We start from the raw sequence: 72,089 nt of genomic DNA on the forward strand, positions 1-72,089 counted from the left end.
CATTATGAGTTTTTATTACATTTTAGTCATATTGACCATGATACTGACATGACACTGACCATGACACTGACATGACACTGACATGATATTGACATGATACCGTGCGTGCGTGCGTCCCTCCATTCCGACATGCTGCCATTGCGACATCCCCCCATTCCGACATGCCCCCATTTCCGACACATTTTAGTCCCACCATTCCGACCGTCCACAAATCTTAAATGTATTTTCAAGGCAATTTTTTAAGGGGTGTGTAGCAACTTATAATGTAATAATCAGCTCATACTGACATGATACTGACATGATACTGACCATGACACTGACATGACACTGACATGATATTGACCATGATACTGACATGACACTGACATGATACTGACCATGATACTGACATGACACTGACCATGACACTGACATGATACTGACCATGACACTGACATGACACTGACATGATACTGACCATGATACTGACATGACACTGACCATGACACTGACATGATACTGACCATGACACTGACATGACACTGACCATGACACTGACATGATACTGACCATGACACTGACATGATACTGACCATGATACTGACATGACACTGACATGATACTGACCATGATACTGACATGACACTGACATGATACTGACCATGACACTGACATGATACTGACCATGATACTGACATGACACTGACATGATACTGACCATGATACTGACATGACACTGACCATGACACTGACATGATACTGACCATGACACTGACCATGACACTGACATTATACTGACCATGACACTGACATTATACTGACCATGATACTGACATGACACTGACCATGACACTGACATGATACTGACCATGACACTGACATGATACTGACCATGACACTGACATGACACTGACCATGACAATGACATGATACTGACCATGACACTGACCATGACACTGACATGATAATGACCATGATACTGACCATGACACTGACATGATACTGACCATGACACTGACCATGACACTGACATGATACTGACCATGACACTGACATGATACTGACCATGACACTGACATGATACTGACCATGATACTGACCATGATGCTGAAATGACACTGACCATGACACTGACCATGACACTGAGGCCCCTTTTCCACCAGTTGGTTCCCAATGGGAACCGGTTCAGTTCTTTTTGGTTTTTAGTCCATGAGCCAGAGCTCCAAAATTGGAACGTTAATTATGAATTGAGTGGGCAAAACCATACCTATATTAGATTGTTATCTCCATGAAACTTCCCCAATTGAGTACTTACACGAAGACAATGATTTGTTGTATTACAAATTTTACATTTTTAAATATGCAAAAATATGCTAAATAATCGAAAAATGAAAAAGCTACTACTGTGGAAGGGTTATCATGTATTAATTTACTTGTATTGATCCTATAAACAATTTAATATAGGTCTAGTTTGCCCACCAATTTTGGAGCTCTGGCTCATGGACTAAAAACCAAAAAGAAATGAACCGGTTCCCATTGGGAACCAACCGGTGGAAAAGGGGTCTGACATGATACTGACATGATACTGACCATGATACTGAAATGACACTGACCATGACACTGACATGATACTGACCATGACACTGACATGATACTGACCATGATACTGACATGACACTGACCATGACACTGACATGATACTGACCATGACACTGACCATGACACTGACATGATACTGACCATGACACTGACCTTATACTGACCATGACACTGACATGATACTGACCATGATACTGACATGATACTGGCATGGATGGAACTAGGTCCCGTTTTGTTATAATAATACTCAGTTGAAGGCATATTTCTGCTGGCATGTGACTTTCTTTCTGCTGGCATGTGACATTCTTTCTGGGACACACTGTATAGGCCTATCATCTTCAGAAATAATCAAATATAATTCAGAGTTAAATTAATAATTCAATTGAGTAATTCATGCTATTACATTCTATAATATAATAATATATATAATAATATTTATATTAATATAAATAATAATAAATAATAAGTAAATAAATAATAATAAATAAATAGTTGTAAACCATTTGTAATATAATCAATAAACCATACATAAATAAATAATAATAATAAATAATAAATAAAATAAATACATAAATATAAATAATATTTAAATTTAAATAAATAAATAAATAAATAAATAAATAAATAAATAAATAAATAAATAAATAAATAAATAAATAAATAAATAAATAAATAAATAGTTGTGAAAGTGATCTGTCAGAATGGTGGGACTTTTTCTGCCGCGGGTCCCTGTCGGAATGGTGGGACTTATTTCTGTCGGAATGGTGGGATGTTTACAAATATGGAGCATACCACCATTCCGAACAATTAGAAGTCAATGTCGGAGTGGCAGCATGTCGGAATGGAGAGTGAACACCATCCAGGTCATGTGTCTGTCTGTCCGTCCGTCCGTCCGTCCATCCATGATCCATCCCTCTCTGTCCATCTGTGCCTTGCTTGCTTTCTCATGCTACATGTCTCCCTCCCTCTCCCCTCTCTATTTTGCCGGCAACACCATAGTATCCTCCATCCGCATGCTGGAAGAAGAATAATACATTGCATTTAATCAACATGCTGTGGCTGCCTGGCCCCTGCCTGGCATTTGAAAGGTGTGATGCACAGAAGGACATTATTCAGGCCAGTCCTACACTGCCAAGATAGAGGGAGAGCAACAGATGAAACAGCACAGAAAGAAACAGAGCGAGAGCGAGCGTGCGTGCGTGCGTGCGTGCGTGCCCAAATGTAGTACTTGAGTAAATGTAAATATATATGTCAGGCTGGAATTAATTCAGAGCATAGCATTGAGGTGCTGGCCCCTGTCCTGATAACAGATCTGTGTGTGCACCGATTGCTTGTCAAGATGTGGAGGAGATCAGACAAAAGAATCCAGCAGCCATTACTCTCCAAATACAACCACTCCATTGGCCACACACCACATGAGCCAGACTGTTTTCACTACACACGGCCCATATCAATTAAAAACATACACTTAAACACTGTGTTTCCAAAAGCAGGAGGAAAAACCTTGTATCACTCTGAGTGAGGCTATATTTAATACATTCTTTGACTCCTTCATAGTTTGATTGATTGATTGAAAAATGTATTAACAGTTTGCAGAATTTACAGTACATTTCAAGCACAAACTCAATACAAAGACTGTTAACTGTGAGTGGACGACCCAATTAAGCATTACACTTGTTTACAACAGGGTCCACATTGTTCATTTCATCAAAACATTTAGAGACATACAAATAGGCATTTCTATGTAGCTAAAGAACAGAACAGGAATTCATCATATAGGAAGCAAAAAGGGAAAAGATACATATACAGTGAGGGGAGATGGGGGGGGTGAGGGGATTCAGATTTTACAGAGGCCAGTTTCAAATTGCAGCCATCCGTAGGTGCCCTTTGAGAGCGGTTTTGAAGGAGTCAAGGGATTCACATGTCTTAATGACTGTTGGTAGGGCGTTCCACATTTTGGTGGCATAGGAGCGAAAAGAATTTAGTCCCCTGTTTGTGCCGAATCTGGGTTGTACATGGTTTGTTGCACTACCTCTGGTGTTGTGCAAACAAACCAGTCGAGTGCAATAGGTTTTAAAATTATTATTATTTCCATGGCCATCTGTACTTTTTTGCTTTTTAAATATTGTTTTCAAAGCATCCCACTACCAGAATTAGAATAGGGTCGGTGTGTCTGGTTGCTAGGGCCGAGCTTACCAGCACTCCACTTACCTAACCTCGCCTCACCAGGCTTTCCGCTCCCGACCGGTTCATAAACCCGAAATGGAATGGTGCCCAGGCTACTACGTTTTCATATCCTCCCGTCTGGACTATTGCAATGCACTCTACACCACTCTGAGCCGTTCATCACTATCTCGACTTCAACTAGTTCAAAACTCCACAGCCAGAATCCTCACCAACACAAACCACAGGGCACATATAACTTCAGTATTAGCCTCACTACACTGGCTTCCTAGTAAAGCCAGAATTGATTTTAAAATACTTTTAAAGCTCTACATGGGCTGGCCCCGCTATATATTGTCGACCTACTGTATTGGCCCCTAAGACCAATGTCAGACCTCTCAGGTCCTCCAACAAAGGTCTTCTAGAAATACCCACATCCAAGCTGAAAACAAAGGGTGACCGGGCATTCGCTGTGGTAGCTTGGTACCTTTGACCTGATCCATTTTTATAGCCCTATGTCTTTGTTCTGCCATGTTTTTTTTTTGTTCCGCTCATTGCACTACTGTATTATATTGTCACAACTGTGTGATATGTGTGTTTTAACCTGATTGTTGTTTATATTGTGTCAATTGTTCAGCACCTTGTAACTTCGAAAGGTGCTTTATAAATAAAATGCACTTACTTGCCTGAGTCGCCTCTGATAGCACCTCAAGCTAGGTGTTATTAACAAACTAGGTGTAAGGTGTTCAGGTGGGGTGGAAAAAAAAGGGGCGAAAACAGCCGCTCCGTGGAAATTTGCCGCTGATGTGGAAGCTTCCATTGACTGTATGAGGTTAAAAAGAAACGTACCAAACGAAACAATCACGTCACTAATTTGCCAGTGTGTAACGACCTTTAGAGTGAACTTGAGACAGACGTGACTTAGAGTGAACATATTGATCACATGCAGCGGAGAGAGTCCATTCAGCAGACCTGGCACATCTATTACACATTACACCATGAAACGCAGAGATTGTCCATTATCCACACATGCCTAATGACTGGGCCTTGGTAAATCTGTTTGAGCCCTGTCTATTTTCAAAAGCTCATAGATTGTATAATGGCCGGTGGAAGATGTCAATGTGACAATTATTTTCACCGTCTCATGTTGTCTTTGAAAAGTTCAAAGCAATCAGTGAATCACTATAGAAAGGGAAGTAGAAAATAGACAAAATTATAGAGCTTTCCACTATTTTGGTAACGTACAAAGGACCACTCCATCTTCAAAAACATAGCCTGCATTCTCCATCATGTCTACTGGACTATATTAGTATTTTCGGAAATAGTATTGACCGTGGCAAAAATATATTTTGAGGAAAATGTCACAAGCCAACATTTTGATGACCCTTGGTTAATATAGACTCAAAATATGACATGATACTGACCTTGATACTGACCTTTAACTGACCGTGATGTTACTAACCATGATACTGACCATGATACTGAGCATGATACTGACCATGATATTTCTAACCATGATACTGACGTGAAACTGACCATGATACTGAGCATAATACTGACCATGATAATGACCATGGTACTGACCATGATAATGACCATGATACCGACCATGATAATGACCATGATACTGAGCAGGATACTGACCATGATACTGACCATGATAATGACCATGGTACTGACCATGATACTGAGCATGATAATGACCATGGTACTGACCATGATACTGAGCATGATACTGAGCATGATACTGACCATGATACTGACCATGATGATGACCATGGTACTGAACATGATACTGACCATGATACTGACCATGATACTGACCATGATGATGACCATGATACTGACCATGATAATGACCATGATACTGACCATGATACTGACCATGATACTGACCATGATGATGACCATGATACTGACCATGATAATGACCATGATGCTGACCATGATACTGAGCATGATGATGACCATGGTACTGAACATGATACTGACCATGATACTGACCATGATACTGACCATGAAACTGACCATGATAATGACCATGATACTGACCATGATACTCACCATGATACTGACCATGATAATGACCATGATACTGACCATGATACTGACCATGATAATGACCATGATACTGAACATGATACTGACCATGATACTGACCATGATAATGACCATGATACTGACCATGATAATGCCCATGATACTGACCATGATACTGACCATGATACTGACCATGATAATGACCATGATACTGACCATGATACTGACCATGATACTGACCATGATACTGACCATGATACTGAACATGATACTGACCATGATAATGACCATGACACTGACCATGATAATGACCATGATACTGAACATGATACTGACCATGATAATGACCATGTTACTGACCATGATAATGACCATGATACTGAACATGATACTGACCATGATAATGACCATGTTACTGACCATGATAATGACCATGATACTGACCATGATACTGACCATGATAATGACCATGTTACTGACCATGATAATGACCATGGTACTGAACATCATACTGACCATGTTACTGACCATGATAATGACCATGGTACTGAACATCATACTGACCATGATAATGACCATGATACTGACCATGATACTGACCATGTTACTGACCATGATAATGACCATGGTACTCAACATGATACTGACCATGATACTGACCATGATACTGATCATGTTAAAAATCACCCATGATGGAAGTAAGGACGGTGCCCGAAAGTAGGAATTCTGTATGCATATCTACTGCAGGATGAAAGGGATTTTCTTTTTTACATCAATCTGTCTGCAATTAAATGCCAATTTGCGAACAACTGATTAATGTGAAACTCTATCGGCGGGTCACAGACGCTGCAAATGACAAATGTAGGGTGGGGCACGGTGACTGTGGCTATATACATCCACTAATCAAATGGACTAGTCAATTAACACGCCTATACGAATGCTCAGGCTGTTATCTTGCTATGCTGAAGAAAAGAAAGGCATTGCTCCACTGTTGAACTGTGCGTGCGTGCGTGCGTGCATGCGTGCATGCACGCATGTTTGTATTATGTATGTACCGTATGTGTTTATTATATTATTTATACCCTTGTGTGGTGTGACGTAATTAGCAGATGGCGTACATTATTCTTAGAGGGAGATTGTCAAGGTTAATGATAAAGACAAACGAGCTGGTGTTGACATGTAATTAGACTGATGAATGATATTGTGGTGACATGCATGTGCACAGCACATGTCTCTCTTTCTCACACGTACACGCACACACGCACACGCACACACACGCACACACACACACACACATGCACGCACACGCACACGCACACACACACACACACACACACACACACACACACACACACACACACACACACACACACAATTTATTATTCATTAGCTATTCAGTGAGTGGAGTCACTGATCCCTGTGCTGTATGGCTTATTATCTCATACATCTGCATATAGCCAGAGAGATGAAGGGTAACTTCACCCCTCCCTGAGTTGATCGCTTTTGTCGATTGCATGGCTTTGACAGTAATCATTTGCATTCCACGAAAAGGGCACGCATTTATCAGAAATCCACAAAATGTGACACAGCGGCACAGGCTAGTATACAGTATGTTTTGGGGGATGCATGCATGCATGCAGACAGTCCTTGCTATACTTGTTTGCAAGTCATGGTGCCTGTTAAAAACAAAGGGTTCAATGTGACGTGATCGGACATCCATCAATCAGCGTCAATTAAATCATGCCGAGAGGCGCCCGGGAGGGGTGCCGCATGTCATTGTTTCCGACGGCGCATTACATTCTGAGGATGCATTGGTACAACTTGCATCACTAACCCCATCCCTATATAACTCCAACCGCGCGAAGCCACATAATCACACAATAATGGCATGTAAGAATTATTGGCAGTCCTCCTCGGGTGCCAGAGTGTACTTTACCACTACTGCATACGAACACAATTGGCATATACTGTACAGTATTGCATAATGAAATGATTCACAATGGCTTTACAGTGGGGATGTGTCTCAGGCCTGGACTGGTCACATAATGTACCAGACATTATGTCTGGTGGGCTGACCTGTAATGGGCCGTGTGCATGGTGGGCTGGTCTGGGCCAAAATGTTAAAGGTATATTCAGTGATTTCACTTAATTCAAATATCACTTATTTTTTTGTTTTGTTGTGATAATCCTCCCTACTATAGAGTGTGCTGGCCATATAAGGAGTTCCTCCCTGTCCCCAGTTAACCCCTGGGGGTCAAAAAACCTTAGGTTTCGTTTTTGATTCTCTATCCTGATTGGACGAAAGGCTGGGTCCCACAGCCAAAAACGAAACCTAAGGTTTTTTGAGTGAAATCACTGAATATACCTTTAAATTAGTTGTCCGTTTCAGTGTGGTGGTCTGTTGGTTGTGTATCATTTATGCTGTTCTGTAAAAGTGGTGGTATTAAGGGCTTATGTATTTCAAGTATTTGTATGTGCCTTGACCCCGACCCCGACGCGTTGCATTACTATCTTTGTCTATATTTCTAGGCTTTGTCTATATTTGCATTTACAGCGCTCACGGTTGTTTATGTCCAGAGTCAGAGACTGGCACAGTGCCTAGTCAAACAGCAGGGCCACGTGGTGTCTCCTCACATATGGTGTTGTTGATATGTTTGATATGGTTATCCATGCTGCTATATGTGTTGCTGCAAGGTCCATGTCATGTTTGATAAGCTGCTATAATGTGTTTTTGCTCTGTGGTCATTTTCATTCACGAGTCGACACAAAGAAACCTTGAGCCAGACAGGTAAACATAGATAATGGGACATCTTTTTTTCCCTTGAGTTAGTGTAAACAAAGCATTGTAAGCGTTGGAATTGTGTGCAGTCGCTGTTAGTATAAAACACAAATTCCGGATGAACTGTCCTGCTTTGGCAGGACTCGAATGGAAACAAGACCGCCAGGACTTTTGGTGCTATCCTTTCAGACCAAGTGCCTGTACTCTGTTGCTGATTACATTTCTGTCTAATAAAGTATTCAATCAATCAATCAGTCTGGCTTCTTGCCTTTCCAGAAATGGCTGTATACGGAACGGGGGTAATTTTCTCACCCTGTGAAGTAAACACAAGGAAAGACAACAGTATCCTATTAGCCAGGCTAGCAATATCCCAGCTAGGGTATCTTCAATACAGTACTGAAATGGATTTACAGTAATCTCAGGTTATGGGGGAATCGGCCCAGCATGATAATTTGATAAAGCAACACCTGCCATCTGGAATACGTAGGCCCGTAGCCCTGAAGTCAATGCAGTCTGTGACATGAGGCTGGCGTCAGTGCAAATTAATTGCCACTGCCAACTATTTGTGTTGTGTGATGTCAGACCAGACCCCCTGTCTCTATTGGGGGGCATTGCCTGCCCCAGATTGGATTTTGTGCCCCTCCTGCAGTCCAGATTGGCCAGTAGTACCCTACCTACCCTACCAATATTTTAATGTTTTACAAATGTTAAATCTATAAGTTCTTCATGATTATTGTAAATATATACATGTTCAAATTAATTGAATAGTTAATAGCAGACATTATAATGCTCAACATATTTATAGCAGTACAAGACTAAGAACTTTGTTTCCTCTCGTGATCCAGCCTTGGACAGACATACCCACGGACAGGTTGTTGGAGGGTTTCGACAACTTGGGATGCCCAAAGACGAGGCAGAAAGACTGGCAAAGTATAAGCTGTCTCTGCTGCCATTTATGGTGATGTGGAGCCACTGCTACTTGTGCCCATATGGAGTGCTAGTGACATGCATGTTGAATGAGGCCATATCTGTGAGTTTGTGAATGTAACTTTACAGCACCTAAAATATTTGTGTCCCTGTATGCTTTCCTTGTGTTTGGGACATACAGTACATAATGTGTGTGTGTGTGTGTGTGTGTGTGTGTGTGTGTGTGTGTGTGTGTGTGTGTGTGTGTGTGTGTGTGTGTGTGTGTGTGTGTGTGTGTGTGTGTGTGTGTGTGTGTGTGTGTGTGCGTGCGTGCAGCTTATATCTACAGTACGCAGCATACCTTTGTAAAAATGTTAATGTACCACATCTGAACATTGGGTGTGCAAGTGTATGTCTCTAACAATCTGTGAAGTCTCCTGCATGTGGTCTGTCAGATCATTTCTCAGCTGTCCCACAGGAGATTCAACAGTCTGGTGGGATCACTTCACTTCACTCCAGCGAGTCAATGGAGAGTCAATCTCACGCGTTGCACATCGGCCTTATCAAAGACGCTTCAATATAAGGCTTAGATTCTAATCTAAGCCATCGAAGAGATAAACACAGCCGTGCTTCTGTCAATATACAGATACAGTATAGAGTTCATGGAAAGTCTACAGTGTTTCTCGTGCACACCACACAACTTTGCTGTGTGTTCATAATGCATAGATCTCCTAACCGAGTATTTAAAAAAAAATATGATTTCTTTAAGAAGCGGCGTGCAATAAGCTGCTTCGGCAGAAGTTACCCCGTTGCTGATAGGCTGCTTCCTCACAGGCGAGCATTGCTGTTATGATAGGTTGGCGATATCTCACACTGCACCTTGTTTTGCTGAGGGGCAGAAACAGGTAATGTAAACAAATTGAGATTAGAGCTCAATTTGTAAACATTAAACACTCAAAAGAGGGATATACGAACACGGTTTCACATACTCGCCTATAGGGTATAGATCATCAAAGCATGTGTCAACACTAGGGCATTAACCAAACTCGATTTATAGTCGATTAGTCGGCGGTAAAATATGATATTTATTCCATCCAATCAAGCATTAAAACATCGTGTTATGAAACAGCCAGCGAGCGAAGCAAAACAGAGCCGGTGAACGCACTATCAATGCAGGCCGAGTGGAATAGTACTAAGAGAGTGGCGACACACTTCCTATGGGCTATAGTTCCAAACATTGGAACTATCCCATTGAGATAGAATGAGCACTTCCGCATTCCATTGTTACAGTGGGAGTCAACGCGAGTGTCGCCACTCTTACTAGATTACGCTGAATGCCGCTCTGATTGTCCGAAATTAGCTCAGCTGTTTCAAGTCAAAGTTGCAAGTCCACAATGACTCACGGATGGACGCGTTGTGAGCTTGTAGATCTGCTATCCGTTCTACGGAGCAGCATAGCATGTTACGTTGTTCACAATGTTTGGAGAGTGGAGACTGGAGCAATGAACCATGCGATGTTTTTCATACAACCCTAAATGTTCAACAACAAGTTACAATCACAGTTCGTTTGGTTTTTAGAAGGAGCTACAAGCAAGGAGGAGGTTTGCTAGCTAGCAGGCTGCCAGGCTATGAATCAGATGATCAACTACTTAACTCCATCGCGAGTCTTTTGCGGCTACGTATTAGAACTATGATCGTGCGGCATCGCTGTTTGTTTTTAATAATGCCACACGCGGCACGCAGACTTTTGTTGGATAAGCATGAAGAAACATGAAATCACGGCAAGAGCTACTGTAGTTTGACTGTCACCAAACTGGATACTATTGGGCAGAGCGAGGAGGAACTCCTGCTATACTTTACTGTACCGGACGACGACACGTCTCCAATCTAACTTGTTGAACAAACTACAGTAATAAACTCACCAATAGTAAAAGTATTTACACACTGTAGTTGTCCCCATTGATCTTATGAGCCTATGAGGCATATCACATATGCTTTTCCCAAAGAAAATCTGTCTTGAATGCTGCTAGTGCCACCGCCGCCCACCGCACCTACACGAGTGACGGCAAAACCCACGTACAGTAGGCTTGTATGATATGAAAACAATAAGCCAGGAATGGATTAGTACTGAAGTTGGCGAACTACCAACAAAACAACCGAGCTCACAGCTGCATGCCTGCATGTCTGCTGTAGAAAAGCAAAAAAAAAAAAAAAAAAAATATTAAAAATAATATTAGCGAATAATCGGATGTCAATTAACAGTGTCGACTAGTTTTTTGCTAGTCGACTAGTCGACTATTCGATTATTATGTTAATGCCCTAGTCAACACATGCACACACAGACAAACATATGTACACACGCGTGCACACCACATACGCACGCGCTCACGTAGCTGCAAGAGTGGCGATCAAGTCAATGTTTGTGTCAGTTTGAGGTGATTTTGTGGCATATCAGGATAGTTGTCGGATGATCTCGCCCAATCAGGATCGAAAGAGTGTTTCTGACCCTGAATCTTTCCTGTGTAGACTGAGGTGGGTTTTAGTCGATACACTAATGTCCTCACAATTGTTGTTACCTCATGCTGCATTTCCCCTGAAACCAGACAGTGGCTTGTGGTTAGAGTTTCCGCCCTGAAACTGGGAGGTTGGGGTTCGATCCCCGGGCAGATTATACCAAAGACTGTAAAAATGGGACCCAATGCCTCCCTGCTTGGCCCTCGGCAAGAATGGGTTGCATTGGGGGGTCAAATCAACTAATCAAATGAATCCCGAGCGCGGCACGGCTGCAGCTCACCGCTTCAAGAGATGGGTCAAATGTGGAGAACAAATTTCACTGCCGTAACGTGTGTGACAAATCGTGTGACAAAACTAAAAAAATCTCTATAAATTGAATAAGTGATTAAATGTGCCTGGTTTGGGCACCCTGTTACCATGATTTCGTAACCCCATCTTTTCACCCGGCGCCAATGTCTGAGCGGCAATCCAGGGCGCTCTACTATCCCTCTGCCAACCTGGGGAGAGCCCCGAACTGAGCTCATGCTCCATGCTTCAATGCATGAGGAGTGAGCAGGCCGTTTCTTATCACCTTACAGGGGGGAGATTCCCCGGTAGGACGTAGCGCGTGGTGGAAGAAACACGTTATTCCAACCAGTTCCTTTCCCCTCCATGAGGCGCCCCGGCTGACCCATGGGGTCATTTTCCAAGTCCTGTAGTGTGTAAATGTTTAAGATTAGAGAGAAGAGAATCAGATTAGATTATCCCGCAGTGTGTGATGCAATCAGATTTCAAAATCTTAATGTAATTCTCCTGTGAGCCCAGCTTAACTCTTTCATAAGATTATCCATTATCATCCTCACTCCACTTACAGGTTTATGTCTGCTTCCACAGGCCCAGTTGGGATTCATGAGATTATGAGAGCTAAAGCCCCAGGGGAGGTTGCACACATAGAAACTCCCCTACATGTGTTAAAAACCGTCCTAGACAGTGGCCACTTATTTATCACACTGAAGGCCCTCCTCGAGAGAACATTTGAGCGGGGCAATTAATTTCAGGCGTGCTGCCAATGGCTCCCATCTTGGCGTTGTAGTGGTTGGTTGTGATGTGTTAGCTCTGATGGCAGAAGGATAGGGCACTGAGGGCAAAGTATAGTGGATGAATGATATGTCGAAAGTGACGCCGTAAAGGTACGGTCGGTCACACACCTGCGTCAGAAGTGGACGGTTCCTCAGATGCCAATAAGTTGCCCTTGTTCCTGGCTGGGTTGGCCCATTGCCACCTGTATAATATGATCCTACGGTCGTTTACTCTCCGGGGCGATAGAATAGCAGTGAAGCAACACCACCAACTGACACTGTGTTATTATCACACACCGCAACCATACAAAATGCAGGCCATGTTTACTCTGCGGCGTAATTAATTGCCCCCCCCCCCCCCGTCAAGAATTAGATAGATAGATAGCTTTATTGTCATTCAGCAGATACATAAAATGCATAAGAGAACGAAATGTCGTTTCACTGGCTTTTAGTACGCTAGTTAACCCATTCTGACCTGAGATCAGATTCATACGAGGTTTCCGACTGGACACACACTGGTCTGATTAACCCATTCTGACCTGAGATCAGATTCTAAAAATGTCAGTCGTTCTTCAATTTTTTCAAAAATAGCAGACCTACAAGCTCGTATCGCGCCACTCGGTGGCGCGATATGAGCTTGTAGATCTGCTATTTTTAAATAGCTAAAGCATAACATGATGCTGACACCAAAATGGGTGCCCGGTCAGAATGGGTTAAAAGAGCTAAAATACTATTAAAATCTAAAATCCACTTAAAACAAATAAATTAAAAAGCACCATTGGTTCATTTGGAGACAGATATTGCACAACAGGAGTCCTTATAGCAGCATATAGGGGGAAAGGTTAGGGGATATTGCACGTGTTCAAAAGTCTGATGGCTTGGGGGAAAAAGCTCTTGGAGAATCTTGCTGTTTTACTCCCAATGCTTCGAATTAATGGATACATCCTAATGCTTCCACATGTGCAGACGGATCCAAAACGATTCAGAACTGGCATTCGGATGAACCCTGCAGACTGCACGTCTCTCTCTATCACTCCAGTCATCTGGAATGAAGCCTGTGCGTCAGCCTTGCATCCTCCAAGCTGCACTGACGATTATACTAAATGTGTCAGCCCAACCATGCCTGTGCTGCTGCCTGCTTCATAACCACCTGCATCAACACTCAGTCACACACACACACACACACACACACGCCGCTAATTAATGGGATCGTACAGAGAATTGAGAGCAGATGGCTTCACTATACACAAACAAATATAATCACTTTGCTATCGGTGACACGTTCTATGATCCCTTCAGAACATAATGTAGAAGGTTGATTAGTAACAATGTCGCCAGGATGAACTACCCACAATTATGTTTTCACAGATGTCTCGTCTCATGTTAGTTTCAGAACTGCAAAATGAAAAATGTAATACATTTTTAATCTCTGTACTGTACTGTATGGTGCAGTTTTATTTGCATTATTATTTATTTTATTGTTCTAGTTATAGTGCTCAGTGTGAAAGGCTGTTCAACAGTGCCACTTTAGGTCACCCGGCGGTATTGCAGCTGTTCATACTCCAAACAGACAAACATACATAGACACAGACACACAGGGGCATAGGGACACAGGGACACAGGGACACAGGGGCATAGGGACACAGGGACACAGGGACACAGGGACATAGGGACACAGGGACACAGACACACAGGGGCATAGGGACACAGGGACACAGGGGCATAGGGACACAGGGACACAGGGGCATAGGGACACAGGGACAAAGCCAGTCATTGGAGCGGTGTGCGCCGCTCAAAATACTATTCCACTGTCCACTGGCGTTCGAGTGAGTGCAGGAATGAAGGAAATTCAGCAGCATAAATGTGTACTGTATATAGAAAGAAGTACACGCGTTTTCTCTTGTGCATGCTGCTTGTGCTTTGGAAGTTGGGTTCCCCCATATCCCCGGCAGACATCATTATCCGCGGTACAGTGTCCTGACCCACATCGAACCCCCCCCCCCCCCCCCCGGGCTGCATGTAGCACCACAAATTAGCTTCACATGATAGCATCAATTTGCCTAATGGCCAATCTTAACTGCTGACAGGCCAGGACTGGGGGAAGAATTGGTTATACATTAGAGGCTCCCTCTGATGTTCCCAAATGGCTTTATTTTTTTTATTATAAAGGCTTTTTTTGTCACACTCCATGTAAACATGAGGCGCTTTCATTCGCCGATGGGATGCTCATGCTGCATGCATAATGTATGTTGTGTGCATTATACTTGTTCGTCTTATAGAAATGACTGTGCCGAACAGAGGGGAAAGGAACAAATCCAATAAGGGAACAGCTGGCGGGAGACTGAACTTTTGGCACGATCCTTTTCCACTCTTTTGTATGACACTCTTTCTACCCGATGGCTAGGGGGGGAAAGTACATTGTGTATTATACCATTTAAGCAAATAATTTAAAGGAGAGCATAGCAGAAGGAGTTTGGTGGACTTGAACTATAACATTGTCTCAACACACAAACGGAGTGGAGCAAATGTGGTGTGCTTCAAAAGGCCCAAAGCATTTAAACATTTATAATGAGAACTTGAATTGGAGAATTTCCCTATAGATTTAGTCATCCTGAGATTACATGTGTTTATGTTCTACCGTTTTATCATAGCAACTGTTGCTATAATTTGTTTTAAAACAAACACACTCGTGTGAAGTGAGGGGCGCCTCATGTTTGTTTAAAGTGCTTTAAACAAACATTAAAAGCCCATAGACTTGGCAGCCACATGACATCATTTTTAGTGCTCTAAACAAACATGAAATGTCCAGAGACATGGCTGCCATTATGACGTCATTTAAAAAAGCTTTAAAAAGATGGGCAGATAACAAAACCTCCAAATGAATAATACTCTCTAGGATGTGGACCGACTAACTTCAGATACTGGATGCTCTAAATTTAGACCCAGGGACAACAGCCGCAGTGAAAGCTACTTCAGGACCATGGACAGCGGCCGCAGACATCTCTGTATGCTCTCTCTCTCTCTCTCTCTCTTTCTCTCTCTCTCTCTAGACATCCATTCGCACTGATTGCTCTGATCAGCGTGACATATGGGGCTGGATTTGAAGGCCCAAAACAGGGCGTCTCAAGGGGCGGAATAAGTGGATAGAGTGGATCATAATAATCATAAATATACCCGATATACCTATACCAATGTGACCATATGTGACCCCCCCCCCCCCCCCCACACACACACACACACACACACACACACACACACTTTAGAGTGCTATGTCTACATAAAATGCCATTCTATAGTGCTGTCTACATAAAATGCTATAAGTCTGCATAAAAAAATCTAAATTACATAAGGTGAGCCTTTGCATATATGCCTGTAAGGTCGTCGGGGCAAGGATTACAAGGATAAATATAGCAGCGAGTACCACAAGAAATAAGATTTTTTGCCCTTCTAAGTTAATTAGAAGCAAAATTATAGTGATTTCCAGTTTTTTGGGCAATAAATAGCCAATTATGCAAATTACACTTACACAAACAAAACACAACAGAATCAAATTGAGATAAGTTATTTGATGTTCTAAGAACCCCAAGAATCAAAATGTACCACTCAACAAATAAATAAGTGGTACGGCCACCACAATTTGATGAATAGGCCCCCTGCAAAGTAGGTGTGGACGATTTTATGACAAGGAGTGATTTTAAGTAAAAAACTAATCATTAGAATGGACTCAGACTCCCAAAGCCCAAAAAGTTGACATCACACCAGTTCATATTTTCCCTGGGTACCCCAACTCAAGTTTCCCATGGGAGTTGGGTTGAAACAAATTGAGAGCTGTTAGTAGACACATTTATGAACACATTTGTGAAGAAAGCTATTTGGTAAGCATTCATTTAGCAAATAGTTGAAAGATGTTTTCCCTAAATATATTGCAAAGGTTTCTCCCAAGCTAACCTTTCCTATGTGGATGCGCGGGGCGGCGGGGCTAACTATTTCTAACAGCAAATGCACTATTCTTATGGTAAGATAGATGGTATGGTAAGGGATTGCTCTGTGGCAATACACATTTTGCCACTGAGTATTCCCTTTTAATTGTATGCACATCTTTTTTTTATTTTGTATTTTTCCACTTTTGCGTTGCCAATGAAAACATATGTTTTCTCAAGCCAATAAAGCAAAATGTAATTGAATTACCATACTAGGTTTTTTTTTTAAAGGGGACTAAACACCTTGCCATCTGATTCTCTTAAGTTACATTTTTTTCTTTTCTTTTTTTAAGAGGCAGGACCACGTTAGGTCATAACTTTTACTGTAAAGTAGCCCCACCCACTGAACAGTCGATGCCAGAGTTGCTACAGTATATAACATAATTATGTGGAAACATCACCATGACACCAGTCTCATCATCTCTGGATCTCAGGTATGCAGAACATTTTACTCATTTTACCATCTTGGCGTCATATAGTAATTGAAGCTAGCATAAACTGGCAGTTCTCTGATCAAATTTGATTGTAGTAAAGTAACCATATATTATTCCATATTGTCTGTCTCACGGTGTAAATTAAAAACAGGCTGGATTGGAGGTGCTTGGCTGTTTGACACTGAGATAATTCACCGTTCAGGAATGCAGCTTTACAAACGGTTCTATTTATGATGGCATACATTAAAAATGAAGTAGCCTACAGTTTAACTAGTTAAATTAACCACTTGATTGTAACACACAGTGATGTAAATAGGTTTTCACTGTAATGGGTCGCATGGACATTTGATTCCCACTTCAAACGACGTTAGGAGTCATATTTTGTCATTTTTACAAATGTCAGCATTTTTATAGGGGTTTCTTGTGGGGTACAGGTCTTTTTTCCGACATACCGGGAGTCCGACAATCCAATATTCCGACCATAGAAATTCCCCCCTTTTCACCCCAACAATCCGAAATAACATTACCCCGACAAAGGTTTTAGCAATGGTCCGAAAATCATAGATCAGACAAGCCAATACCCCGACACGGAAGACAGACATACAGCGCAACGCCGTTTCTACTGTTATGTCAGAAAGGCGCACAGCGCTTGAGAGAGAGAGAGAGCGAGCGAGAGAGAGAGAGATTCGCTTTACACATACCTATGCACCGTCGCCACCAGAGGGTAACAGTGACGTCACAATGTGTGCTAGCCCTGAAATGGTGGACAGACAGACGATCCCTCTCAGATGGCGTCCCTATGGGCAGACCTCTGACCAGGAAAGTCGTCACCACAGACGCCAGCATGACTGGCTGGGGACCCCAGCCAGTCATGCTGCTAGCTTATGGTACTTTGTACCGTCTACCAGAGGGAAGTAGTTCGAACTCCCTGCAGAGTGGATGAGAGGGGTCGTTTGGTATCTTGACAGCTTTTTTACGAAGTACCTCCTTGTAGATACAGCCTAGTTGTTTCTGTCTCTTCCCAATGATTTTTGAGGCTAGGTTGACAATACACTGCAGCTTGCTTCTTCTTTTTACATTTAGATTGCCATATCACATTGCCATGTTAAAAGTCAAGATTCCCTCTATCAGGTTTTTATAGACTGTTTCCATGATATGCTTACTCACTCTAAAGGAGTTGAGCTTGCGTAGTAGGTGGAGGCGTTGGTTACAAGTTTTAAAAATCTGGTCAGTATTTTCACTGAAATTGAGTTTGCCGTCTATATATGTGCCTAAGTATTTAAAATTGTCTACTACCTCCACTATTTTGTTCACCAATTGTAATGGATTGCACAGGTTCCTTTTCATGATGAATGACAAGTTATTTTGTTTTTGTCACATTGATCCCTAAGGAGCTTTTTTCGCACCAGTTCTGAAGAGATGACACATGTACTCTGTATGCTTCCTCCCCCACTGTGTCCCCCTTCTTCAGTAAGGCAACCAGGGCCATATCATCCGCATATTTGAACAAATGAAAATCATGTCCTGGTCTAACTGGAATTCATTTGTATAGGAGAAAAGTAAGGGGGATAAGATAGTCCCCTGTGGAGCACCGGTGTTAAGCACAGTGATGTCGGACAGAGTATCATTAACACGGAACTGTTGAGGACGGTCAGAGAGGAAGTCTCTGACAAGATGGATAATCCCTCCATTTACCCCTATCAATGAGTCTCTGCAGAAGGGTATGTATCTGCATGCTGTTGAAAGCAGAGGTAAAATCAATAAAAAGGACCCTGGCAAAGTGGGAGGGGACTTGGAGATGCTTTGACAGGGTGTTAAACAGGCTGATAGCTACATCATCAGTTCCTCTCTGACTTTTATAAGCAAATTGGAGATGATCTAAGCTGTTAGAAACCATCGCTGTAATTTGTCTGCTTATAACTCTTTCAAAACATTTTCCCAAAATGGAAGTAAGAGCAATGGGCCTGAAGTCTTTTAGTTCAGTGGCTCCAGGCTTCTTGGGGAGAGGCACAATACATGACATTTTCCATAAATTGGGCATTGTTAGAGAGTCAAGCAAATACTGGAATAGCATCAACAGAATACCTTTAAGTTCATGAACATTTTCTTTCAACACTCTGCCTCTAAGGCCATCAGGCCCAGGGGCCGAGTTGGGCTTAATGCAGGAAAGGCTAGCTACAATTTAATTTTCACTGAGTGTGATGGGGACATACTCCGGAGCAACTATTATTTTTAATTATGGTTTTCATTACAACATGTCACGATCCGTGACCTGTTCTGTCACCCTGATGTGTTTCCCTATGTTCCTTGTTTTGGGTTGTACTTTTGTGTACTTTTACCATTTGTTTTGTAGTTCTAATGTCTCTTGGTTTCCTGTGTTGCCCATGTTTGCCTGCCTTGTCTAACCCCGTGATTAGTGTAGTGTTCTCCACCTGTGCCCTGTTATTCTCCCAGCCAATCCCTGTGTTGATTTGTCTGTTGTATTTCACCTGTGTCTAGTTAGTCCTTGTCTATTTATGTACCCTTGTGGTTTCAGTTCTCCGTTGGTTCATTGTTTATATGTTGCCTGTGAGTATTTGTAACCAGTTTCCTTGTATGTTTCAATCCCTTAGTTATCCCAGTATAGTTTTCCCCTTGCCTTCCTTGTGTTCCTCGTGTTCCTAGTTTTGTTCCGACTGCCTCTAGTGTTTTGTGACTTGCTGTACCTGGACTCCTGTTTGGTCGCAATAAAAACACTGAACTTGACTTTCCCTGCCTCTGCCTCACATTCTGCATTTGGGTCCTATCCTCAACTTGACTCACACCGTGACACAACAAACCTACAGTGTATGTACAGTATGCATGGAATGTTCACAGTAATGTCCCATTAAGACTTTATCATCCGTGTTGATCTCCTCCTGTCATCTTGCAGGTTTGGCTGCAGGTTTGGCTGGCTGGCTGGCTGGCTGGCAGGCACGCAGGCAGGCAGGCAGGCTGGCTCTGTATATCTACACAGGATGGAATAGCCCATTAGTTAATAGAATCTATACAACTAATATCTAACCAACCATTGTGCAAACCTTTCTATTATATAAATAAGCTCAAGCTTTCTTCACTACGAGTTCTGCATGTGCAGCATTATCTCCAAAGTCTGGTGAGTCATGTTTCAACAAAGTACCACAACATGGTCTAATCTAGTCTATATACTAGACTAAAGATTTACTCTTTTATAACCATGCATATAACCATAGACAACAGACATGATGGTCATATAAATCATATTCATGAACAATACATATGTTTTGCAGGCAGTACAATTGAGAAATCACATTTACACAAACATTTCTTGATTTTGGTCAGATTTAAACACTACAATTTACAATTTAGTCATTTATCAGACTCTCTTAATCCAGAGCGAGTAACAATAAGCAAGAACAAAACGGCCTGTTATAGCGCCACCAGGAGGCCACTTTGTGCAAAACAAGTTTTTGGACAGTACACCTACAGATTTTGTCCAAACATCACGCAAATTGGTACACAGTCTCTCTAGAGCCATTCAACGAAACCGGTCTTTCAGATTTCTCAGACTCCATCCTGATTGGCTAAGATTGGCTTCAAAGTTCGCAGGAGTGCTCAGTTTCAAACAAAATGCTGCAAATCATGAACACATTGTTTGATTTCCGTGAAATTGTGCACGCACATTCCCACTAGGCCGAGGAAGAAATGCCACATGTACATTTTCAACAGGAGACCTGTGCCCAGAAGGGCACTTTTTCTAGTTTTACTTACTAAACTGCCACCTGACCTGGCTCTTCAAAATAGTGGAGCCCCCATCCCACCCCAGAGCATCATCTGCATTTCTATTGTTCTATTCACACCTTGGAGTCACTGCCTGTCTGCTAGTCTTGGGACATGGAGAGGCATGGAGGGAGAGATGGTCAGATTTAAACACACACAAATTATGAAACTATTATTAGGTTATTTTTTAATAATAACTATCATATGCTAATTCTAATAATGAAATATAGAATATGAGTTATGGAATTTGAGGAATGTGCTCACTACCGTCACCACAGCCCCTAGTGGCGAAAATGTGTAGCCACCACCCATACTATTAGACTGCTTGCACATTAGACACAATATCCATTCAGACAGTAGTAGACTTAAAGGTATATTCAGTGATTTCACTCAAAAAACCTTAGGTTTCTTTTTTGGCTGTGGGACCCAGCCTTTCGTCCAATCAGGATAGAGAGTCAAAAACGAAACCTAAGGTTTTTTGACCCCCAGGGGTTAACTGGGGACAGGGAGGAACTCCTTATATGGCCAGCACACTCTATAGTAGGGAGGATTATCACAACAAAACAAAAAAATAAGTGATATTTGAATTAAGTGAAATCACTGAATATACCTTTAAACTTCTATTAGACGCTTATTAGACACAGCATACATACTTATTTATGGACACCTGACATACATGAAACCATTCCAGCTAGGAACCAAACAACCATTATTGCAGAATTTCGTGGAAAGTGACAGCACAGGTCTGCCAGAACTGCAAAAAGTGGCGGAAGCGGAACTGTGGAAAAACACAGGCTTGGCACCTAATTGGAATAAAACTGTCAAAGCGTTAAAAATAACCGAAAACACAGGGAAATATATCACAGGCTGGATAAACTGCATGTGAAAGGACAACCTCCAAGATTCAGAACCCATGCAGATTGATGTAGTTGGTAATCTAAGAAAAATCCTTCATCATTAAAACAAGAAAAAAAAAGAGGAGTGGTATGGGTCTAAAATTGGATCAGTGGTTTCTTGTCATCATAAGCCTATGGCGCCTCCTCCATCTGCGTGCAGCGCTTGTTGTGGCCTTTCTATTAACAGCACCACGCCATCCATCTTAACCTCCTCCGCTTTGATTCCCCTCATCAACCATCCACGTGCCCTTTAGTTAGGTGCGTTTTGCTGCCTGTCCGACTGAAGTGCCAAAGCCATAACTCTTCTCCCTCTCGGCCATGCGGGTTAACAATTAATTTGGCTGAATGCCGCTGCACTGATGCCGTGGGCAGATCAGCTCCACTGAGGACCGCTGAGGCGCGGCCGGCCCGGCGAGGTGCAGCCGAAAGAAAGATGTCTCGGCTGTCATCTCTCACCTGCCCATGGCACACGTAACACACAGCGCCGCGACCAGCGAGACACACAATAATGGTAGTCATATACTGTACACAGTGGTGGAAAGCAACTAAGTACATTTACTTAAGAGCGGCGCAGGCTTCCACACTTTATAACTCAATGGCTGAGCTGGCTCTTAGATTGAAAACCATTTTGGCCGGAAACTCCCGGTTTTTTTGATTGATTGATTGAAATATTTATTAACAGTTTGTAGAATTTACAGTACATTTTAAGCACAAACTCAATACAAAGACTGTCAACTGTGAGTGGACGACCCAATTAAGCATTACACTTGTTTACAACAGGGTCCACATTGTTCAATTCATCAAAACATTTAAAGACATACAAACATTTAGAGACATACAAATAGACATTTCTATGTAGCTAAATTCATCATAAAGGAAGTAGCTTACAAATACGATATTTAACGGCTGTCATTTAATCCACCCAAAACATATACTTTTGTAAGCGAGGATTATAATATTATCCCAAAACTATATTGGCCCAGTTTCCCAAACGCATATGGTGTAAGAATTGTAGTGCTGCACATGCTCAGGTGCTCCTCTAGGCCGCACACAGAACAGAAGCCTGGGAACATAGACATTTTGTGCATAGATGTGCCACGCAATGGTAGGCCTCAGGCAGTGTTGTGACTAACGCCCTTACATCGCGTTACGTTACATAACGTAACTACTATTTGCAGTAACTTGTAACATAACGCTTTACATTTCCCCATTCCATAACGGCCTTATAGTTATTGTGCGAGCGTTACCCGCGTTATGGCGTTATGTCAACTTATGTGATCAGTGAAAAGTCTCGCAGCTCCGCGAGTCTATCATACAGGCGTCTCTGTGCTGCTGATTGCAGTGCAGAGAGAGAGAGCGCTCTCTGTGTTGACAGTTTCGTTTGTGCAGTCATACTAGCCTCTGAGGCCACATGGCTTGATACACCCTAACTTGATAAAAGCACGTGGCAGAAGAGGTCATTGATTGGCTAACGTAGGGCCAGATTTAAGGGTAAGCCAATCAGAGACAGTCTACAGGGTGGGCGGGCTTACTGGCTGTCGTAAACAGTAACACATTTAGGGCTGTATTTTGCGTGTCTTAAGAACCAGGTCTTATTCCCTAACTTGAGTAAACTAAAGACCTGGAGGCGTGATCAATGCCATTTGGCTATTCTGAGTGGTCAAAGAGCATTGATCACGCCTCCAGGTCTTTAGTTTACTCAAGTTAGGGAATAAGACCTGGTACTTAAGACACGCAAAATACAGCCCTTATCCACAGGCACACAAACCCTTGTAACGCATACATACTGTAGATACTACACAGACAGAAATCGCGGGTTGAACGAAAATCATAATACAGTACCACACGCTAAAATGGCAAATGCGGATTATGACAGCGAGATCGGTTGCTTTGGGGGTTGGAAATATCGATTTTAAATCGCCACAGTAGCATGTCACCAAGAGTCAACTTGACAAAATGATTGCTAGGCAGCCTATGTTGTTGAGGAAATGCTTCCCCTCTCAACGCCGGTGGAGTCTGTTCCTTGGTCAGCAAAATACCAGTGAAAGCGGGGGCAATGTGCAGAAATACATTTTCCAAATACCTGAACAGTAAATATTCTAAAATGGAAGATGAGCTCAAAAATACATTTGATGAAATAGAATATCTCTATAAAGATGCCTGTCAAAATTCCTGAACATGTTTTATTGTTCCACTACATTTCATAATGTTAAGAGGGAGTTGTCTTTTCTCTTACTGTGCGACAGAACAAAAAACCTTCTTTTAAATCGTTTTTTATATTATTATTTAAAGGTATATTCAGTGATTTCACTTAATTCAAATATCACTTATTATTTTGTTTTGTTGTGATAATCCTCTCTACTATAGAGTGTGCTGACCATATAAGGAGTTCCTCCCTGTCCCCAGTTAACCCCTGGGGGTCAAAAAACCTTAGGTTTCATTTTTGGCTCTCTATCCTGATTGGATGAAAGGCTTAGGTCCCAGCCAAAAACGAAACCTAAGGTTTTTTGAGTTAAATCACTGAATATACCTTTAAAGTAAAGTAAAGTAAAGTAAAGTAAAGTAGTTACTTTCATAATTTAATGTAAAGTAAAGTAACTAATTACTTTTTTAGATAAGTAACGATAACTATAATTCCTTACTTTTTAAAAGTAACTTCCCCAACACTGGCCTCAGGTCTACCATTCTGAAATTTAATTTAATAATATTTGGACTGCTGGACAGCTGACAGTAGGCTATCTTTACTCTATAAAAAAAAAAAATATATATATATATATATAAATATATATTATATTTATTATATATATATATACAATGTATATATATATTTATTTTTAAAAGTAAAGAAAGCCTACTGTCAGCTGTCCAGCAGTCCAAATATTATTAAATTAAATTTCAGAATGGTAGACCTGAGGCCTGAGACCTCAGAGCCGGCCTTCAGATCAGGCAGATCAGGCAAATGCCTGGGGCAACAGGAGCGTGAGGGGCAGCAGAGCCGTCAGCCCAATCGCAGAAACATTCGCTTTTTTTCAAGCAGGCACGGAGCGCTGAGCAGGCTGCTCCTGTGGTCATTTTTATGGCCACAGGAGGGAGCTAATCGTCCAGTGTGAAACAATAATAAATCAGTCATATGTATTATAGCCTTTGTGATATAAATTACTCTACATTGGTCACGGGAGGGGGGGCATCTGGAAATATTATGCCTGGGGCAACATTTTCAATAAGGCCGGCCCTGTGAGACCTACCATTGCGTGCATGTCTATGTTCACAGGCTTCTGTGTGCGGCTTACCTGTCTGACACTATTTTGAGATTAACATGAAGGTAATTCTATTTAAGCATTTAAATTAATTACTTAAAGGAAATGTATATGTATAATTATGTAATGTGTAAGTTGATTAGCGGTATACTGTGGTTACTTTGCCTATGCCCCGTTTGATGCGTATGTATCGTAGCAGCATGACATCAGGGTATAACTGGTAAAACTAGCTCTCAATGATGACGTAATAAAGATGTGGATTAAAGGACCCAATGCCAGGGTGTAATTGGTTTTCGATGGTGACGTAATGACGATATGTTTTAGTGTCGGGAGGATTAAAGGCAATGCCCCTATGTATATATGTATGTAATCTGACACCACTGCCATATCAAGCACAAGTAGTCATTACGTCATACGCTGCAGGCACGGCGCATACACATCAAACGGCGACATACGCATCGAAGCACTGGACGAAAACTATTACTTGTGTGCTCTGCTTGCGCAAGTAATAATAATAATAATGATAATGCATAACTAAAAAAAGATAGTACGTGTTAAGAAATAATTGTACAGGTTTAAGAAAAAAACAAAGGTAGCTAACTGGTTTTGCGAAAGCCCCATTGTGTTCCACTTCTCCCTCTGTGCCCTTGTGTAAAACACTAAATGGTGCATTTATATAGCGCCTTTATCCAAGGCGCTTTACAGAGATTGTGCATTACATTCACCCATTCACACACACATTCATACACCGATGGCAGCGGAAACCATGCAAGGCACCAACTAGCACATCGGGAGCAATTAGGGGTTCAGTGTCTTGCTCAAGGACACTTCGACAGTAACTCTGGGGGAGCCCGGGTTCGAACTGGCAACCTTACGGTTACCATCCAGGCACTCTACCCCTGAGCCACCGCCGCCCCGTAACACTAGCACGTGCATTATGTAAAACACTAGGTGTCGTCCACGATGGCTGTCCCCTGGTCTCCCAGTTGACTGACGTCGGTGTGCTGGGCGTTCTGGGGGTCCGACGGGTCAGGGTTATCCTCTTCTGGCTGTGCCGCGGCGCTCTGCCTGCTGCCCGAAGAGGACTCACTGGAATCACAAGTGGAGGCATCGTCCCATGCCCTATCCGCGGGGCAGCAGTCGAATAACACCTGGACGCAGATGTTGCGGTCCAGCACGCGTCTGCAGGGGTGGCAGAACTGATAGAAGAGCAACATGAAGAGCATGGCCAGGACGTAGCAGCCAAGCTGCGCCGCCAGTAGCTGCGTGGCCGGGGCGTGTGCGACCTCGGACCCGGACCGGTTGAGGTACCACAGGGCGTTGAGCAGGACGTTCTCGGCCAAGCGGCCGTAGTAGTACGTGGCCAGGAGGCACCAGTTCTCCTTCTTCTCCACGAACTCGTCGTGGGACAGGTCCAGCTGCACCGCCGACCAGCAGACGACATTGACGCAGGCGTAGAGCAGGGTCAGCAGGCAGGGCGCCGCGGCGCCGCTCAGCCGGGAGACGCTGCGCTCGCCGACGCTGCTCTCGCACGGCAGCGAGCCCCGCCTCGCCCAGAACACGGCCCAGGGCACGAGGAAGAAGAGCAGCAGGTTGGCCAGCAGGACGGGGGCCAACCAGTGGACGAGCGCCACGGCGAAGAGGACCAGCGAGGCCACTCGCGTGGCCACCTCCAGCCCCCGCCACAGCACCATGCACAGGTAGGCCGCCAGGCCGAACCGCACCTCGTAGTCTCTGTAGCGGAGCTGCACGTCCAGCAGGCTGCACGCCAGCGCGCCGTACATGGCCGAGAGGAGCGCCACGGCCATCAGGGCCAGCCGGACGCCGTCGTGCCTCTCCTCCCGGACGCTGGCGTACGCCTGCAGCGTGAGCTGTGGCGTGGAGCCCAGGAACGCCTGGATGACGGCCGTGAGCTTGAAGGCGTGGCTGTGCGTGGTGAGCATGCGCCCCGACTGGCCCATGGCCCACTCAGTCTCCTGGCCCACCTGGCCCTTCTTCAGGCTGATCTTCTTCAGGAGCGTGACGTACGGCTCCTCCTCCGCCGCGTGTCCCCTCGCCTTGGCGTAGATGATGAGCGTCTCGGCGCACCTGATGATGGGGCCCAGCAGGAGGTGCGCCAGCAGGATGCCGGGCGTGTTCCTCCGCACGTCTCCATGGAAGAACACCAGGACCATCTGGGTTATGGCGGTGGGCACCACCATGAACGTCACCGTCAGGCCCATCCAGAGGGTGTGGTCCCGTCTGCTGTAGACGTTGCACACGAACGCCGCAATCACAAACTCGACGCAGTGCAACAGGGTGGCCAGCACGACGGTGACCGGGAGCCGCGTGCGATGGTGATTGAGCGTCACTTCTCCGTTGTCCTCCGACGCGGCCGAACCATCTCGAGCGGACTCCATGTCCGTCTCTCTCCCTATGTCGTTTTTTCTGTCTTTCTGTGTCTTTCTCTCTGTGTGTCTTTCTACGTCTGTGTGTGTGTGAGAGTGTGCGCCTCCCTCTCTATGTGAATATGCATGTCTGGATTCCCTGTCTATCTCTATCTTTCTGGGTCGTCCTGACGTCACTCGCAACACAAACCACTTACTTGCGTGCCACCAATGCCGGTTTGTTCATGTGCTTGTCCACCCGGCTCCATTTCACTCCAACGTATTCCCCACATACGTCCTGTATGTTGCTTTAAAAGTTTGGGTTATTTAAAGGTGCTTCTCATGCTAACTGTATTCATTTATTAGTTTGGAGTGTTTCCAAGTTTGACATTTTCCAAGTTCACTCAATGCTTGCACTTGTATTTGTAACATTAATGCATTAATGTTGCTTGTGTCTTGGCCACCACAGTAGCCTTCAGTAGGCTTATTCAAATTTGGCATGTACAATTGCTTAACATAGAAAAGCACAATTGTTTACTTTTGTTTATGCTTACATGCTGTAAACCTCTCAATCGGGCATATTCTTTTGGAAGCTTCCAGACTGCAAATTGAGAACCATCACTGCTATTTCAATGACCTTGAAACATTGTGTGAATTATTTCAGTTGTAGGCCTACCTGCATTTCATGGTGTAATGAAAATAGTGGCTTTGCATTGCCTCCAGCCCCTTCTGTCTTTTGCCATATGCTGCCCTAAATTCCTTCATTTTCAAATGCAAATTGACATATCTTTGTAATCAATGTAGCAACTGTTTGCGCTTATGAAAAAAGATTGAGCTTGGATGCCGATTCGGTTCCTCATGCCACCTGCTAGCAGGATGTGCAACTACCCCCCACGTCTCTCTCTCTCTCTCTCTCTCTCTCTCTCTCTCTCTCTCTCTCTCTCTCTCTCTCTCTCTCTCTCTCTGTCTCTCTCATTAGCAGGCAACAGCCATCCCTCTCTCTGTTTCTGCTGGCGCCCCCTACTGGTACTCATAGGCATATACTGGTGCTCATTAACGTCACATACATAAGTAACAACACATAGGTGAACACATAGGCGGACACGGACATTGCTGGTTGTAGGAGTGGTTGCACCACTCAAAAATAAGCCATATATTATTTTCACTCAAACGTGTCAAAACTGAGTTTGATCACGGCTGCGCACCTCCTAAGGCCTTCAATTACTACTCCCTTATTTCAACTAAAATTATTGTTATATTGTAAGTGGGCAGTGGGCACCAAATAATTGTTATACCATTTGTCATTCTTTGCCTATAGGGCCTGTGTTGCTTCATTACCATTTACCGCAAGGTGACACCTTCACAATGAATGATTTAGCTACTTAGGTGTGACCGTAAAGCATTTCATCCCCGTGTCAGAAACCCATTCAGTGATTCACAACTTCACAAGCTTACGGAGAGCTGTTTTAAAATAGACCTAATTATATGAGAACACACTATGAAATGTCATTCAGCGCTTTGCAAGACCTGCAGAATCATATTAATGGTTCAATGAGCCAACTCACTAAATAGTTAATGCATTGATGAATGGCTTCAGTGAGTGTGTGTGTGTGTGTGTGTGTGTGTGTGTGTGTGTGTGTGTGTGTGTGTGTGTGTGTGTGTGTGTGTGTGTGTGTGTGTGTGTGTGTGTGTGTGTGTGTGTGTGTGTGTGTGTGTGTGTGTGCATGCACCTGTCCTTGGACTACAAAAAGTACTCACAAGGATGTCATGAAGTAAATCCAGTGAGAAAATATTTTCATCCTCACTATTAATAGCTCAGATTTAGGTTTGGATTCAGGTTTAGGGCGTACCACATGGGCTTATATAAAGGACTGACACTGAGTCCCAGACTCAGTTCAATTCACATCTGTCTTTAAGAATATCAACACATGGCGGCACTCCATCCACTCGTCAGCAGATGGTTGTTTCAGCTATTTGTGCTAGATTCAAGTTCATTGAGACACTTCAGCTCAGATTGACCATAAACCATTTATTGCAAAGCTATTGCATGTTAGTATGGCGGTGTGGCTCTGCTCATGTGATAATCTGCGTACCGAGACACAAGTCAGATATCACATTTGATTTCTCCGATTATCTGTGCACCGAGACGCAACTCTGATATCAACAACCCTCCAGAGCAGAGCCAATGATACAATAATCCATGAACAATAATACAAAGTAATAACTCATGATTCAACACAATGAATCTACACAATCGCAAACAATACCATAATATCCCATAACCCCTGGACTAAGAACTACAGGGAGGAGGCCGGGGAGGTGGGGGAAACTTTCAGGCAGACGCCGCACGAGATGCTTGACAGCTCAGCATGGAGAAAGAGTTAGTGAGCTGAGGCTGCTTAAGTAGGCCGCCTGAATTGCACTGTGGGAATGAGGGCGTGGCCTGGAGAGTCAGCTGATTTAAAGAATCAGAATGAACTAGAACTGCACTCTGTCGAGTGCATACTTGCAGCTTGTTGCACACTAGTAGGCCATAAATGGCCTACTAGTGTGCAAGCAGAGCGCGCAAGTACTTTCGACTGCTACAAACTGTCAAATCTCAGTTTCTCTGTGAAGGAACGTTTGAAATGTTGAATTATTAGGTTTAACTATTGCTACTGTACCTACCTACTTTATGCATGTTACGTAATGACTACTTGTGCCTGATATGGCAGTGGTGCCGGATTACATACATGTATACCTTTAATCCTCCCAACACTAAAACATATCGTCATTACGTCACCATCGAAAACCAATTACACTCTGGCATTGGGTCCTTTAATCCACATATTTCTTACGTCATCATTGAGAGCTAGTTATACATATACACACCATGTAATCTGGTCCCAGCAAATCAGGCACAATTTGCTGGGACGGTGCATACACATCAAAAGTGACGGGTTGGCTGGGACGGTGCATACGAGTCCCCGGCGAAACTATTACTTGCGCACTCTGCTTGCGCAAGTAATTACTAGGGGGATTGAATGAGGAGAACTATATATACACATATATAATAACCTTCTGCCTTCCGTGCCTCAATTAACTATCGTTACGCTTGATTTATTAGGCCTGATAAGTTGTTGTTTCTGTTATTTTTTCCCCCTGTGCCCTGCATTTCCCACTTGCCAGACCTGCCTGCTTGCCAACCTGCTACACCTCACCTCTGCTTCTACTCAGTCAGCAGCGATCCGTGCTGTAAAGCAGTGGTTCCCAAACCTTTTTACGCCAAGGACCCCCAAATTGACGCTAATTAGTCTGCAGACCCCCATTTGAAAAGATATGCTAGGGACCCCCATAAGAGAAGATTTTTACGGCTCTAGTTCTAGCAGTGATTCTGCTAGAATCTACTTTACTTGAGTATTTCCAATTTCCAATTTACTTTTACTTCTACTCCATTACATCTCAGATCCAAATATTATACTTTTACTCCAGTACAATTATTTGGAAACTTTAGTTACTAGTTACTTTGAAGATTTGGATTATTATCACAAAACATGCATTAACAACTTCAGTCCTTGAAAACAGAAAACAACATCTACAAGCTCACAGTGCAACAGTGCACCGCGATGCGACACATTGTGAGCTTGTAGATATAAGGCCTATAGGCAATTTAAAAAAAAAATTAACATTTGTGAAATGGGACATATACTGCACAATGAGTACTTTCTACTTACGTTAATTTAAGTACATTTTGATGCCAATTAATACTTAAGCAAATTACAGAGTACTTCTACATTGCAGTATTGATATTTTTATTTTTACTTCAATTTTGAGCGGGAACCCATTTTGGTGTTAGCATTATGTTATGCTTTAGCTATTGAAAAATAGCAGATCTACAAGCTCGTAGCGCTCCACCGAGTGGCGCGCTACGAGCTTGCAGGTCTGCTATTTTTGAAAAATCGAAGACACTTTTAGAATCTGATCTCAGGTCAGAATGGGTTAATAATGAAACTGTCAGGATGTAATAGACATTTTTAGAATCTGATCTCAGGTCAGAATGGGTTAAGTAAAACACGGCTCTGGCCCATGCAGTCACACTCTGGCACCCTCCATTTCCTCTCATTACATCGTTCCCCCCCGGCTCCATCTCCTTCCAACCTCGGCAATAAATCAAATTATTTTAAACCTAAAACTGTGTGCATGTGCGTGTTCTGCGTTCACACTTCCATGTGGGTTTGAAGAAGTAAGATCTGCAGGGGTATAGGCGACCTTTGGCACAAAGGAGGGTTTTCATCAGTGGCACACCTGCAGGCATAAGTGTGAGAGAGAGGATCTTTAAAATAAACTATTTCAAAACATTTAGTCAAATAAATTAATTCCCTCAATTATGTTGTACAATTATGTAAATTATATCCTGCACACAATTCTACATTCATTAAAACTCTGAACTCTGACTGGGGATGGAGTCTGGGATATACAGTAGGTGGGTCTAATGATTATTATGTGAAAGACAATATTTAAAAATAAGGGGAAAAAAGGGTCATATTCGTAGACAATCAACATTATGTTGGAATCTTTTGATGTGGTGCAAATGTTGATGGCACACTGACTATCTAGAAAATAAAAACATGGCACATGAGCATTTGTGCCTGTCGTAGACATGCGCAGAGCAAGTTCAGTCAGGGAACCTCAGTGCAGTCGCTGCCGGCCGTTAATTGGGCCGCCTCAGCATCACACTCTCATCCACATGATTCTGTCATGGTCCGTGATACGTTCTGTACTAGTTTAGCTTTTCCTTATGTTTTCCTATGTTTGTTGGTATGTGTCTTAGTTCCAGTTGGAGTTTCCTTTGCACTTGTGTAGGCTACTGTTATTTTGTAGTACGTTTTGTCTCTTGGTTTCCTCTGTTGCTTTTGTTGCCTGTGTTGTCTCACCATGATTAGCCTAGTGTTTCCACCTTGTCCTGTTAGTTCCCCAGCCTATCCCATGTGTTGATTATTAGTTATGTTCACCTGTGCAGTGTTTTCCCTGTGTATTTATACTCCCCTCTTTTTTCAGTTCTTTGTCAGATCATTATTGTAGTCAGTAGTGTTCTGTATGTTCCTGAGTTTTGGTAATAAACTGGTTGCATTTGAGCTCCTCTGTCTCGACTTGACTGCCTGCGTTTGGGTCCTAACTCTCTTGCCTCACACTGTGACAGATTCACTCAGCCAATCACACACTCACTCCATCTTCATACCGGCTACTTTAACCGGAGGTTTGCATTCCTCCTCCTGCTTCCTTGCTTGCTGCTGCTGTATCAGTGCGCTGCTGTATACCAACCTGCTGCTCACCCACCTCCACCCCAGCTACCACCTGTCATTCTGGATCTACTGTTTAGGTATACGGCGGATTCGGAGTCCCTATGGCCGGGACTGATGCGCTTGACCAGAGTACCTAAAAAGCAGATCCAATACATTGCCAAACCATAATATATCAATAAATATATATTACATCCATTCTTGAGTTGTCCTGACTGAATTGTATTTTTATTTTTCAAAAACGTTGCATGCAGACCCCATGCAGCTCTAGTACTGGCCGCTATATAGGCTCCTTGCATAATGCTACCCATACAGTAGTTCACCCTGCAGCAACAGAACACATTACAGATACCAAGTTACAGCAATGACACTACTGCATGGGGTCTAGTCTATCTACTTTGTTATAGCAAATGCTCCACAACAACACAGTGAAACAGTGAACAGTGAAACATTCCTTTAAATCCTGACATGGCCTTCATGAATCACTCATCATGTACTTAATTATCTGTTTTGAATCTCAGGTATGTTTCCATTGCATAGTTGTCTCATCAACCTAGAGTACACACCTTAATGAACTGACACCAACTATTTAAGCTACGTTGACAAACAAAACTAGTTTAGCCTGTAGAACTTCCTGTCTCCTCATGTCCCCAAGTAACACTGTCCTCTGAAAGGCCATCTGCAATAACCTAATATGAAGTATACTGCACACCCATTCACCTTTGCAGCTAAGGGTCCCTTTCTCGGACTGCAACTGTACTTACTGTATAAGACCCATTTATTGAAATCCCAAACATGGAATATACTTGGACCATGCATTATGCCACATATAATGCCTGTCTCAGGACGGCCACCTGCCAGTATACAGTGGATAACTTCCCAGTCTTGCTGGGTAAGTTAGTTAGGTAACTATATATCTAACTACTTTAACCCTGACATCCTGATTTTGGGCATGTCATTATAGGCTAAGAAGAAAGGACAATTGCTGATCTACAAGGTCACAACATGCCGTTTTTCAGCTTTTCCCCAAAAATAAGTTTTGATAAGTGACTTAATTATTTTAAAATGTATTATTACTGTGGCCCAGGCGGTGGCGTAACCGTCTGGGCACCCGACTGGTAATCCAGTCGCAGTGTGCCGCGGGTTCGACTCCCGAGCCCGACACGGCCTTTACTGCATGTCTTCCCCCATCTCTCTCCCGTTTCCTGTCAGCCTATTGTCTGTCCCTTCAAAAAACCAATAAAAGTCATAAGCCGCAAAAACATATCTTAAAAAAAAAAAAGTATTAGTACTGTAATATTAGTACTGTAGGCTATACATTTGTGTTCTGGTAATATCATTGATCACTTGTTTTGCATGTCCGTGGCAAAAAGAAAACGCATGCAAATGTCGATCACATGCACAAGCTGGCATAGTGATGCCCCCGGGTGCAGATAGCTGCTGTACTATCATGGTTATTGGTGGTGAAGGCAATACTAAATGTTAGTCTGGATATATCAAATCCTGTGTTGAGGATCACACAAGAATAGCATGCACTTTATGAACAAAATAACACCTAAACCAGACAATTAATTAAAAGGTTTCATAATTACAGTCTGCTTGAGGTGTAATGCAGCTTTAAACAAAATAGACAGTGGCACTGGTATATACCTTCTCAGCTTCAACGATGTTTTTCATACCAATCGTTGCATAGAAGCAGCATGGTTTTGTTATGCGTACACACCCATAATACTGTGCCAAGAGAACTCACAAATCAAGATAAACGCACGCACACGCAGTCAAGTTGTCTACCGATGTTAACCATCTCAAACGCTCACCCTAACCTAACCTCCCACGGGACAGCACACCTAAACCTAACCTAACCCTTAACGCACGCCTCACCAACCTTAATCCGGTCGTCTTAACGCACCCCTCACCAACCTTATGTCTAACCAAAGGATGCCTCCCGAGCCACTTCCAATGTGATTGAACTATAGGCTCTGGGGCTGACAAATTATTATAATGTTGAGTAAATCAACAAAGGTGTGGCAGCACCAGGAGAGTGTGACCCAACTTAATGTGTTTTAAGAGTCTGTTTAATTATTTAATAATTTCGTTTTATGAAGGTTTACAATTAATACTGTGAATTAATTGCACTAGCAAAGTGTAACATGCAGTGAGGACGGAACGTTTGTTCTAGCCCAGGTTCTCTGGGGTCCCAATATAGAGTGCAGCTTCCGGTTGCCCTCAGTTACATTCTGGAAAGAAAAGCAACACTCATTGCTCCGTCTTTATCCTATTCAGGTTCAGTTTTATTAATGAGGTACTCAGCAGCCCTGAGACCTGTAACAGAGGCTTGTCATGTCAGCTGTCAATCAATCAACTCAATGAAGGCCAATGGAAGACGATTTATTGGGCTGTAAAACAATATGCCCATTTTGACCTATTTTGTTTTTCTTGTAAATATTTGATGCTGCTGCTTTAGATTCTACCAGCAGAGGCCCACAGCAGAGCATACCTGCTCTACGCAGGGTATGGCAGCATCCTGGGTCCTAAGGCCTTCAGGAGGCTGAAACCCTGTACTGGCATAAGCCAGTTGGATGGCCTCCTGCACAATACACCGGGAAAGCCATACTTTAGTAATAGGGTTTCCTTTAGCTCTGGTACCCCATACCCTTCCTGAAGGGAGATGTCTTGGTCATGTACAGTCTGAATATTTCATATCTTCTGTGACTCAGCCTTTTTACACATTACCACATTTAACCAGACAAGGAAGGTAAAAAAAATATATATATACAAGGAACAAGGAACTGAAAAATTATACTCTGGGAAATCGAAACAATAAAGTTCCTTTAAGGACAGTTCCGTGAGTGCTGGTATTCTCTTGTTTAACAGGTTCTTCCCAGACCGTGCACCTGATAAAAGACATTAAGATGAATTGCAGTCGTGCCTGCTTCCTTGATGCGTGGTGAGACGAGAAAAAAGGACGAGACGAGAAAAAAAATGCGATGAGAAATAAAAGACGAGATGAGAGAAAAAAGACGAGACGAAACGAGACGAGAAGAATAAGACGAGACGAGAAAAAAGATGAGGAGAAAAAAATACGAGACGAGCTGTTTTGGGGGGAAATAGTATACCATCTAATGGCAATTTCATTGGAAAGAAAATGCTGTCTGTATTACTCTTATTACACTATTACACTATTATACTTATTACACTAATATACTTATGGCACTATTACATTTATTACACTTGCACTTATCGGATTGAGGGAACATAGGGCTGAGGGAACATAGGGTCTGTTTTGAAATGGGAGAACATACTAGGGCTGAGGGAACATAGGCATGACCCCATGCCAATCTAAGGGGTCCTGACCAAGCATCCTTGGCAAGTTATGTATTTATTAAACAAGGGCTATCGCTTTCTGTGCCTCCTCGACCTGCACACGTCACACGCACCCCTTCTCTACCACAATTCTCTGCACCCTGCTCCCTGTCACGTTACAGCCAGCCATAAACCATGCGCAGACAGGGAGAAGTGTTGCCCTAGTCCCCTGCATGCACCAGCTTGGCAGCAATCTCTGGGGGTCAGTCTACTCTAATTAATAGAGGGGATTATTGCCGGCTCCCCGGGCCTCGCTGAGGCCTCGCTTGCCTTGGAATAGGGTCATTATTGGAGAGGTAATGAACATTGATCACGCGATGAGTTTTGTTTTGTTTTACTTTTCTTTTTTTTCCCTTCTTTTTTCAATTCTCTGGGAAGTCCGTGCTGGAACTGGGGATGTATACTTGATTTGTCAAGTTTTGTTTTACTTTTCTTTTTTTTCCCCTTCTTTTTTCCCTTCTCTGGGAAGTCTGTGCTGGAACTGGGGATGTATACTTGATTTGTCGGTGCATAACAAACGGTATGCGATCTACACTATGTAGGAAAATCTCTTCCAACAGCTGGCTGTTTGCTGACAGAGGCCGCCATATGCCAACTTAATCAGACCTTGCTGCAGTTTGTTTGTTCACATGACACCTGTTTTCTAGTACGGATGCAAGATTCATACAATAACAAACTGCCTGCCGTCCTCAACATCCTGCCGTCCCATCACTGTGATTTGCTTAGATCAGTGGTTTTCAACCGGCGGTCCGAGGGACCACCAGTGGTCCTTGAGAAGGTTCCAGGTGGTCCCCAGCTAAATGGTGGAGAGTTGGTAACCAAATGGTCATTTATAGATCTTTAACTCTTGACAGTCTAAAATGAAACCAATCATTTCAAGTCTACACAATTAGATATAATTGTTATTTGGATCGTTTACAAAATATTCAAAGTTTTGGGGTCTGAGAGGCTAAATCTCATCAAATGGTGGTCGGTGGCTTAAATGCCCAATAAATAATGGGCCTTGCTATGAAAAGGGTTGAAAAGCACTGCCTTAGATGCACAGAGGGAGCATTGAGTATAAGTGCTCAAAGAGAGAAGGATTTAATCACCCCTGTGAATTCATGAAAGACATGATAAAAAAGGGAAATATACAACATGCCAGTCAAACAGAGTTTGTTTGCATGAATTGATTCCAATAATTAATTTTCCTTCTTTTTAACATAGTCTGTTTTATGTTACGCTCACAACTTTCAATCACTATAGTCAGCAGCATTGCCAGTGTCACAACTAAAACATATTGTTGGGGCGTGCTTGGAAAACTCATGGCTGTAATTAAATGATATGGTGTTTATGCAAATACATCAGATTTCTGTCAGCGGCTGCTGGCTTAATGAGGTTGAGATAGTATACAGATAATTGATTAAGCATGAGAGGCTGTTACTGTCATCCCACTTTCTCTTCCAGTGTGCAAGCACAGTTTGTCTCTGTGTTATCAGTTTCTGTTATCAGATTGGTTTGCAATGTAATATTTGACGCAGCGAGTGTAATCAGAGATATTGTATGAGCTGACTGCATGCTCAGGAAATGATTTACCAGTGAAGGTTCAGTGATGGTAGAAGTGCTCCAATTTTGGGGAACAAAAGTATAATAATGCACATGCAAGCACGCACGCACGCACACACACACACACACACACACACACACACACACACACACACACACACACACACACACACACACACACACACACACACACAGCTAACCTGCGTGTTAGAGCAGCCATGATCTTACACAAACAGCATTTGTCAGCTCATTTATCACCCCTACCCCTGGCTGTCGACTCTCATCTTCCACTCCGCTCTGTATCCCTACGTCTGAGGTGAAAAACCCATGTGACCTCCACAACAGAAAATAACCCCCACAAGTCCCCTTTGATATTTGCACTTATCTGCAAATGTCAGCAGAAATAATTGCTACTTGACTGGCCTGCTAATGCCTCACTAATGCCTCGCCACCTTTCATGGAAACGGAGATGATGTGAGTGCCATACAAAAATGGTTACTAGTTGTTTTTAGCCTCATTAGCAGCAGACAGCAATGTCGAGTCGACCGGTCTGCATGACCACCACTTATAGGCTATTGTGACAGAAGTGGGAGACGGAGACAGTGGAGAAGTTTCACGATTGAGGTGCGCAGACTCTTTTATTTATGAGGGGAAATCATAACAGTCCAGGGAATGGGGACTTGAATCACGGTCCGTTGGCCACACGGTGGCGTCACTCAAAGGTCCCTCGGCCGTATGTGAGATAGAAGTTAGTCTTTTTTTAAACAACAGAAAAATATCTAACATAAATCCTCCTCTTCGGGGCTAAACAGCGAGGAGTGGCGTGGCGTCCTCTTCCGCCTCTCTTCCACCTCGCTTCTCCGTGTCCGGCTCCGATCCTAGAAGCCTGTCAGATAGAGTGGCGATGAGGACATGCATGCAAAGCGATATAACAGTGTGGGGCGCGTGTATGGGAAACATAGTGTCGCTTATACCACCCGAAGTCTCTCGTGAGGCGTGCCTCTGTCAGTTCGTGGTGAACCAGCTGCTGCCGCGCTCAGAGTGAGAGCGGCTTTTATACTCAGCCTAATGGCGCACGGCTGGTGGTGATTGCTCGCGGCATCATTTCCGTCTGGCCTAGTATGAGATTCGGCAAATACACCTGGCCTATCACCTGCCCGCGTGGCCTTCTCACGCTCTGACGTGTGTTGCGACAGACAGCGTGGCTGGTCACCATGGCTCACTAAAACGGGGTTTTCCTACTGAGATCCCACACTGTAAAGAAATAGCCTAATCGACCATACATTATCCAAAGCAAATGCGTTGTAAAATAGGCCTATACTGAGGGGACGTCACTGAAATTGAAATATGCCACTGAAAGATATATATTAAAATTGCTTTTTTGGTTGGGGTGGGGTGTGGACCTTTATGATAACTGTTTTCCAGTCAAATTGCTTTGTTTTTACAAAACCTGAAACAAAACCTTTTTTTTTTTTTTGGTTTACTGAGTATTACAGTATGTTGTTGTTTCATTCCACTGTGTTTGAAAGAGTGATTTATTTACTGTATATATTGTACAAACTATACATAAGTAGTCTTCACAGCGAGTAATGCGCATGAAGGTTTGAGCTGAGAATTCTTGTGTCTGGAAAAACCTGCATTGTTTTGACACGTATCTCTGGCCCTCACAGCTCACATGGCAATTAAGCACAGCAAAAGTTCAAACATCAACATCTTTGATGGGGTTATATTAAATTCCCCTGTCTCGTTCATTTCCACGTCTCTGTGCTCTCCCATTACTATTCCAGTCTCTGATGTGTGTGTGTGTGTGTGTGTGTGTGTGTGTGTGTGTGTGTGTGTGTGTGTGTGTGTGTGTGTGTGTGTGTGTGTGTGTGTGTGTGTGTGTGTGTGTGTGTGTGTGTGTGTGTGTGTATGTGTGTGTGTGTGTGTGGGTGGGTGGTTGCAGTCATCCCAGCACACCCTGCTAAGGGCTATTTTAAAACATTTCAGTTTTCGCAGCAATATCAGTCAGAGAGCATTGATAGAATAATATAGGACAAATTAAGCCCACTTAATATGCCCACAACATTATGATGCATTTGAATCTCTGGCCAAGCCCGCTGGCGAGAGCTCTTCCATCGGAGGCAGAAGCCCAGCTGTGCCATATCAGGGAGTCACAAGTGGAATGAGAGGCTTTCATTCTCAGCCCCTGCGCTCTTCGGGGTTCTGAACGCAATTCATTAAAGAGCGAGGAGCGATGATGTGTGATATTAAAGCAGGTTCCTCCTTTCAGTCGCATGAACACAGATTCATATGGAGTGCACGAGGGTGTGTCTGAATAGCACGGTGGGGAAAATGTTGTTTTTTTTGCTAGAAAGTGTTAGTTAAGCATCAAGGTTTGACCCTGAATGACACGTATTACAGCAGTCCCCTGCAGTTGCCTTTGGGTAGTTATGATGATCGCTCCATCCATAAAACGGGACTTGGTGCATGGTTTGTCATATGCAAGAAGGCGGGTCTCCTAAGGGAAAAAGGTTCTCATAGTGGGGTATGGCTATGGGCAGTGCTGGCCCTGAGCTGGGGAGTCATATTTTGACGGCAGTAACTGCCTGTCACAATTTCACCCCCCTCCGTATTGAAGTATTGGACAGTATTAAGATGTTGATATTCATTTTGTAATACATCTTTAGGGCCCCAAATCACACCTTAGAAAGCAAAAGTGTATTTTTCTTTTTCTTTTAATTATTTATTTAGGGACATCCACAAACATATTATGCAAAAGAAATTCAAATAGTATTTCTTTGTCCACAGTTCCCCCCCCCCCCCCAAAAAAAACAAAAACAATAAAGCATAATGGGAGAGATGGATGATGTGTACAGAAATATTAAAGTACAATACAATATAATACTCAAAGGGAGAGAGTATTTGAAGCTGTGAGCAGTAATTAAAATAAAAACAACAGAACCAAAAAAGAGAGACATAAGTAAGACAGAATGATTCAATCCTTGCCGCTAAAAAAATTGGTCGCAAAGATAATATATTCCACCCAGTTAGCAGTGGTGGAAAAAGTACAAAAATATTTTACTTAAGTAGAAGTACTGATTCTCTACTTGAAAATTACTTAAGTAAAAGTACAAAGTACCCATTAAGAAAGTTACTTAAGTAAAAGTATAAAAGTACCTCAAATGAAATGTACTTAAGTACAAAAAGTACCCGGTGTAAAATGTACTTAAGTATAAAAGTACAAAGTACAAAGTACAAGTAAAAAGTTCAAAATGCTTTTCAAAATGCCTACAAAGAAATGAAGTCCAAAAGTGGCTTTATTCCAACACTCGAAACTGGCCATTCATTATCAATGGCATTTAATGTTTGTGTTGGGATAAACACTAGAAACTGGCCATTCATTATCAATGGCATTTAATGTTTGTGTTGGGATAAACACTAGAAACTGACCATTCATTATCAATGGCATTTAATGTTTGTGTTGGGATAAACACTAGAAACTGACCATTCATTATCAATGGCATTTAATGTTTGTGTTGGGATAAACACTAGAAACTGACCATTCATTATCAATGGCATTTAATGTTTGTTTTGGGATAAACACTAGAAACTGACCATTCATTATCAATGGCATTTAATGTTTGTGTTGGGATAAACACTAGAAACTGACCATTCATTATCAATGGCATTTAATGTTTGTGTTGGGATAAACACTAGAAACTGACCATTCATTATCAATGGCATTTAATGTTTTTGTTGGGATAAACACTAGAAACTGACCATTCATTATCAATGGCATTTAATGTTTGTTTTGGGATAAACACTAGAAACTGACCATTCATTATCAATGGCATTTAATGTTTGTGTTGGGATAAACACTAGAAACTGACCATTCATTATCAATGGCATTTAATGTTTGTGTTGGGATAAACACTAGAAACTGACCATTCATTATCAATGGCATTTAATGTTTGTGTTGGGATAAACACTAGAAACTGGCCATTCATTATCAATGGCATTTAATGTTTGTGTTCGGATAAACACTAAACTGGCCATTCATTATCAATGGCATTTAATGTTTGTTTTGGGATAAACACTAGAAACTGACCATTCATTATCAATGGCATTTAATGTTTGTGTTGGGATAAACACTAGAAACTGACCATTCATTATCAATGGCATTTAATGTTTGTGTTGGGATAAACACTAGAAACTGGCCATTCATTATCAATGGCATTTAATGTTTGTGTTCGGATAAACACTAAACTGGCCATTCATTATCAATGGCATTTAATGTTTGTGTTAGGACAATGTTTGTGTTTACAAACATTACAAACAACTCAATTCTCAAAATGTGTACAGTAACGAAGTAATTGTACTTTATTATTTTCCACCACTGCCAGTTAGACTGGGTGTAATATATTACTCTCTGCCTTCTTATTACTATTTTGGTACGAGATAGTATTCTGGACCAACACTACCGGCATACAATACGATATATGGAACTTGCAGCGCTGAACAACATACCCTATTGTACTGTAGGTTAGCAGTCAAATACTGTATTGTTGTGACTGGTAGACAAGCACAAACCCAGGCCATTCCAGTGGATTCCCAGTGTCATATTAGGAAACAGAATGAGTTAAAACTCTCAGTTCAACACTTTCTAGCGGTCAAGTGCTTTATTCAAAGATATTCACCCACAGCGACAGAGGTGGGTCTTTTCGAGATAGAGAAGTACTGTTGTTTTGTTTGTTTTGTTTTTTGGCTTTAGGCTATACTCGAACAGGAAACTAAATCCTTTTCAGCCGAAATAAGTCAAGAGAAATAACAAGATTTCTCTAGTTCAGATCTGCTGTAAGCTCTGATAGCCTTTTTAATCCAGAGTGATTTACAGTAGCCTAAGCTAGAACAAATAAATATATATGACAAATAAATATTCATCAAGGATCATCATAAGCTAATATTCTAACAGTACAGTATAGAATATCTGCACAGTGAAACTAACTACCGGTAACTAATTATACACTATATAATGCTATGTCTACATAATATGCTATCCAGCAGCGGGCGCTTAGGGAATTGGCGCCCTATAGGCCGCATCCCACGGATCCGCCCTTTCCGACTCGCGCAATTTTCCTTTCACAGAACGGGACACAAAACGAACCAGCAATGATGTCCGGACCATACCATGATAGATCCATATATTATTAGGCTATATTAATCAACATGTCCAGCTCCTTTCAGTCTCTACCCTCTACCACATTCTAGTGTTGTCAAGATGAGCGTAAACCACGCACGCACGCACACCTCCCTGCAGTGTTTTGCACTTTCAATTTCCGCTTCTTTTTGCACTCACAGCTTGATAATATTGAGGTGCTTTAGACATGTTTACGAGGCAATACTACCTGCAGCGCTTCCTGTTTACTTCAGTCGGAATAGACTTTGTGTTTGAGTAAGGATTTGTGATTGGCCAGTAGAGAGACAGCGAAATGCCTTCACGACTGACGACCTATGTCGCGACGTATATTTTTCCGTCGCAACGTATATTCGAGTACGTCCTGGCGTAAATATCAATTCGTCCCGGCAGAACGGACTCGTCGCGGCTATATCTACCCGTTTGCGACCTAGTAGTTTGACTATTCTTTTACGTCGCGACAGAACGGGACACGTCACGGCTATATCTACCCTTCTCGACGTAAAAGGTAATTCGTTGTGGCGTGTGTGGACTCGTCGCAACAGAACGGAACTCGTCGCGGCTATATCTACCCGTTTGCGACGTAATGGTTGACTTTGTTATATGCCCGGTGCGCGGTGCCCTGCGCGGTGCCCTGCGCTGCCCTACGCCCACCGCGTGCACCTTGCCGGTCCGCCCTGCGCCCTGTGGCCTGGCACGTGTGCACGTGTGCCAGGCCACCGCGTGCACCATGCCGGTCCGTGGAGCCCTTCGCCGTCCCCAGGCGACCCTGCGTTCCAGAGCTGTCACATGCCCACCGAAAATAGCAGATCTACCAGCTCCTCTCCTACATACGGGATGGCCCGACCCGCGTCTGTGGACCCCTGGGGGGGTGTGTGTGTGAGCGTCTGAGCTCCTATCTGTGTGCCTCCCCCCCCCCCCCCCCACCCCATGTGGACCCTTGCAGGGGGGGGGTCGGGGGGTCCCCCTATGCACTTTGTGTAGATGCTGCGTATCGCCTCATACTGAAAAAATTACTATTTTACGCACAGCGCAAGGCAATATGTGATTACGATCGTCCTTCTGGGGGGGGGGGGGGGGGGGGGGGGCTGGCCTACACAATAGATAACCTACCCTGGCCAACACAATAGATAACCTACAAGGACATATGAATTTAATTTATATACACGGCTATATTAATTTAGCCGATCATCAAAGCTCACCGCGCTCGTATAGCGCATTGACTGTCTGTCTGTCTGTCTGTCTGTCTGTCTGTCTGTCTGTCTGTCTGTCTGTGTCTCAATGACTTGCCTTAGGCGGATAATATAGACTACAAGTACTTTATTAAAGTAAAGTAAAAGAGTGAGTTATCATTGCGTTCTCTGCGTCGTAGCGCATGCAGATAGGCAGATAGGGGGGGGGGGGGGCAGTTCTATAGGCAAGGGCAGAAGGTTCCTATAACGACAGTGGGTGCGTGCCCACCTTAGAGTAGCCTATATATTTTAAGGCACCCGCCCCGCAACTTATTATTATTGGCTTATTATTTTGCCACCAGCGGAGTTGACGGTTGACGCCGTTGTCTAGTATAGACTATAGGCCTGTGCCAGGATGATTTTAAATAAATATGTCTCTGTCTCTGCGTCTCTAGAGCTATAACATATATACTGTAGCACACATCATGTGTGACACATGTTCACACACACACACACACACACACACACACACACACACACACACACACACACACACACACACACACACACCGAGTACTAAGTATAAGTAGCATATAGGGTACGGCTCTAAAAACATTAAATACTGCGGGAGCATTACACTAAACAAAGTTGGATTTGTACATTGCAGAAACGTAACATAACGTAAGTGTTCTTATTATTGTCCGTCTGGGTTTTATAATGCAGTGTGAGTCCGCTCCGCGATAGCCGATCTGCAAGCTCACAACGCGTTGCGCTGATTGACAGTGCACGTGCAGCAGCTACTGTATAGAATTATATTTAAGTAGGCTACTTTTTTGTGTGACGTCTGTGTGTTATTGACTTCTTGTTCCTTAATGTGCAGGTTTATCAGAGCGATATAGTGCAGCTGTGAGTGAGTATAGGCCTATAGCTGCTGCTGCTGCGTCCGTGCACCAATAGAGCGACCGCGGCAGCGGCACGTATGCTTGAAATATTAAATAAAAATATGTTGGGCTTCCGGGCGTCCGTTTCTGGACTGTACCAACGGGCTTAGGGCCGGACGGTCCCTTAACTCCACGGGCCCCTATATTTTAGGCCCGTGCAGGGCTCTAGTGTGTGTGTGTGTGTGTGTGTGTGTGTGTGTGTGTGTGTGTGTGTGTGTGTGTGTGTGTGTGTGTGTGTGTGTGTGTGTGTGTGTGTGTGTGTGTGTGTGTCGCATGCGTGCGTAAAGTTAGTAGGCTATCAGAAGCAGCAACCATGCAGAGCTATACCAATCAGATTAAATAGGCTATATGCCTTAAACGTTTGACAAGCAATATTAAAAATACAAATCCACAAGCTCGAAAACCACCTGACGGGCCGCCCAAACGGGTCCGGGGACCCCCGGGCGGTACGGGTCACCGTGGACCCTTGGGGATCAAGGGGGGCCACGGGTGTCCACGTTTGCGGAGACGCTGCCTTCATATTAGCCTACTTAAATAACAAGCAGCTGATCTACAATTGACAATTTGACATGTCATTGCGTCGTATTCTGTCTTTCTTTCACGCACGCACGCACGCAGACATGTCACAGACCACCACATAACCATATTTGTATGGCCATATCGTTTATAGGCCTTATAGCTGAATAGCGCCGGCCGTCGGGGGTTCATTTGGTTCCAACCGTCCCATTATGGTCAACACTTATGATATGCTATTGCATTCTTCCAACTAAAGATTTAAATATTAATCTGAAAAAATGACATGGCACGGACTGGCTCAGAAAATCTCCCTGCATCATTATATCAAAACCAGGCCTATACTGAATGTAGGCAATTGAATTCCATGACTTTTGTTTCAATCAACTGAACTAGACCAATAAAATAGTAGGCTAGTATTTATGTTTTTCGTTAATAATAATGCATGCTAATTATTATTGAACGGTAAGTACGCTGGTATGTATACGCTATGGTATACACTATAAGCTTGTAGATCTGTTTATTTTAAGCATGCCGCCGCATTCTGTCAGAATCTCGTGTGTGTTATTATTGAACCATTTCATTTCATGTCTGTCTGTCTGTCTGTCTGTCTGTCTGTCTGTCTGTCTGTCTGTCTGTCTGTCTGTCTGTCGGCATCTGATCTACAAGCTCACGCATCGCAGCGGACAGCGGTTGATTATCGCTGGGCCGCAGCGGGTCTATATCGCCTAATGTATCATACAGCGAATGAAAGCAAACGTGTGTGTGTGTGTGTGTGTGTGTGTGTGTGTGTGTGTGTGTGTGTGTGTGTGTGTGTGTGTGTGTGTGTGTGTGTGTGTGTGTGTGTGTCGCGTGTGCGTGTGCGTGCGAACTTCATGACAGTGGTGCAGCATTACATTGTATTTTGATTTGAAATAAATAATGATGAATAGATGTCTATACTGTTGCTTGTGTGTGTGTTATGCTATAGGGTTAGCTGGAACACACGCCCTGTATGATCTGTGGTGCGCATCTACAAGCTCCAAGTGTTGCGTCCACATGCAGCGCGTTGTGAGCTTGCAGATCGTCGGTGCCCCACTATAGAGAGATGGTAGGGTAGTGCCCAAGCCTATTCCTATATGATCTGTGGCTATATTAAAGGCCTTTTATGTGATCTCACATAATGTGCGAGTCAGAGCTAACGTTACTCAATGATCATTTGCGTCTGATTGATATCACAGCACAGCGTGTGCTGAGAGAGAGAGAGAGAGAGAGGGGGGGGGGGGGGGGGGTATGCTCCGTTCATTGGCTCTATATGCCGTGCGAGACAGGATGATTTTAAATAAATATGTCTGTCTCTGCGTCTCTAGAGCTATAACATATAGCACACATGTGTGCACATGTGATGTGTGTGCGCGCGCACACACACACACACACACACACACACACACACACACACACACACACACACACACACACACACACACACACACACACACACACACACACACACACACACACACACACATACACACACGAGATTCTGACTAAAATAAACAGATCTACAAGCTTATAGTGTACCTTAGCGTACATACCAGCGTACTTACCGTTCAATAATAATTAGCATGTATTATTATTAACGAAAAACATAAATACTAGCCTACTATTTTATTGGTCTATAGTTGTTTGAAACAAAATGGTTGCTGCTTCTGATTAGTTACTAACTTTATTAGACCAATTTAAAATAGTATTAGATGTTTTTCGTTAATAATAACTTATGCTAATTATTACTGAACCATTTTAGATGTTTATATTTCACCAACAGGCATGATAATGCATTTATACTGCATGGCAGAATAGGCCAGTGGCCACCGGCCGGCGCAGTACGGCACAATCACAGCTCAGTCCATTTTAATATCATAGCGCAATTCCATGTTTATATACATCTGCTGGTGGGGGGTGCTGCTATATGTTGATTGCCCATTTGTATAACACATTATATAATATAGGTGCTTGTATGGTGCGTGTATATAATAGGCCTACATTTAAATGACCACATTTAACACACACACACACACACACACACACACACACACACACACACACACACACACACACACACACACACACACACACACACACACACACACACACACACACACACACACACACACACACACACACACACTAGAGCCCTGCACGGGCCTAAAATATAGGGGCCCGTGGAGTTAAGGGACCGTCCGGCCCTAAGCCCGTTGGTACAGTCCAGAAACGGACGCCCGGAAGCCCAACATATTTTTATTTAATATTTCATACGTGCCGCTGCCGCGGTCGCTCTATTGGTGCACGGACGCAGCAGCAGCAGCTATAGGCCTACTCACTCACAGCTGCACTATATCGCTCTGATAAACCTGCACATTAAGGAACAAGAAGTCAATAACACACAGACGTCACACAAAAAAGTAGCCTACTTAAATATAATTTTATACAGTAGCTGCTGCACGTGCACTGTCAATCAGCGCAACGCGTTGTGAGCTTGCAGATCGGCTATCGCGGAGCGGACTCACACTGCATTATAAAACCCAGACGGACAATAATAAGAACACTTACGTTATGTTACGTTTCTGCAATGTACAAATCCAACTTTGTTTAGTGTAATGCTCCCGCAGTATTTAATGTTTTTAGAGCCGTACCCTATATGCTACTTATACTTAGTACTCGGTGTGTGTGTGTGTGTGTGTGTGTGTGTGTGTGTGTGTGTGTGTGTGTGTGTGTGTGTGTGTGTGTGTGTGTGTGTGTGCACATGTGTCACACATGATGTGTGCTACAGTATATATGTTATAGCTCTAGAGACGCAGAGACAGAGACATATTTATTTAAAATCATCCTGGCACAGGCCTATAGTCTATACTAGACAACGGCGTCAACCGTCAACTCCGCTGGTGGCAAAATAATAAGCCAATAATAATAAGTTGCGGGGCGGGTGCCTTAAAATATATAGGCTACTCTAAGGTGGGCACGCACCCACTGTCGTTATAGGAACCTTCTGCCCTTGCCTATAGAACTGCCCCCCCCCCCATCTGCCTATCTGCATGCGCTACGACGCAGAGAACGCAATGAGAACTCACTCTTTTACTTTACTTTAATAAAGTACTTGTAGTCTATATTATCCGCCTAAGGCAAGTCATTGAGACACAGACAGACAGACAGACAGACAGACAGACAGACAGACAGTCAATGCGCTATAACGAGCGCGGTGAGCTTTGATGATCGGCTAAATTAATATAGCCGTGTATATAAATTAAATTCATATGTCCTTGTAGGTTATCTATTGTGTTGGCCAGGGTAGGTTATCTATTGTGTTGGCCAGCCCCCCCCCCCCCCCCCCCCCAGAAGGACGATCGTAATCACATATTGCCTTGCGCTGTGCGTAAAATAGTAATTTTTTCAGTATGAGGCGATACGCAGCATCTACACAAAGTGCATAGGGGGACCCCCCGACCCCCCCCTGCAAGGGTCCACATGGGGTGGGGGGGGGGGGGGGAGGCACACAGATAGGAGCTCAGACGCTCACACACACACCCCCCCAGGGGTCCACAGACGCGGGTCGGGCCATCCCGTATGTAGGAGAGGAGCTGGTAGATCTGCTATTTTCGGTGGGCAGGTGACAGCTCTGGAACGCAGGGTCGCCTGGGGACGGCGAAGGGCTCCACGGACCGGCAAGGTGCACGCGGTGGCCTGGCACACGTGCACACGTGCCAGGCCACAGGGCGCAGGGCGGACCGGCAAGGTGCACGCGGTGGGCGTAGGGCAGCGCAGGGCACCGCGCAGGGCACCGCGCACCGGGCATATAACAAAGTCAACCATTACGTCGCAAACGGGTAGATATAGCCGCGACGAGTTCCGTTCTGTTGCGACGAGTCCACACACGCCACAACGAATTACCTTTTACGTCGAGAAGGGTAGATATAGCCGTGACGTGTCCCGTTCTGTCGCGACGTAAAAGAATAGTCAAACTACTAGGTCGCAAACGGGTAGATATAGCCGCGACGAGTCCGTTCTGCCGGGACGAATTGATATTTACGCCAGGACGTACTCGAATATACGTTGCGACGGAAAAATATACGTCGCGACGTACGTCGTCGGTCGTGAAGGCATTTCGCTCCACCTGGAGGATGGAGTGAGTGTGTGATTGGCTGAGTGAATCATGTGGATGAGAGCTTGATGCTGAGGCAGCCCAATTGACGGCTGGCAGCGACTGCACTGAGGTTTCCTGGCTGAACTTGCTCCGCGCATGTCTGTGACAGGCGCGTTGCTCATACATTATCTAAATTATTTCCATATTTAAAATGTTCATAATTAGAAGCAAGAGCAGGTCGTTTGAAGAATTGAAAGGAGGTATTATTCAATGGCAGGTTGTTCAGAGCGTTGCAGTTAAAGGCGCGTTGCCCAATTTCTTTCGAAACTAGAAAGATGCAATCCTGGGCGATTGAGAGTGTGGTTGCCTATCTCCAGTGGTGGAAAAAGTACTCAAATGTTTTACTTAAGTAAAAGTACTGTATCAATACTGCAATATAGAAATACTGCAGTATTGGAAATTTGAAATAAAGTAGTTTGAAGTAAAGTAGCCTACAAATACCTAAAAATTGTACTTAAGTACAATACTTGAGTAAATGTACTTAGTTACTTTCCACCACTGCCTATCTCTATAGGAATATTGTACAATCAGAAGAGGCAGGACATATACACATATTATTGTGATGTCATCGTATGTTGTCCAATCATATGAGGGCATAAAAGTGTATCCTGCATAACACTTGTATACTGTCGGTAGGGCGTGTAATTGTCGGAGGAGAGAACAGAAAGACCAATAACAATAGTCTGTTTGCCTATGGGCAACCACACTAATTAGAGGAATGGAGAAAAGGGATTCTCAGTACACTTGGCTTAGATTACACTACACAATGACCTATATGGATTTGTTTCCAGTCAGGATTTAGACTACAGTACAACGGTACCAAGTTGTATTATGTGCTCCCAGACACATAGGACAGCGCCCCGTTGCGCAAGGAAAGTTATACTGTACTATACTGTAGCCTGGCAGTGTGTTGTGGGTTCGAGTCACTCCCAATCTCTCTCTCCCCATTTCCAGTTAGCCTACTATCCTGTCAATAGGCCTGAATTTAAATGTGTGTGCATCTGTAGTTCATTTAGCTTGACTGTATGTATTTCTAAGCCCCCAGAACTCATAGGAGCCAACCAATCATATCGACACTCGAAGGGTACTACCCGGAAGACTTCGTCAGTCTTCCTTCCAGGTCCTTCAAAACGCCACTGTGCAACTTCCATTGAAATTAATATTGGGGGGCGGGGATGACGCTCCTCGTCTGCCCTCTATCCTATATAACTCTATGATGTATTTCCAACTTGGAAACCATAATATTGCTGAGTAGCAAAAGCAGTGGATGGTCAGGTCATTCACACTTTGGCCTCTTTATGGAAAGGTCATGTACTGTATGTTAAAAGAGAGAACCGACATACACATCCCCAACCCACGTTTGGGCAGGTGCTGAGCAACAGACAATATACAGAAGAATAAATAAGCACTCGCACTCAGAGGGCTCTAATGCGATTATGCTTTATTGCGCCAAAAACATCTGTGACATTTCAAAGCACAAAGCCCTCAGTGTGCTAACGTTTATTTATTCTTATGTTCCCACATCAGATGACTATTGATGACTATTGCTGTTGCGATACAGTAAGGTATGTAATGCTCACACGAGAGGCGTCTATAAAGCATGCAAGGCCTGTCTGGTCCAGGGTCGATCAAATACGTTTTTGGAATGAACAGAAATCCTTCCTGGGATGCAGAGGATTTTTGATTTGACTTTTCTCACTTGGAAAACTCCCTCCATCCATCTTCAACCACTTATCCGGAGTTGTATCGCGGGGGCAAAAGTTCCAGCAGAGAGCTTCAGACTTTCCTCTCATGAGCAACATTAAGCATTTCCTCCTGGGGGATCCCGAGGCGTTGTGCAGATGTAACCCCCCATCTGGTCCTTGGTCTGCAACGTGGGTCTCTTCCCACTGGGAAATGCAGTGTGCACTGAGGAACTCCTATAGGGAGACTCTACTAGATGCCTGAACCACCTAAGTTGTATCCTTTCAAAGCGAAGGAGCAGCGGCTCTGTCTCTCTCAGGTGACCTCTGTGCCACAAAAAACAGGCAGAAATATCCCTTTGTACCCGTCTCTATTTGCACACTGAATGCTGCTGTGGGTAGATCAAGGAGATAACCTTATGATGAGCACTTTCTATGGCCAATGTGCAGCTATCGCATAGCACTTTAACACCTGTACTTTAATGGTTATGTGCACTTTTGTACTTTGGTATCTTGATTTCTCGGTAGACATTGTCTACAACAGTGCGGTACAGCGACTGCAATACCGTTCCTGCTGCTCTGATACTGCGGCTGATCCCCTGCTCCGGCCTCCCCTCACTCACTCGTAAACGAGTGAGATTCGTAATCGTAAGCTCCTTCACCTGGGGCAACTTGAAAAAGATTGCAATGTCCATGAATAGAGACAAGAAAATGAAAGAAAATGAAAGTGAAAGTCATTTTGACATTGTGAAGCAGTTTTGTTCATAGAACAAATAATATTCTACGGGAATCTATCCCTTCATAGCCACACCAGCTGCAGGTGAAGGAGTTACATCAATCACACAAGGAGTAGAGATTGACGGAGCGAAATTAAACGGCAATCAACACTGACTCCACTTCCCACATGACGCCAACATGGACCATTGCCAGTGGATTAACGGCTTTACACGCCAGCAGGAAAGGGGCTTTATATAATAGAGAGCATGGCATCATCATCATCATCATTTGGGAGTCAATCAGATTGACCAATCTTCTCCACTTGGGTCGGTCCAGACTCCAGAGCAGGGGCTCAGCTTCAGCCCACTTGATGTATAGGTCCCTGCATGGTGATGGCGTCAATCCAACAAGTGCGGGACGTCTGACTTATGGGCAGTCCCGAGGCACCGCGGATCAAAGTGGGGGATAGAGTGTGTATTAAGTAGGGCTGGGTGATATGGACAAAATCAAATATGACAATATTTTGACCAAATATACCTGAGAATAGGTTACACACCGGCATTCCGAAACCCGATAACCCTAGCCGCACGCGGAAGCCACGTAGTCGGAATGGTGGTGCGTCAGAATACTGTCCCATTGAAAATATAATATTGTTATAATAATATCTCAATTTTAGCAGATCTACAAGCACACAACGAGTCACGGTGCGATGAGTTGTAAGCTTGTAGATTATTATTTTTTTAGTATAAAATACAGCTTAGAATAATATAATACAGTGAATACACAACAGCAGTCTATTATTAACCAGGCTAGTCTATTCTCACATGCCTAATGCTTTTCCTCATTACTGCCACTTTTACAAAGACAAAAGATGACCCCCAGATGTCCTTAAGCTGACAGTGATTCCCCCACTGTGAGGGAAATTAAATAAACGGAATAATAGTTTGTATAATGAAATGACCTTAGCACACATGCACACGCACACACATACACGCACGCACACACACAAAAACACACACATTGGTGCTGTTTTTTTTAGCTGTGTTTGGCTGGAAGGTGTGCCATTCTGCACTGTGATTGGCTGAGCATCGCATAACAGGGGCACACCCGCATTTAAGTGGCAGATATAGGGGGGGGTGAGACAGATTGGGTCATATGTCATATCCCCGCACAGGTTTAACCCTTTTAATGCCCATTCAAGGTTCAAGGTTGTCTTTATTTGTCTCCCTTGGGAGAAATTTGTCTTGGAGACAGAGTCACACACGTTCACATAAGAAAAACACCATGAAACATACAAAATAGAGATATTGCACACATTCCCTTGATAAAGTGCAGTTTAGTCAATAAAGTGCATTCGGCAATCTCTGATTGAGCATTTTGATTGACAGGGGAACAAATGAGTGTTTAAATCTATTATACATATACCGTGGAGTTCTATATCTCCTACCGGATGGTATTAGCTCGTACTCTTGGTACAACAAATGCAAAAATTCCATTGTCGTAGATGTATGGTAATTGGTCTTTTATAGTGGTTATGATCGACCGAGTCGTGATGCTACTTACATTAATTGGTGTAATTATCAATAATAATACAAAATACATTCATGCAATGTCCAATGTACAGTAAGAACTAAAATAGCAAAACAAACTAAAACTAAAAAGATGGGTACTGTAGTATTCTGAAACTGCTACAACCCAACCAATCGATGGTTCTAATTAGATCTAGCTGCTATTCAGCTAGCTGTTTAAAAACACTGAGCGAGGACGGAAGGAAGGAAGGAAGGACAACAAACAAACTAACAAACAAAACGCATGCACAAACAAACAAACGAATGAGACAAGGCAGGTGGTCAGGGAGGGAGACAAGGGCACGAATTGGGGGCAAAGTGAACGAATGAAAACGAATGGCCAATTAAAAAAGGCACAACAATCACAACAATAAGAGCAGAGGACAGGATGTGTAGTACTGTATGTGAGGTGTGTATGTATAGAGGAAGTGTTCCAGTAAAGACGCATCCTATAACCAGGGTGTTCGGAGTCAGTGCAGCAGAGCACAGCGGAGCAGGAGGAGTCAGTGCAGCAGAGCACAGCGGAGCAGGAGGAGTCAGTGCAGCAGAGCACAGCGGAGCAGGAGGAGTCAGTGCAGCAGAGCACGGCGGAGCAGGATGAGTCAGTGCAGCAGAGCATGGCGGAGCAGGAGGAGTCAGTGCAGCAGAGCACAGCGGAGCAGGAGGAGTCAGTGCAGCAGAGCACGGCGGAGCAGGAGGAGTCAGTGCAGCAGAGCATGGCGGAGCAGGAGGAGTCAGTGCAGCAGAGCACAGCGGAGCAGGAGGAGTCAGTGCAGCAGAGCACAGCGGAGCAGGAGGAGTCAGTGCAGCAGAGCACGGCGGAGCAGGAGGAGTCAGTGCAGCAGAGCATGGCGGAGCAGGAGGAGTCAGTGCAGCAGAGCACAGCGGAGCAGGAGGAGTCAGTGCAGCAGAGCACGGCGGAGCAGGAGGAGTCAGTGCAGCAGAGCATGGCGGAGCAGGAGGAGTCAGTGCAGCAGAGCACAGCGGAGCAGGAGGAGTCAGTGCAGCAGAGCACGGCGGAGCAGGAGGAGTCAGTGCAGCTGAGCACGGCGGAGCAGGAGGAGTCAGTGCAGCAGAGCACAGCGGAGCAGGAGGAGTCAGTGCAGCAGAGCACAGCGGAGCAGGAGGAGTCAGTGCAGCAGAGCACAGCGGAGCAGGAGGAGTCAGTGCAGCAGAGCACAGCGGAGCAGGAGGAGTCAGTGCAGCAGAGCACAGCGGAGCAGGAGGAGTCAGTGCAGCAGAGCACAGCGGAGCAGGAGGAGTCAGTGCAGCAGAGTACGGCGGAGCAGGAGGAGTCAGTGCAGCAGAGCACAGCGGAGCAGGAGGAGTCAGTGCAGCAGAGCACAGCGGAGCAGGAGGAGTCAGTGCAGCAGAGCACAGCGGAGCAGGAGGAGTCAGTGCAGCAGAGCACAGCGGAGCAGGAGGAGTCAGTGCAGCAGAGTACGGCGGAGCAGGAGGAGTCAGTGCAGCAGAGCACAGTGGAGCAGGAGGAGTCAGTGCAGCAGAGCACAGTGGAGCAGGAGGAGTCAGTGCAGCAGAGCACGGCGGAGCAGGAGGAGTCAGTGCAGCAGAGCACAGCGGAGCAGGAGGAGTCAGTGCAGCAGAGCACAGCGGAGCAGGAGGTCCTGAATTATTAAACACAGCATTTTGCAGCTCAGCATCCGGCTATAGCTACGTCAGACCAGGCTACATTTAAACTAGGCTGCTGTCGGGGGGGAGGGGGGGGGGGGTCTGTGTGTGTGTGTGTGTGTGTGTGTGTGTGTGTGTGTGTGTGTGTGTGTGTGCGCGCGTGCATGTGCTCATCGAGGGAATGTTTGCCAACTTTGAACTGTAATTAACGAGGAAGAAAGCCTTGGAGGCCTATATAGTTTAGCCAGCTGTCCCAGCAGGGAGCAACCAGTATTGACACACACACACACACAGAGACACAGACACACACACACACACACACACACACACACAGTCTCTCACACTCATACACACACACAGACACACACACACACAGACACACACACACACAGACACACACACACACACACACACACACCCACACACACAGGGCTTCAATTTATCCCTAAACTTATTTGCCATTTTTTACTATTTTGACAATCATTTTAAAATAGGTCAACTAGCCGATCTACATCTACACATTACATTGTGATTTTGAAAGGTTTTTTCAAAGTAAAAAATGGCAAATAAGTTTAGGGATAAGGGTTAAGGGGTGGGGTGGCGCAAGATATAGCCCTAAATCTATTTCTCGGGATTCGTGCTTGCAACCTCTTTTGCCAACACGAGAAGTCTCGGGTAGTTTATCTTTCCTTGTGTAGTTATGAAGTCAAGTGTGTTTTTGGTTGTTATGCATCTACAGTATATGGTTCTGTGCACGGGGGGGAAAAAAGAAGAACAAGAAGAAAAGAAAAGGCACAGGGTCCTTGTTTCTGTAGCAAATATAAAATTATTTCAAGGCAGCGCGTTGCTCTTCCATGATGTAACGGGTAGCGGAGGTGTTTTAGGGATTTAGGCTGTGGCACAAGATAGCATTTTTATTGGGGAACGCCTCTTATGCAATACTAAAGCCCTAAATTACGGATTTAGTGCCTCTGATGCAAGATAGGGCCCTCAATCTCTTAGTTTCTTTCTTACTTTCTTTTTTGTCCATCTATCCATCCACATGTCTGTCTGTCTGTCTGTCTGTCTGTCTGTGTCTCTCTCTCTCTCTCTCTCTCTCCTCCCGTTTATTCCTTTCCAAGTTGTAAATCAATTTCACACCCCTGAATCGAGGTCTTCCCCAGAGGGTGGCGGCGGGTGTAGGGAGGGAGGGGGGTTGCAGAGAATAGAGACGAGATAACTGCATTTCTGTTCTTTTCATACAGTAGACAGCAGTAGGTGGTTATGGATGACTGAAGTGAAAGCAGGCGTTGGGGAGGGTCTCCTATCTTTCAGATATTAACATGGACGTGTCAGCAAACAATGGTATCATCGTGTCTCCCCAGTATATAAACGAGTTGTATTAACAACTAAAATGCGCATAGTAAAAGGGCACAGTGACAACTGGGTTCCTATAGCTTTATGGATCAGTCCAGATCTCCAATTATTTTCTTAATGATTATTCTATTGACTGTTTTTTTATTATTAATTGTTTATTTTATTAAATCATTGTCTATAACATCACATCAGTCCCCGGCTCAGTTTGTGCAAAAGGCCCCTACACCTAAAGTGAAGCATTTATCTTTCCATGGATTCCTTGAAATAGGCACAGCCCATATAGGCCATGCCTAACACACTTTTGTTACTTCTCCTACAGGTTTTGTTTGTTGCAGCAGTGACACAGGAGCAAGCAGCATGTAGGGACAGACAGACACGGTGTGCGAGAGCACAAGTCAGTAAGCACTGATATAAATGAGGACCCATGCACATGTGCGTGTTCTTGCTAACATTGTGCCATGGCTCGACCGCAACTCATCTGTCTGTTTACAGTTACTGCCAAGCAAAACAAAAAACTAAGCAAAGCTTGTGCCTCACTGAATTGTGCATTTGGCATTGCCTTTCGCCCATGAGTGTCCTGAATTGTATGCTCATGGCTTGCTGGTTGGCACCATGGGAGAAACCAGCCTGCAGCATCTGACTTTTCAGAGACAGCAAGAGATTCTCAGTGTGTGTCTCGTGCTGAAAAGTCAGATGCTGACAGACAAGACAGACAGGTGGGTCGGGAGAGCGGGAGATTGAGAGAGAGAGAGAGAGAGAGAGAGAGAGAGAGAGAGTGAGAGAGAGAGAGAGAGAGAGAGAGAGAGAGAGAGAGAGAGAGAGAGAGAGAGATGTTGGTATTGGACCAGATGGACATGGAGAAGAAAGGAGAGATATTACATGTTTCTGCTCACTGGCTTCAAAGGACCATATACCATACCGGCAGTCTGCCATGTTTACAATTAACTCATGGTATACTTGACACAGAACCACTTGTTCAATTTCCAAGGAAGACCATTAACTGGAAAATGTCAATGTTATATGTGTACATAAACCCAAAACTGTGAACTAACAACATGCAATGACGCCTTATTCTTTAAAATGACATTTAGGCCATAATATGGCCTAAATGCAAGCAGACGAATGTCTGTATTATATTATAATACAGACATTGGTCTGCTTGCTCCTTTCATCTTCATTGTATTTTTGCCAGACTCTGCTGCCGGCCTACAATAATCCATGTCTGTTTACTCTGTTAAGGTGACTACACAAAGTAGCCTGTCTACGTATAGTGTGATTGATTACTTTACTTTAACACTTTGCATGGACAAGCACAGGGAAGTACAGTACAATATAAGGTCTGCTAAAAGGATTTATCCAAGAAAGCCTATGGGTGGGGTCCTTTTGTATCCTACTCAATTCATCAAAAGATTTAATGATCGACAAATTTACAGCCATTTGTTTTTAATTCAGCCAAGTGCTCTTTTAGAGCGGTTTTGAAGGATCCACACATATGGATGACTGTTGGTACGGCATTCCACATTTTTGTGCCATATAGCACAAGAACAAATTTAACCCCTTGTTTGAGCCTCTGGTGTTGTGATTGTGGACTTATCCCAAACCTAACCCTAACCTCATGGAACCCACAGCATGGATTCGTTGTAACCTGCCATGCATGTCGGGAGCCACAGGTTTTTAACCCGCAGCACGACCCGTTAGCCAACCACGCAGGTCTGGCTAACGGGATGTCTGACTTATTAGCAGTCCAGATGGGCCATCCCACCCTAGCAAAATGAGCAGGGGGTAAATGAGTTGTAGATGTAGGGCCAAGCAGCCAAACCCATTTATTTTGGGATGTCTGAAGCCTTGTTTTGAAGGGCTTTGTGGTGCTATGACAATAGTGGTGATAATGTCCAAGTGACATTAGGATGAGTCCTCATTGTATTCTTACTGACCAGTGAGGAGATCCTGTACAATAATCTTGTGACAGGGTCAAGGACGTGTGTCTGAGTGGATATGTGACATTGTAGACTGTGGTGTTCTGGTGTCCAAAACCTTTGCCACATTTCATGCGACAGTGATTGGCAATGTGAGGTCGATATATAAAACAGGCAGCTACAGTATCACCAACATATAAAAACGAGGGAGGTTAATTAATTTTGTATACTGTACATGTGTTCATAGAAATTGCTACTTTTACCAGAACAAAAAAATAAATAAAAAATAATACTGCAGTAACTTAACTGGTTTCATTTGGCAAATGAGGGGGAATCAATCACACATTACTGCTAGTCTACATGCAGACAGTTTCATGAAAAATGGCAAGAACTATTATGAGCTCCCTTGGGAGAATTGCCAACCTGTCCTCTCCTCCTAGGTCTGGGTCCAAATCTTTTTCCTTTCTTTTTTTTCTTTTCTGGAGGAAAAACATTGTTCTGGTAGATATAGATAGGTCATAGTGTCTTTGCACAATGTAACAGGTAGGCTCAATTTATTTATTTTGCAATTTGTTTTCCCTGTAAAATGTTGAATTGGTCCCCTTGACTCCATATACACTATATATGGTTATTTAACGAGAGCTTTACTCACACTCACTTTCACACATTTGTGAAAACAACCGTAAATTGAGCTGTCCAGGTCATTGCACTGACAGAGCTACGTTTAGCAAGAAAGATCCTGTTTTAGTTCACGACTGGCAAGATAAATGCATTCACATCCAATCTGACAACTTCCAGGTCGCCAGGCCTGCCACCAAAACATTTACAGAGATCCAATACACGGCACAATCTTTCCATACCTTGTCAGTACTAGTCACGCGTGCTTGCCTCCCTGATTAACCGAGAAACCCAACAGATGTTGGACAGTTTTTAGTGTCAGGGAGAGCCTGAGGCATTGATTTTCTGGCAGGCAGCAACCACACGGCTGATACATCAGATGAAACCCGGTGAAATGGATAATGTCTTAAGTAGTTATGGACCCCTGTGAACCACCAAAGAGAAAACACAAAATGAGTTGTTTATTTACAACTTGTAGTCTTTCCTGCACCTTGAGCTATGTACATATAATTATCTTTAAACTCAACTTGTTTGTTTATGCCAGTTCTATGGCACATACAGTAACCATGTATTTAAGTGCACAAATGTCTTAAATATTGTAGTTAATACTCTACCAAATACCACTTTCTAAATGTCAACAATCTTATTTTCCGTATTGTGGTCACCCAACCACCAGCTAGCATAGGTCTATATATCTATAACATCTCTAATCAATATAATAAAATCTGTCTTGATTGGTCATCAATCTTGAAATCAATGTGAAAACTGTTGATATTTTTTAAACATTTTAAGAATACAAATCTTGCATGAGGATCCCTAGCTGGGACAACATCATTTTAGATGGGGGTCCTCAGACAAATACATATTAACTTCTGGGTCCTTGACATGAAAACGTTTGATAACACACTGACTTGGACCACCTTTATGATGTGACTCCTAAAGGTAGCTATTGCATCAAACAGGCTTGGAACCACAGCTAAACTCCGACCCATAGGTATGCACTGATCCACCTTGAGCCCACTCCTCATAAGGACATTCCAGAGACCACACGTTGGGGCTTAGTCTAGATCTCTGATCTTATTTTCCACAAAGACCCACATCCCTCAAGAGAGGGATGTAAACAAGTGATGTGAACGGGTAAGTGGACATGGGTCGAGTGCATACCAAAAGTATCCATCTACAGTATACACACACAAAGCTAAATCAACACTAAGGATAGTAGGCTATTGTATATGCCGTATTAACAAGTTTGGCATATTTTATTCCTTAGCGATTGCGCTGATGATATTGTTTTTGAGCTTTGACCTCCACAATGGATTAAAGAATGTGACAAATGCTAAATTAACAACTATAAATACATCCATCTATGAATTGAATTGTTGAATCATCCAGCCACTCCATATAAACTGCACACACCCAGGTTAACTGGCAACCTCTGAAAACCAATAACCTACAGTAGACTATAAAGTGAAAAAAGAAAAGAAAATAAAGGATTTTGATTATCTTTTGTTAAAAAAGAAGGGTCAACAGATTAGCCCAACTCCTTTTTATTATATATATTTTTTTAAATACGTCTTTACGGGCATGGCAACCAGTGAGATTAGCTCAAATAATGGCAGCAAAACTACAGCTAATCTCCTCGCAGGCTATAATATGGTGAGAACTTAATAGTTAGTTTGTTGAGTGAGGACTGGGGAGTGTTGCTTTCAGGATGTTGATTTTACAAATGTCACGTCATTGAATTTTCATCTATGCGTGTACCACAGCAAGCTAAATGTTTTTGTCTTCGTATCTATTAGCACCTTGACCTTTTCTGAGTGCAGTGGAGATGTGAGAGCTTCATAATGTGAATTGCACAGTGTATGAAATGGTACATTGTGCAGTACTTTCTACGTTTTCTACTATTTTCTAATAGGTAAAAATAATTAGTACATCTTCCACTGCTGCATTTGTGTGAGAGTGTACAAGTGGAATGGCTCCGTATTGTACACTCTCTGAGTTAAGGGTTTTTACAGTGGACCAAGATGTCCCCTCTTTGATCAGAAAAATGTAGTTACTGCATGTACTTTCAGGATTTAATTTGATAAATGTATATAATGTAATAAATTAATAAATGTAGTTACTGCATGTACTTTCAGGATTTAATTTGGCTGCTGCTCGAGTCATTATTCTTCTGTAATGAGGCGACTAGACGAGCCTAGTGACTTTCCCGGCGATACAGCAAATGGCAGATTGGTTACTAAACGACTGCTGCTTGTTTTAGGAAGCTCTCCACTAGCGATGGTGGTTCAGGAAGACACTTCTTGGCAGGAAGGCGGACACACACACACACACACACACACACACACACACACACACACACACACACACACACACACACACACACACACACACACACACACACACACACACACACACACACACAACGAGAAGCATGCCAGTACTCTCACACATGCACATGAATGCACTCAGACACGCACGCATGCATGCATATTTAGACACACACAAAATGCATTTACATTATGCACATTTAAACACTCACTCGCTCCCTCTTTCTCTTTCACACACACACACACACACACATACACACACTTTGGCCTGGAATCTGTATCCTCCAGATGGGCAGGAGACCCAGTCAGCCAGCCTATGGGACGCTGGAAACATGGAGCACATGAACTTCTGTGTGGGTGTGCGTGTGTGTACAGTATGTGCGTGTATGCGTGCGTGTGTACAGTATATGTATGTGGTGTGCATGCATGTACGTTACCCAAGCAGCTAATACAGGTAGCAGCTGGTGTCTGTCAGGGGACTGTCTGGACCATCTTCTCTGCTCCACTCCTATATTGACACCTTTCCTTCCTTGACCTCCTCACCTCTTCTCTATTCACCTCTCTGTCTTCTCTCCTCTCCTCCTCACCTCTCTTCTCTCTTCACCTCACCTCTCCTCCTCACCTCTCTCCTCTCCTTATCATCATACATCATCTCATTCTGGCCAATCACAATTTGCGTCCTCACTTCTTCAATGTTTGTGTTTACGCTGTATTCTTGACAAACTGTCAGGTGAAAGCATGGCAACAAAGATGATCAAAAAAGTCAATGACCCATGGGGGTCCCTGGACCCCACTTTGGGAACCACTGGTCTACACCTCCTGCATGCCTTCCGTTCCGTGACTACCTGAAGTAGCCTACCACTACGCTCCATTCAATTCATTGGAACATAGTACAGTACAGTAGTTTCTTATATGCAGATCAAATGTCAGAAAAAATAAAGAGGGAGAGAGTCTGGGAGAAGAAGAGAAATGGGAAAAGAGAAAGGGATAGGGGGGATGAGAGAGGGTAGTTGAAAGCGCCGTTGAGTTCAAATAAACAAACAAACAAACTCTCGGCTTGCCCTCAAATCTCCTGTTACCATGGAGATTCCACTGACGAATGACGATTCTGCCTCCGTTGGGAGTCTGTCCTGCAAACACATAGGGAGAGCAAGGGAGAGAGAGAGAGAGAGAGAGGGGGACAGGGTATTGGAGAGAGAGAGAGAGAGAGAGAGAGAGAGAGAGAGAGAGAGAGAGATCTCTAGCAAAGACGAGATTACATATTTGGGCTGTATTCTTGACGGCTGTGGGTGTCGCTTACTTTTTTGAGGTAATTAGTCAGGTATGCGGGTACTGAGGGCATTGAGGCAAAGCCTCATTTACTATTTTGAATGTCGATCCCATTTTCAACCCTGCTGAGATAAAGACCAATAATAATAACCTGATGAAGGTACTTGCGCCTAGGGGTGGGTCCCGAACCTACCGGAACTAACACGCATGGGTACCGGGTACCCATAAAAAACAGTTTGGCGTAAGTTGAACTGTTTTTTATACAAAAGTATTTAAATCACAAGTGAATAAGAAGAGGAGTGGTGCATGTCTACATGCCCAGGATCGGCACGCTAGGGTTCATGTGGTTTAACAACAAACACATAATTTGTATTCATAGAACAATTGGGCAAACCTCACATCTTTGGTATGCGGGGGGTGCGCCATTGAAGGTGATAAGTCACAATACCTGGCCAACGGATAGGCATATACTGTAGCAGAACAACAACAGGGCACCAGAAGTATTAAGCCAACAATGTTACGAGCAAGCTTCAAAAACATTTGAAAGTGTATTTTATGTGAAAACAAGGCACATTTACATCCACAATACTTTTAGGCTCAATTTATTCCTCCTTTATGCTAGTTTTAGTACTATGATAGCACATTAGCACATGCACAGAAGATGAATCAAAATACATTCTTCCCTTAATTGCAGCTTATCAGCTGTGCTGTCAATAGAATTGAGTGACGTAAAATGTATATTGTGATGATTTTTGGGTTGTTATTGATTCAGAAACGTTATTCATTTATATTAAAAGATATGTTAGAAAGGATTGTGTTATTTTATCTGCCACTCTGCTAATTAATTAGAAATAGTACCATTTGTATCACAGTGACAGTAATATGGCCAATGTAATATTTCCTACACAGATTTCTTTCTTTCAAACAAGATTTTCATTGTTATTTATTTTTTCAATAGGATCAATAGCTTCCATTATATAGCATGCTAACTTTCCAGGAATAGAAAGCCTGCCGTTTCTATTAGCTTGGATTGGAGCACCAGGATCTTTGCACACAGCCCCCATTTACCTCCAGTCAAAGTAGGATTTTCAAAGCCTTATAAGTCTGAAAATACGAGCCCTGTCTTGGTGATCGGCATCCATTCAAGGTTCGGATGTCATTTGTGCTTTTTTTTTTTTTTTTTTTAAGATATTTTTTTGCGGCTTACACCTTTTATTGATTTTTGAAGGGACAGACAGTAGGCTGACAGGAAACGGGAGAGAGATGGGGGGATGACATGCAGTAAAGGCCGTGTCGGGTCCGGGAGTCGAACCCGCGGCACACTGCGACTGGATTACCAGTCCGGTGCCCAGACCGTTACGCTACGGCCTGGGCCGTCATTTGTGCTTTTGTACCGCATCGCTCCCGACATGTTAACGTTTCTGGTGAAAGATAAACAGCGTGAACTAACGCTAATAATAGCCGATTGTTGCAATGATGGTCTCCAGGCTGGGAAACAGGAAAAAGCAAAAATAGATGAATCCCCCTGGCATGGTTTACCTACACTCTGCTGCCACCTAGCGTGGCACAGAAAGACTTAATAGGGTCGTCCTTTAATTATTATTTTTTATTTCAAGCTATTGGTGGTATGTTAACCCCTCCCCCCCTCTTCCCCTCCAACCTGTCACCCCCACCCCACCCCCCCCTCTGTTTGTGTCTTCTCTCTTCACAGCAGTGTCATTCATGAGACACAGCGCTTCAGCCTTTGGATTTGCCGTGAGTTCCAACTACCTACTTCCCCCTCCATTTGCACTGATCAATTAGTCATAAGTTTGGTCTCTGTGATTTATTAACGTCAAACCGGGTGCAATGGGTGCCTTTGTTTCCTTGGTAACAAGGCAGGAGCAGGGAGCTCAGATCGCATCTCCCCAAGGCACCACTTAAAGACCTGGAGCCAGGCTCAAGATTTATTTATACTTAGTTGCACGACGGTGTCGCTCACGTGAGCTTGTAGATCGGCTATCATCGGTGTGTGCACAGGCAACTAAGTGTAACCCAGACTGCAGGTTGATGTAGTTTTGTAGTTTTGTAGTTTTGTCATTACGAATTGGTCAGACCCAGTTGTATAGTAGTCCATCACCTAGGGCCACAAATTCAAAACTTTGAATCCAAAAATCAGGATTGGGATCACTCTGATATCCAATCAGTTCAGGAAATCCAACCCGAACTGAACACTGTTGCAGTGGATTACCAAAGCAAAACACACTTTACAATTAATTTAAAAATATGATTCTACAGTATACTGTAGATAAGATGGTAAAGGTTGTACATTGAAATAATACATCATTATTTTGTACAACTTTTATGGTTGATAACATATTCATTTTTATCACTTTCTGTATGCTGAGGGCTCAAACAGCGTATTCAACCAAGAGTTTGTGATCATAACATTATTATCAGCAAAATCATTCAAAACAGAAATCCTTGAATGGCTCTAATTTACTGCCTGGCTCCCTTATTTTGCTAATCATATCCAATAAGTGAAAATAGGTAGGATTAGATCACTGATTAAGATCTTCTAATCTTGAAAAATCTGAATATGGATCAAGGTGATCCTATCCTGAATTTATTTGAATATAGGATTTCAAAATCTGATCCGATCAGATAGGGATTCAAAGTTTTGAACTCCAAACAAACAAAAAAGGCACATTTCAGGTTCACCTTGAATTGCTCCAGAATTTTGGTAAAATGATCTGCAGGGAGAGGAAGTGAGTCATGTGAGGAAATGAGTCGTGACCCCCAGACATTCCAGATGCAATCACAGTGGGATGGAAATGAAAACACCTTCACATAATGTCCATAGGCCATTATAAATGTGATTACCATAATGTAATTAAGATACGTTGAATACTGTAATCTGCAGGCCTGGCTAGCTCTGGATCACATCATTATTAAAGAATGGATTTAATTAACAACTGCAATATACCATAGGTTATATTATATATTTAAAAAAGAAGAGATGCAACATTATACATCATGGTGTATGCCTGCATAATAGAGACAATTTCAGTTTCATGATTTCTTACTGCATGCTGGATGCTCTCATTATCATAACACCAGGATCTCATGGTTATGCATTTACAAATCTTACAGCTAAACTCTCATTTGCAATGAGGCAGGTGTGTTTTCTTTAAAAATAGACTTAATCAAGGTCCCAAAACAACAGAAAGCATTTCTTTTTTTTTAATACTGTTTTTATTAGGCATTTTTTGTATATGACAACTTATATGACAATCTTTGACAATAATAATGAGTTAAACAGAAAGCATTTCAACAATTTCACATATAGCCTGTAATTACCTACAGTCCAGCAATATCCACCTCCCTTCTTTAACTGTGGCACCACATTACGATGATTCATTCTTAAATAGGACCAATTAGAATGTTTATGAACAAAGACCATATGGCAGCACTTCTGTGTAGACTCCTGGGTCAGCTATCAGAGTATTCAAAGTTCCAGTAAAATATTAAGATGGCAAATGTGTTATTTCTTTCCCATTTCCCCCTCTTTGAACAGCAAAACTGCAAAAAATTATATAGTGATTGATTAAGTTACAGCAGTCACTACGTGGTATACGTGCAATACGCACTGTGAGTAGGGCAACATGCCAAGGGGGGCAAAAAAAGTGAAAAGTGCCAAGCCGACAATCATAACAGTTTTCTCCGTGGCTCGGCGGCGTAATAACGCACACCCAGGTGTGCGTCATCACAAAAGGCGAAAGTAGCCGATCTGCATGAGATAATGCAGCGCTGTCGTCGCTGTCGTCACAAATAATTATGCGAGAAGGGCAACCAAATTCGTCAGTGATGTCCCTGTTAAGTTAGAAATAATGTCAAATTACTGTATGCAAATTAACGTAACACCCAAATGCATATTGTCGGGCAGAAACCTATTTAATCTTTTAATTTCCTTTCATAAACGAATGACCCGAATTTGTTGTTCAAAGATTTTTTTAAAGTGAAAGTGGTTAAATCTGTCTGGCTTTTTATGAATATTTAACCAATGAAAAGTAATAATCCTAGAGTACCATCTCATCAAGATATAATAAAATAACAGTGATTCGGTTCTCACATATCATTGGAAAAGAACCCCCAAAATATGTAATTGCAACTTTGCAAGATAGTTGGAGTTATACATGTCTGTTAATAACACAGTATCCTTCGTCATTATCAGTATATTATATATTTGTTGTAAGATCTGTTATGTTCTGTCATTTGTTCCTATGTTCCCGTCTTTGCTGTAGTTCGATGCCACGCTGGACGTGCTGTCTTCCATCATTGTGCTGTGGCGCTATAGCAACGCGGCCGCTGTGCACTCTGCACACAGAGAGTACATGTGAGTACCAAGTGCGGTGGTGGTGGCATGTTTGGTTAAATGTCTTTGGGAATCATTGAACGCCACAGATGGTGAAAGATAAATCCATATGTCTCCCAGTGGCTGTCAATCGCCCGGACAAGAAAAGTGTGAACAAATGAGAAAGAATATGGTCAATGGGATTCAGATGTGTTCCCCTGAATCACTCCCACCGCCACTGAACGACAACAAATCTGTGCTGATTGTTGCCGCAGTCTCCAACGTTGCACCACTGATAGCAAAGTGACGGATCATTTGCAACATAGCACACATTTTGACTGAATATATATATATATTTCATGCTATTTCATTATTATTATTAATTTGTATCTATTTATTTGTCATTTACTACTGTGACCAATTGCAACCTATGTTGCATAATCTTCATGTTGTTAACTAAACAATTATTGTAATGTTTTTAGATCATATAGTTATGACACGAATACCATGCACAAATAGATTAGTGTTTGACTGCTGGAATCTTTTTTTTTCTTTTTCTCGTATTTACAGCCTTGGGACATATATAGATATATTTACAGAATAACCTGACAGATAATGTATTGAAGTTGCTTAATCTGACTGTTCCCGTAAATCTATTCAACTGCTTCGTACCTTCCAATTGTAGAGTCAGACAAAAAATACAATTCAGTCATATAACGCACAAATAGATCAAGACCAATAATATCTTGCAGAACATTATTTATTTATAAAATGTATGAAGTGTAAATATTATCTTTGATCTTGCCATATTCAGGCCAGCTCTGCTTAGACAACCCTGCTCAGCACATTAGCAGACAACCATTTAAGAGCAGGGAGATAATACATTTATAACCCATTCCCCTCCACCTCCCAAGGGGACAGAATCCTTAGGGAAAGCATACTGGTGGTGCTGGGGTGGGGGTGGGAGCAAACAAAGTGCATACAACATAATGGCAACACTGGCAATACAACAGGAGGAAGTGCAATGAATCAGATGAGCTTAAGTAGACCGTCAATTGATCAGCGTCACATGCACTATACATGCAGCCGCTACACCGGCCATCCTGGCCAAACTGCACCCTCTTTACAAATGCTCACACATTTCTTTGTCTGTGAATGGAATGGCACGTTTCTCATTTACAACTCAGTTGGCGAGGTTACACCTCTCTGTTCACGCTGTCCAATCTTGTCAATCCCATTCAATCCATCAGCGAGACCTCGGCCAGTTCATCAGGTACCTGTCAGGTTGTCTTACAGCAGTCGCTCTGCTCCGCTCAAAGCTCACACACAATAAAAATGCCATTCGTCAATCACCGCACATAAACGGATTGATATTGGGTGAACTCGAAAAACGTGCTTCTCGGAGCACAGGTCTCCGTCAGGGCAGGTAGCTTATTGTGGGCCTCAATGTTTCACGGAAATCCGATCATGATTTGAGGCATTTTGTTCAAAATGGGACAATGTTAGCCAATCAGGATTAAGGATTCTTCCTTGGCCAGGGAATGTGCTTGCAAAGTTTCATGCCAATAGGCCCTACGGTCCCTGAGATTAGCCCACAGACAGAATGACACACAGACAGACAGACACAGAATAGTATAAAATAAGCTTGTTGGACCCCTGGTCATGGGGTCTAGGCCATGCCTTCGACATGAGGTCAATACAACAAATGTATGACTACGAAGAGGAGGATGTTTGAATGAACTGATAGATGACGTTTTTTGCCCCTTGTCCCTTTGACCAGTGAAGAGACAGAGGTACAACTTGACTGCTCAAAAAAATCTGAATTCAAACACGCTAAAATATGTTTTGTAGCTCAAAACGCTCAATGTCCCCTGGCTGCAGTGTTCCACCTCGGCTAAATCACTACAGTATATGAGGCACTGGCATTGTATCTACATTCTGTACTGAAAATCTGTCAGTGTAGGAGATGAATGATCTGGCAATGGGGCTGCGGCAAATAGCCACATCTTGTTCAGCGCAGGAGAGTGTAAAGTTGAGTCCTACTATAAGTCATAAAATAAATTACTGTAACCCTCCCTGGCGACAGCTCTCTCACTGCTGTCCAGATGCAAAGACAAATCTCACAAACAGTATACACGTGTACTTCTTGCACACATTCGATGTGTGTCTAGCATACTACATGCTTTGAGAATCAATAGGCTACTATATACACATGTGGACGATGTGTGCTCATTGCATGTAGTAGGCTACTTAAGCTACTGCACGCTTCACACACATTGCGTAGATGAATGATATAAAAACACATACAGTACCATCGTTCCTTAACACTTAATTAACTGCGACTTAATATTTATCCTGCTGTTGCTCTAGGTTTCATAGTTGATCCTCTCAAGAGCCACCAGATATATTCCGTAGCACATGTCAGTGTGGGCTGTTAAAAAGCAGAGTGTTTCATCTCTTGCAGTAGAGTGCTGCAGCTCAAGGACATGCTGACACCATTCCGTGTGTGATGTTTCAACTGTTTGTTTTAAGTCCACAACATAGACCCAGCATATACCAGCAGTGTTCGGTTTTATGTGGTGAGGGGGGGGGTGCCTCTGCTTGTCATATCCTTCCCATCTGGGCAATTGTATTGCTGGTAGGGATAATGTTAATACCCCTGTCAGACTGAATTAAATGCCTGCTATTTCCTTTTCAGAAATATTGACTGGCTGATATGTTTTATGTTGTATAAATGTATTATCCAACTGTATGTTGGATAATATTACAATTCCACAATTTACGGTATGTTAACCTCATTCCTTTTTTTAAACACATTTAAAAAAAGTGTAAATTTTTTTGTGCTTTACAAATGGAACACTGCCTATACCAGTTCAACGATAACAATGGTTGGTCTGCTGCTACTTTGATGCATAGAACTTAAACATCAAGTTCAAAACATAAAACATGGATTCTGTCTTTTTTGTGGCTCACATTGCCAAACGTGACTGACTTGCAGTTAAAAGCTGGTGATATTAGGTTACTTTGTTTGGGTCTGAACAGAATGTACAGAATGAAGTGATGAACCGTCCTGATACTGGGTGTACCGTAGAGAAGGTACAGTACAGAGAAGATATGATGTCGGGGCAATAAATAAACGCTCTGGAGTAGTCCCGATCATGTTTTTTTGCTCCCGATCCAATTCCGATCATTTGATTTTGAGAAGTACCGATACCGATCATTCCCGATCCGATCTTTATACAATAGAAAATATCCTAATGAATGTCACTCTAGTGTAGTATTGTGTTGCCTTTCAATAATTGAAAGGCAAAATGTGACTATACTTTTATTAGAATGACTGTCATTGTGGGGTTTTTTCTTTCTATGGAATCATAGTAAAATAATGATTGGTTAATTAGAGTCAATACAGTTCTACAGCTTATAGAACTGAAGTCAAGTTAAAACTCGCTACTACAGACACCTATGCCATCATACATAGTTGGGTTGCATTTCCTTTGTTTTCATCATAGGTGTCTTTCACGCCTCTGAGTGTGACTAGTCTTTGTTTGATGATCTCTGACTGGGACCAGAAGGAAAACAACTAGCATAAACACAACAGTTTTTACAAAATCTCATTGCTTATACATCTTTCTTTGATATTTATTACAATTTAAAATCCGATCTTTTGAAAATCATAGTGATCGGAGCCGATTTCCGATCAGGGACAACGCTACTCTGGAGTGCAACTGGCAACTGCCTCAGTGTTTCGGCTTTGTAATTGTGGCTTTTACACTGAGATGCCCTTCTAATGTTCTGTTACCTGTGTGTGTGCACGTGCGTCTACAGAGCCTGTGTGGTCCTTGGAATCATTTTTGTGCTCTCCTCCTTGTGCATCCTGGGAAAGGCCATCCACGACTTGTCTATAAAGCTGCTACCTGAAGTGGTAAGAACGCACACACACACACACACACACACACACACACACACACACACACACACACACACACACACACACACACACACACACACACACACACACACACACACACACACACACACACACACACACACACACACACACACACACACACACACACAAAAACAATGTTTGAGAAGACATTCTGTTCATGGTTTGTTAGGTACATACCTTTTATAGCTTTCTGCTCTACTTACAGAAACGTCAAGAGCTTTCACAACACGCGCGCCTCTCTGGTGGTCTTATTAGACAGTACCTTTTACATAGACTGTTCAAGGCAGAAATGTTTCCACATCATTCCACCTCACTGTTCTGTATAAATCTACAGACACAGAAGGTATGGACACAGAATACGTATGGTAGCAACCACAACAGATACATAAAGTATACACTCAAATGAATAGGGCGATGTCTAAATAAAGAGTACATCTTTAGAGTCTGTAGGCCTAATGTGTGAAATAAACAAGTAGTAAATGGTTAACTTGAAGGCTAATCTACAACTGTCATCTCAAGCTGTGTGTGCATGTGGGGGCGGCATCCGTTCACAGTTCAACGTTCAGGGTTGTACTTTAGGAAGGTGCAGTTGCCCCGGTTTGCTGTGGTTCTTATCAGTTCTGTATTATTGTTTAGGCAAAGAAGCAGACATTCCATATGTTATCACTGCTTATTACACGGCTTGGTTGAATGCTTGATTCTGATTGGTCAAACGCTGAATTCAGTGGTGTGTTATTTGTGGATAATGACCGCTCCACTCTATAACAGACCGATGCCTAATCAAACCCTCAGAGCACCTGCTTTGCCC

The 72,089-nt window shown here is 43.1% G+C and overlaps 2 protein-coding genes across 2 annotated transcripts in view; one reads left to right on the forward strand and one right to left on the reverse strand.

Moving 5' to 3' along the window:
• Positions 1 to 26,329: 26,329 nt before the first annotated feature.
• On the reverse strand, positions 26,330 to 27,781 carry LOC310867603 (endoplasmic reticulum membrane adapter protein XK-like; the record flags this gene model as incomplete). The annotated part of the gene is made up of 1 exon (XM_083777718.1): positions 26,330 to 27,781. The coding sequence occupies one exon, from the start codon at positions 27,779 to 27,781 to the stop codon at positions 26,330 to 26,332; it is 1,452 nt and encodes a 483-aa protein (XP_083633844.1).
• Positions 27,782 to 62,062: 34,281 nt separating this feature from the next.
• LOC310867604 (transmembrane protein 163a-like) overlaps positions 62,063 to 72,089 on the forward strand; it is a gene marked incomplete at both ends in the record, with an annotated part of 17,511 nt that continues 7,484 nt past the window's right edge. The window contains 4 exons of the mRNA XM_083777719.1: positions 62,063 to 62,087; positions 64,711 to 64,754; positions 67,283 to 67,374; positions 71,158 to 71,254. Coding sequence (XP_083633845.1) covers positions 62,063 to 62,087; positions 64,711 to 64,754; positions 67,283 to 67,374; positions 71,158 to 71,254 — 258 coding nt within the window. The remainder of the gene's footprint in view (positions 62,088 to 64,710; positions 64,755 to 67,282; positions 67,375 to 71,157; positions 71,255 to 72,089) is intronic.

The sequence above is a fragment of the Protomyctophum parallelum genome (genome assembly GCF_964188405.1).
Source record: "Protomyctophum parallelum genome assembly, chromosome: 12".
In the NCBI taxonomy this organism is placed as follows: domain Eukaryota; kingdom Metazoa; phylum Chordata; class Actinopteri; order Myctophiformes; family Myctophidae; genus Protomyctophum; species Protomyctophum parallelum.